Source organism: Lolium rigidum, chromosome 7 (genome assembly GCF_022539505.1).
Source record: "Lolium rigidum isolate FL_2022 chromosome 7, APGP_CSIRO_Lrig_0.1, whole genome shotgun sequence".
NCBI lineage: Eukaryota > Viridiplantae > Streptophyta > Magnoliopsida > Poales > Poaceae > Lolium > Lolium rigidum.
The window spans coordinates 4103635-4175723 of record NC_061514.1 but is presented as its reverse complement, the minus strand read 5'-3'; the positions used below and the strand labels follow the sequence as shown (position 1 = coordinate 4175723).

General features: G+C 44.2%; 4 protein-coding genes across 4 annotated transcripts; 2 read left to right on the top strand and 2 right to left on the bottom strand.

The window, feature by feature from the left end:
- Positions 1–18265: 18265 nt before the first annotated feature.
- LOC124674515 (histone H2B.2-like) lies at positions 18266–18952 on the top strand. Its single transcript, XM_047210559.1, has one exon. The coding sequence runs from the start codon at positions 18276–18278 to the stop codon at positions 18726–18728; it is 453 nt and encodes a 150-aa protein (XP_047066515.1). The 5' UTR covers positions 18266–18275; the 3' UTR covers positions 18729–18952.
- On the bottom strand, positions 18760–32294 carry LOC124674514 (ABC transporter B family member 4-like). The gene is made up of 13 exons (XM_047210558.1): positions 32130–32294; positions 29806–29860; positions 29225–29400; positions 28907–29128; positions 28545–28783; positions 27924–28449; positions 27568–27841; positions 26822–27452; positions 26502–26730; positions 24425–24691; positions 24013–24276; positions 23302–23919; positions 18760–18786 (listed from the first exon to the last, which is right to left on the bottom strand). Exons 1-13 carry the CDS (start codon positions 32292–32294, stop codon positions 18760–18762), a joined length of 3693 nt encoding a protein of 1230 aa, XP_047066514.1.
- A 16822-nt stretch (positions 32295–49116) lies between these two features.
- LOC124674217 (gamma-aminobutyrate transaminase 1, mitochondrial-like) lies at positions 49117–54341 on the top strand. Its single transcript, XM_047210254.1, has 19 exons — positions 49117–49244; positions 49964–50094; positions 50222–50306; positions 50459–50531; positions 50664–50761; positions 50861–50953; positions 51533–51606; positions 51802–51840; positions 51984–52072; positions 52150–52226; positions 52311–52385; positions 52481–52528; positions 52646–52729; positions 52811–52898; positions 53033–53111; positions 53198–53288; positions 53364–53442; positions 53780–53895; positions 54002–54341. Exons 1-19 carry the CDS (start codon positions 49203–49205, stop codon positions 54074–54076), a joined length of 1536 nt encoding a protein of 511 aa, XP_047066210.1. The 5' UTR covers positions 49117–49202; the 3' UTR covers positions 54077–54341.
- Positions 54342–54608: 267 nt separating this feature from the next.
- On the bottom strand, positions 54609–56734 carry LOC124669647. The gene is made up of 2 exons (XM_047206223.1): positions 56650–56734; positions 54609–55729 (listed from the first exon to the last, which is right to left on the bottom strand). Exons 1-2 carry the CDS (start codon positions 56732–56734, stop codon positions 54609–54611), a joined length of 1206 nt encoding a protein of 401 aa, XP_047062179.1.
- Between the last annotated feature and the right edge of the window lie 15355 nt (positions 56735–72089).

Sequence of the window (72089 nt, the reverse complement as noted above, 5' to 3'; positions counted from 1 at the left end):
GCTCTCAACCCGAAACTCGGGGACTGGGAAGATATACATAATCTTTAAGGAATTAAAACCGGCAAGAAGTTAACTTACCACAATGTTGTTGTTGGCATCGTGCCACGCATTGTCGAGCTCCTTCACAGCGCGCAGCAACCGGCTAAAATGCTGACCGGTGCTCCGGGGGCCGGAAGGATCCAACAGCGGTAGCTTGTCCTTCCCCAAGCCGCGCGTCGCTAGGGACTCATCCGCCCGATTCCACTTTTCAGCGTAATCGAGAAGATGCCCCAGCTCATTGCCTCTACGCGTGAGCTCGGTAATCCAGCCCAGCGGGGCTGGAGCCGTTTCCCCAACCATAATGGCGGCGCGACCGGCGTGCAGCGCCAGGGACTGCGGGCCGGAGCTGGTCGAGGAAGTCACCACGGCAGCTTGCGGCTTGGAAAACCGGATGCCCCCCGAAGCTGCGGATCCTTGGCGTGGGGGCGGCATGAGTTCAGCCGCGCTGCGTCCTTTGCTTGGCGGCGGTGTAGCATCGGCTCTAGCTGGCTCGATGATGGGAGCTTCTGGAGGAGGCGCGGAGGAGTCCGGCGCGGTTTTTGAGGGAGAGGAGCTGGCGTCCTTCTTCTTCTTTCTCTTAGGGGCGGTAGGAGCCAAAGGCTCCATCCCCCTGGCATCTTTGGTGTTGGCGCCGATGTCGCTGGCGCCGCGATCTTGGGTATCTGGAGGGGAAACCATGTCCCCCTCCGCGCAGTGATCTGGAGGTGTAGGGGCCGCGCGCCCCGCACTTGTAGTGCCTCCAGAAGGGGAGGCAGAAGAGTTGCCGGTACAGGAAGGTACCGGGCTTGAGTGAGGAGGAGGAGAGGTCCTCGCGGCTTCTTCAGAGTTCTCCCGGGGAATGCCGGAAGCACTCTTGGAAATCTGGAGCGCAGGGCTAAATAAGAAAAAGAGAGATAGAAGATGGCGTTGCCAGGAAGGTGGTGAGGCTGGAGTTGGTAAAAATCTAGAAAACGGCGAAAGAAATCGGAGGCAGGAAGGCCGAAGTCGCGCTCGAAGTGAGCAAGAAAGACGACAAACTCACCGGGTTCCAGTACCGGTTCGATTTTGCCGCGCGGAAGTCGGCATGATACTCCTTCCGGTATCCTTCTAGACCGGTACAACCAGTCGATTTCATGTTGCGTCACGTCGGAGCCCTTCCAGGCCCCACGCGTGACACCGGATAGATCTACGCCGGATGCTTGGCTAGAGCTGCCAGCCTCTTGGCCTCTTCCGGTATCCGTTTCCATCCGGACAAGCTCAGCTGAGAGCCCGTCGGAAGCTTCGCTCTGGCGGCTACTGGAGGAGGATTCGGAAAGACGATCCTCGCTAGACATACGAACTCAAGAGACGCCGGACTATACCCGAAAAACTGATTTCCCAAGATCTACCCTTGCGCGAAGATCTACGAGTAAGAGAAAAAGCAAAAGAAAAGAAAGGGTAAATACTCTACCGGCCCAGGATCTGGAAGACGAAAGAGAAAAGGGCAAAGAGGCATTGAAGCTAACCTGAGGCGGCGTGAAACACTGAAGATGGTCGCCGGAGAAGCAGCGAATCTACAGTCGCCGACGAGGTCCGGCGAGGAAGAGAAGAGGTCGCCGGAGAAGGTACGGTGCGGCGGCAGCAGACGTGCAGCAATGAATCGCTGCGCGGCGAAGCTTAGCGAAGCTTGGCGAAGTCGCGGCGAAGGTTCACCGGGCGGTGGAGCTTCGGCGATGAACGACGGCAGCAAGGGCGCAGGAAGGGCTGAGAGCTCTAAGTGCGCGAGGAAGTAGCGAATGCGGAGAAAATAAGGAAGAAGGAACCGCTTCCCCTTATATAGGAAGAAGAGATAGTGGGCAGGCAACCGCTGGGCCGCGGCGGTTCAGTTCGTGGGCCGCCACGTGGCGCGGTGATACACACGCGAAAAATAATAAGCCACAGGGAGGCCGCACGGATCCGGAACGGTAGCGAGGATCCAGTGCGGCACCATAAATGCAGGCGCAGAAGCCGAAGAGAAGTGACCCCTAACACTGGCGCGTCAGAAACAGTGCGCATGTCTCTGACAGGTACTGTACCCGAGAAATTCTCGACTTCGCCGAGAAGGAGTTTAATGTCCAAGATACCGAAAAGGTCCGCAACGGAAGAAAAAGAAAGTCTGGCAAAGAGGCCGGAATCTTTGAACAGGGTGCCGGAAAGATTAAACCGGTACCTTGTAAGATAGGAACCTGGCATGGCCCGTCGGATGAGATCCACCGGACTATACCAGCTTCGGGGACTAATGTTGGGGGGATGACCCCCGGTATGCCAAAGGCATGCCAAACCGGATGGTTTGAACCATCAAGATACCGGTTTGATATTCATTCCGGAGAGCAAAGTTGAACATTTGGTTAAGTAAACCTATACCGTATCCCAAAGAGAGGCATACCGGTATGGGCTAAGAAGACACCGGGGTGCCGGAAGGAAGTGCACTGTAGCACGTCGGCAGGACTGGTCAAAGATTCTCTCAAGAGCTAGAGGACAAGGATGACCTAAGCAAAGTAACTTTAAACGAAGCCCTGACGCCAAAGAGGAAGGTGACGCCAAAAGCAACCGGAGGACGTCGGCCTCCCGATTAAAGAAGATACCGGCGTCACCTATGATTAAAGTAGCTTTGTAAAGTAGTTTGTCTGTTCAAAGATGCCATTAGGGTTTCTTCCCCTGTAAGCCACCCTCTCCCCTATATAAGGAGAGGGGGCGCTCCCCATCGCGGGCACGATGAACCTTGTATTCCAAAACCTGTATTCTGTGTAAATCAATGAAGAGAAAGATCTAGAGCAGAGTTCTTCCTTGTGTCTCTCTTCTTCTACCTCTGGCTTAGGCCAAGTTCTTGAGGAAAGCACCCGGAAGTTCATCCAATCTAATCCAAAAACCCTCCCCCGAATCCTCTAGCGCCCATTCGGCCCCAACTTAAGCCATCATATGGCATCTGTCTGTTCACCACGACGACAGCGTGTCTTTCTCCCACACAATGAATGCTAGGATCCGATTTTATTCAAACATACATAAAAATAAAAGCACACAGACGCTCCAAGTAAAGCACATAAGATGTGACGGAATAAAAATATAGTTTCACTAGAGGTGACCTGATAAGTTGTTGATGAAGAAGGGGATGCCTTGGGCATCCCCAAGCTTAGATGCTTGAGTCTTCTTGAAATATGCAGGGATGAACCACGGGGGCATCCCCAAGCTTAGACTTTTCGCTCTTCTTGATCATATTGTATCATCCTCCTCTCTTGACCCTTGAAAACTTCCTCCACACCAAACTCAAAACAAACTCATTAGAGGGTTAGTGCATAATTGAAAATTCATATATTCAGAGGTGACATAATCATTCTTAACACTTCTGGACATTGCACAAAGCTACTGAAAGTTAATGGAGCAAAGAAATCCACTCAACACAGTAAAAGAGGCAATGCGAAATAAAAGGTAGAATCTGTCAAAACAGAACATTCCGTAAAGACGAATTTTTTCGAGGCACTTAACAGGCTCAGATGAAAAAGCTCTAGTTGAACTAAAGTTGCGTACATATCTGAGGCTCACGCATGAATTTTTTCAGGATTTTACGAGTTTCCTACAGAGAGATCAACTCAAATTCGTGACAGCTAAAAATTTGTTTCTGCGCAGAAATCCAAATCTAGTATCAACTTTTCTATCAAAGACTTTACTTGGCACAAAAACGAAATAAAACATGATAAGGAGAGGTTGCTACAGTAGTAACAACTTCCAAGACACAACAAAACAGTAGCAAAATAAAAAACATGGGTTATCTCCCAAGAAGTGCTTTTCTTTAACATCTTTTAGCTAGGCGCAGAAAGTGTAAATCAAGTAACATCAAGAGAAGAAGCATTAACATTATTACCAGGGGCTTTGCGCCTACCCTTCTTACTCTTATTCTTACTCTTTGGTCTAGGGAATACATGACCGCATCCGGGTGTAGAGGTAAAATGTAAAGTGCCTTTTCCCACATCTATGGTTGCTCCCAAGAGTTTCAGCGGGGATCTTCCAAATGTGATTTGTCCTGTCCCTACACATTCAATAACGAGATAATCAGTGGATACCGTTCTTCCAAGAAAGGTTGTGAACACACCTTCAGCTATCCCCTTAGGAATTATAACAGAATTATCAGTAAGAGTTATTCCTTCTCCACCTTCAGTAAGTTCCCAAAGTGTCAAAGATTCATAGATACTTTTAGGCATAAGGCAAAACTCAGGCATAATATCACAACGGGCATAAAAAGTTTCACCACAAATAGCAACCTTAATAGTAGGGACCCACATTGAAGGTTCAAAGTTTCTTGGAACATAATCATAATATTCACGAATCTGATTATACCCTTCTTTTAAACAAGATATATTTGTCTCGAGAGTGTTTAATCTATCATGAATGCTAGCAAGAGATGAATCAAATTTATTAGCTGAGCTAGATGATGCAACCAATTTCTTTATGGCATTAAAAGCTTGATCCCCATCGCAGTGAAGGAAATCTCCTCCCACTACAGCATCCAAAGCATATCTATAGCGAAGAATAAGTCCAAAATAAAAGTTGCTAAGAAGCAGGCTTAGAGTCATTTTAGGTTCAGTTTTACCATAAGAATCAAAAATTCAAGACCAAGCCTCTTTAAAACTCTTCTCATCCCCTTGTTTAAAAGTAAAGATCAATTCCTCAGGTGACAGAGTAACAAGTACAGGACTAGACATGATAACAAAATAAATTAAATGCAAGTAACTATTTTTTGTGTGTTTTTGATATAAAGAAAGCAAACAAGACAGAAAATAAAATAAAGCAAGACAATAAACAAAGTAAAGAGATTGGATGTGAGAGACTCCCCTTGCAGCGTGTCTTGATCTCCCCGGCAACGGCGCCAGAAAAATGCTTGATGGCGTGCGAAGCACACGTCCGTTGGGAACCCCAAGAGGAAGGTGTGATGCGTACAGCAGCAAGTTTTCCCTCAGTAAGAAACCAAGGTTTATCGAACCAGTAGGAGATGAAGGTGATACGTCTCAAACCTATCTATAATTTCTTATGTTCCATGCTAGTTTTATGACAATACTCACATGTTTTATACACACTTTACATCATTTATATGCATTTTCCGGCACTAACCTATTAACGAGATGCCGAAGCGCCAGTTCCTGTTTTGTGCTGTTTTTGGTTTTAGAAATCCTACAAAGGAAATATTCTCGGAATTGGACGAAACGAATGCCCAGGATCTTATTTTTCCACGGAGCTTCCAGAAGACCGAAGGAGATACAAAGTGGGCCACGAGGTGGCCACACCATAGGGCGGCGCGGCCAAGGAGGGGCCCGCGCCAGCCTATTGTGTGGGCCCCTTGAGCTCCCCCCGACTCTGCCCTTCCGCCTACTTAAACTCTCTGTCGCGAAAACCCTATTACCGAGAGCCACGATACGGAAAAAGTTCCAGAGACGCCGCCGCCGCCAATCCCATCTCGGGGGATTCAGGAGATCGCCTCCGGCACCTGCCGGAGAGGGGAATCATCACGGAGGGCTCTACATCACCATGCCCGCCTCCGGATCGATGCGTGAGTAGTTCATCCTTGGACTATGGGTCCATAGCGAGTAGCTAGATGGTTGTCTTCTCCTCATTGTGCTATCATGTTAGATCTTGTGAGCTGCCTATCATGATCAAGATCGTCTATTTGTAATGCTACATGTTGTGTTTGTTGGGATCCGATGAATATTGAATACTATGTCAAGTTGATTATCAATCTATCATATATGTGTTGTTTATGTTCTTGCATGCTCTCCGTTGCTAGTAGAGGCTGCGGCCAAGTTGATACTTGTGACTCCAAGAGGGAGTATTTATGCTCGATAGTGGGTTCATGCCTCCATTGAATGCAGGACGATGACAGAAAGTTCTAAGTTTGTGGATGTCTTGTTGCCACTAGAGATAAAACATCAATGCTTTGTCTAAGGATATTTGTGTTGATTACATTACGCACCATACTTAATGCAATTGTCTGTTGTTTGCAACTTAATATCGGAAGGAGTGCGGATGCTAACCCGAAGGTGGACTTTTAGGCATAGATGCATGCTGGATAGCGGTCTATGTACTTTGTCGTAATGCCATGATTAAATCTCATAGTAATCATCATGATATGTATGCATCTCTATTTGTCAATTGCCCAACTGTAATTTGTTCACCCAACATGTTATTTCTTATTGGAGAGACACCACTAGTGAGTCGTGGACCCCGGTCCATTCTTTTACATCTGAAATACAATCAACTGCAATCTCTGTTCTCTGTTGTTTTCTACAAGCAAACATCATTCTCCACACCATACGTTTAATCCTTTGTTTACAGCAAGCCGGTGAGATTGACAACCTCACTGTTAAGTTGGGGCAAAGTATTTTGGTTGTGTTGTGCAAGTTCCACGTTGGCGCCGGAATCCCTGGTGTTGCGCCGCACTACACTCCTTCACCAACAACCTTCACGTGGCCTTCATCTCCTACTGGTTCGATAACCTTGGTTTCATACTGAGGGAAAACTTGTTGTTGTATGTGCTTCACGCGTTATCAGAAGGCCACGTGAAGGTTGTTGGTGAAGGAGTGTAGTGCGGCGCAACACCAGGGTTTCCGGCGCCAACGTGGAACCTGCACAACACAATCAAAATACTTTGCCCCAACTTAAAAGTGAGGTTGTCAATCTCACCGGCTTGCTGTAAACAAAGGATTAAACGTATGGTGTGGAGAATGATGTTTGCTTGCAAAGAACAACATAGAACAATGATTGCGATAGGTTGTATTTCGGATGTAAAAGAATGGACCGGGGTCCACAGTTCACTAGTGGTGTCTCTCCAATAAGATAAATAGCATGTTGGGTGAACAAATTACGATTGGGCAATTGACAAATAGAGAGGGCATAACAATGCACATACATATCATGATGACTAGTATGAGATTTACTTAGGGCATTACGACAAAGAACATAGACCGCTATCCAGCATGCATCTATGCCTAAAAAGTCCACCTTCGGGTTAGCATCCGCACCCTTCCAGTATTAAGTTGCAAACAACAGACAATTGCATTAAGTATTGTGCGTAATGTAAACAATACAAATATCCTTAGACAAAGCATTGATGTTTTATCTCTAGTGGCAACATCACATCCACAACCTTAGAACTTTCGTCACATCGTCCCGAATTCAATGGAGGCATGAACCCACTATCGAGCATAAATACTCCCTCTTGGAGTCACAAGTATCAACTTGGCCGAGCCTCTACTAGCAACGGAGAGCATGCAAGATCATAAACAACACATATATGATAGATCAATAATCAACTTGACATAGTATTCCATATTCATCGGATCCCAACAAACACAACATGTAGCATTACAAATAGATGATCTTGATCATGATAGGCAGCTCACAAGATCTAAACATGATAGCACAAGAGGAGAAGACAACCATCTAGCTACTTGCTATGGACCCATAGTCCAAGGATGAACTACTCACGCATCGATCCGGAGGCGGGCATGGTGATGTAGAGCCCTCCGGTGATGATTCCCTCTCTCGGCGAGGGTGCCGGAGGCGATCTTCGAACCCCCGAGATGGGGTTGACGGTGGCGGCGTCGCGAGAACTTTTCTCGTATCGTGGCTCTCGGTACTAGGGTTTTCGCGACGGAAGGATTATATAGGCGAAGGGGCAGAGTCGGGGGACGCTCGAGGGGCCCATCCCATATGGCGGCGCGGCCAGGGGTGGGGCCGCGCCCCCCTATGGTGTGGCCGCCTCGTTGCCCCTCTTCGTCTCCTCTTCGGTGTTCTGGAAGGCTCCGTGGAAAATAAGACCGCGGGCTTTTGTTTCGTCCAATTCCGAGAATATTTCCTATGTAGGATTTCTGAAACCAAAACCAGCAGAAAACAGGAACTGGCGCTTCGACATCTTGTTAATAGGTTAGTACCGGAAAATGCATCAAAATGATGTAAAGTGTATATAAAACATGTGAGTATTGTCATAAAACTAGCATGGAACATAAGAAATTATAGATACGTTTGAGACGTATCAGCCAACTTAAGCCATGCATCATTCATGGTGGAAATTTACAGCGAACCATAGTGAGCATTCTATGACGCATCTTCAATAAAAAGCTATGCCCATAGTAAATAAAAGAATTGCTGAGATGCTCCTTGTTTGTTTGTTTTGTCATTTTGGTATGGGATTGCTCCTATATCGGAAGGAGTACTTCTATATCATGGGGCAAGAGATACCCCGTTGGCGTTCTCAATGGTACATGTATATTTATAATGACAACAAGAACTTACTTGGGACCTAAGTTGAGTAGCATGAGGTTTAGGTACTCGTATTCAAGGGGCATGAGATTTTCAACTTGTGATTTGTCAAGCTTATAACTCATATTTGCCCTCACATTAACTTTAACCATTCAAGATGCTTATGATAGGGGTAATGAGAGCTCAAAGCTAATGAGTACCATACTTTTTGGAAGGTTTATACAACTTGTTAATCTTGCTTCCTTCTTCGAAGGACCTTTCTTTTACTTTTATGTTGAGTCTCCATTTTCTTGCTTTATGCACCAATTAAGAGAGCATAGTTGTCATTCTTAGTATAATGTGCATAGTCCCAAATTTATTGTTGATTGATTCATGATTATACTATTGCTTGTTCTCAAATTACTTGTATTTAGTCACCCTTTAAACTTTAAAGGTGTCCTAGCATTTATGTTTTGCTACTTCATAAAGGACAAGTTGAGTACCACTTTGCTATATTTTATCTATGCTCATAAACAAACAGTTGTTTTCAATGCACAATTATTGATGATCCTTTGTTTGACTTACTTTTCATGTTATAACATAGTTGCTAAATTCTATTTGTTAGAATTATATCTATTATGCATATATTTAGAGTACTTTGATCACAGCTCACAATGCTTTTACAATAACTTGATCAAAATTGTGTTGGCTTTATGTCACCTCAAAAATTATTTTTGTTATCACTTACCTACTCAAGGACGAGCAGGAGTTAAGCTTGGGGATGCTTGATACGTCGCAAACGTATCTATAATTTTTGATGCTCCATGGTTGTTTTACACCAATTAATATATGTTTTGCTTACACTTTGTTTGATACGGTGGTTCCCAGTGGATCCACCTAGGTTGATGCCCGATCTTTCACAGCGAGAACCTGGGGTAGAGAATCCTCCCAACAACGCGATGAACGCAGCCTGGAGAAGAGGGAACGAATCCAGCAAGCAACGGATCGATGAACTATACGCCTCAAACCAAGAGCTAGACAATCCTTGATGAACACAAGAACCTTCGCAGCGGATATAATAGATAACGGCAGCGCCGTACCCCCGGAGGGATGATACACGTGATCACACGCAATAGGGAAACCCTAATCTTTTAGACTAAACTTGTTCTCCCTAAACCCTAGCCGTGCCATCTCCTTATATGAGAGGGAGAGGTGGCCGGCCGGCCCCCTTATTGGGCCTAACCTAGTTCGACTTGGACAGGCCCAAGTCAAACCGACTCTATTAAAACCCTAGATGGCCCACGACATGACATCGGCTACATTATTATCTCCTAATAACAAGATTATAATAAACTACTGGTACAACCTTAGACCCAAATATCATATCAATGGCTGTCCTAGAGTACCAGGCCCGGATATCCATATCATCTCTCCCCTTCTTCAAGAAGCGTTATCCCCAACGCATGAGGGTCTTCTGGAAAAAGGTGACGTGATATGAACATGACACGTCCTCGCCGTCCTCAAGTCTTGCTTGCCTTCCACACCACATCCTCCCTCGCGGCCTTCTTGACTTGATACAGCACTTGGCGCCTCCTTTCTTCGCCACATGAGCTTGGACTTTGGCACCAATTCCTTCTTCTTGCGAGGTTTTGATGGACCCTTGTGTCGCTGCACATGACCTCGCACAAGATGTGTAATTCCCGGGCCACATAGATGTCTCACACGTCCATCCTTGCCTCGATGCATCCGCGGTTTCGTGGAAAACCGGACGAGTACTCATAGCACGGTAGTGCCGCTGCCCACCATCTCCACCGACGCGCTCCGCCACGACTGTCTAGACGCCGGTTGGCCGGGTATGCGGCCGGTCGGTCCGGTTATGACCGGAGTCCGGGACCGGATCCTGACCGGGACGTCGCAACGTCTCACGTGAACATGCTCCGGTTGGTATCGGCGCCTAAGCCGGTCCGAACCGGGCTCACCGGCCTCGGTCCGGTTGGACCGGCCCCGTGGACCGGCTGAAACACCATCGAGCATCGGCTTCGCTAACCTTTTCGCCTCCCACTCCTCCCACGCGCATCCGCGCCATATGTACTCGGAACATCATCAGCACAAACATCATCAGTCTGTATACTAGCATCAACATAAACTGGAACTGTAGCACATGCTGCAACATCCACATCAAGAACAAGTGTAGCTTCATCCGGCTTGTCACCAACAAGAACTGGCTTGTCATCTACAGACATGGTTGAAACATCACCAACATCAATGCTCGGAACATCATGCACCTCCTGCTGCACTTTAGGCTTGTGCAACTTCTCTTTACGCACCACTAACTCCACATCGGACTTGATATGATCATCACCCATAGGCTTCAAAGTCCGCTGTTTGCCACCATGCATAAAAGAATATGTATTTGCTCGCCCGAGCATGTGTCACATTGCGATCATACTGCCAAGGACGCCCAAGTAGCAATCCGCACACCTCCAATGGCAACACATCGCAATCGATCTCATCAACATAATCATCAACTGCAAATGGCACACGCACCTTGTGAGTAATCTTCAGCATACCACAACTATTCAACCACTCAAGACGTTTAGGTTCAGGAAGACGCCATGTAGACAACCCCAACGCTGTCACCATCGCCTTGCTAATGCCATTAGTACAGCTTCCACCATCAACCATCAACTTGCAAGCCTTGCCCTTGATAAAGCACTGAGTCTGAAACAAACTTCATCGCCGAACCTTGTCAACTGTCTTGCAAGCATCACCTTGTACCTTCTTGAGTTGCATATTCATCCCGCTCAATGGTACATCCGCCTCAACAGTCACAGTAGCGCTCTTGGTATCAGAGCCAGGTTTCCTCTCCTCTGAAGATGTCACCTCGACTGTAGTGACTGTTGGTAGTGGAACAATCTCCTGAATAGGAACTATGCTCTTGTCCACTTCCTCTATTGTATGTACAACTCGGGACGACTGCTCACTATCCTCCATATACGGTAACACGAAACCATTACGAAGAAAAGTTTTGTAATCCTTCCAAGTTTCAGCAAATTCACCTCTGTCAACCGCATCCCACCAATAAGCATACAACTCTTCATCCACACGCCGGTGAGCAAGAATATATGCATCATAACCAGTGAACTTTCCTCCATATCGGCGACAACGAGTGAAACCCAATTCCATGTTCTTTTCCCAATGTTCATATTCCTCAACACTCGCATCATGGTGTAAATACCACTTTAGTTTGGACAAATGACGTTGTACGCCCTTCCGTATGTCGAGGTAATCATTGAACACATAACCGGCCTTCGTGCCACGCAAACACCGTATGCCACGCACATCGTCTGCAAATGAATCAAGAACATCATCAACAACATGAACCAGCATCACCGGAGAATCCACCGCAGCAACCGCCGGAGGAAAAACCGCAGCAGTCTGAGCCAGCCCGGCCCAGGGCCCGGTTAGACCGGCCTCCAGACCGGCCAGCCCGGTCTCTGGTCCGGTTGACCGGTCGCCAACCGGATGCATCGGACCGGAACACAACCGGACGAATTTTTGCGAACTTCTCGGTTTGCCGCCCGATTGACCGGATTTCACGCCATGCTGCCCGGTCACTGGCCCGGTTGACCGGATTTCAGACCGGATTTTTCCTGGTCGCGAATTTTCGTCTTCTTCCCGATTCTGGTCGCGATTTTTCGCGATTTTGACCTCCGAAACAGCCATGGATGACCTCCAAACTGCACCAAACTATGCCAAACTTCCTCCAACCAAACTCCTTTGACCGAGAGCCAAACTCCTCCGATCTTAGAGCTAATCTTCTCCGATGCAAACCGATCAAAGAGATCGATCAACAACACCTCGCCGTGAGCAACCCAGAAAACTGATACCACATGATAAGCTAGATGATAGAGAAAACACAAACCCTAACAATTCTACTAGAAGAGAGATAAAGATACGCAAAAACAACTACGAAAAGCAACTAAAACTCGAAATTAGTGCAATCTAAGGCTATGGCAAACCCTAACCCTAACTTTTTATGGCTTTTTCTGGATAGGAAACACTCACAACTCAACTATGGGGTGGATTGTGGATGGCTTACCGAGGAAAACTGGAAATCTGATACCAAGATGATAAGGGGTGGCCCGATCTTCTCAGTAAGCAACGGTGGTGATGATGATCACGGGGTGATAGCAGCGGAGAAACACGACGATGTAATGGATGATAACTTGGATTCGTTCCCTCTTCTCCAGGCTGCGTTCATCGCGTTGTTGGGAGGATTCTCTACCCCAGGTTCTCGCTGTGAAAGATCGGGCATCAACCTAGGTGGATCCACTGGGAACCACCGTATCATTGTTGCACTTTTATACATTTTCCGGCACTAAACTATTAACAAGATGCCATAGTGCCAGTTCAGGATGGGCATTCGGTTTTAACCGAAATTTCGGTTCGGTTTTTGCGGGTTTTGAACAAATTAGGTTTTCAAAAATGGTAACCGAAATTGGCATGAAAATTTAGGAAACCGATGATTCGGTTAACCGACAAATTCGGTTCGGTTTTCGGTTAAAACCGAATGAACCTACTCACTTGAACAAATAGTAGGCATCACCGAAGAAAGAAAATAGTGATTGACATATCAACACAAAAAGCATCAACTGCGCAAGAAATCGACAAATGAACACCAATCGTGGAGTGATGCTATTTGGTAGGCTGCGGCACTCGTGGTACAAGTGCATCACTCGTGAGCGATTAAAAGGGGTAGCTAAGACTTCGAGCGACATGTTCTATTATGCAGGCTTCACGCTATATTCAGAAAAAGCTAGTACATCAAAGACCAAAGTCATACATTGAATGAACAATTTTTGGAACATCAAACGCAATTGGGCTTCTATGGAATGATCGGTTTATGCACAAATTGATGGTAGGTTACTCAATTCGGTCTATTCGGTCTTGTTCGGTTGGTGGGGCTAAAAACCGAATTCTACCAAATTTAATTCGGTTAGTATAAATGAAAACTGAAAAATAGGGGTTAATAGAAAAAACCGAGATTTCGATTAGTTCGGTTTCGGTTCGGTTTTCGGTTTCACGGTTTTTATGCCCACCCTGAGTGCCAGTTCCTTGTTTTCTGTTGTTTTGTATTTCAGAAAAGTTGTAGAAATATTCTTGGAATGGTACGAAACAAAAGTTGAAGTCAATATTTTACCGTAACGAGGACAAAGTCCAGAGGGGGGCGAGGAGGCGCCACAGGGCGGCCAAACCACCCCATGGCGTGGTCAAGGGTGGGCCCGCTCCAAGGGGTGGTGTGGGCCCCCCAGGCGTCCACCGACCTCGCCCTTCCGCCTATTTATTCATGATCTCGGTAAAAACCTAAACACCCGAGCCTCCATTCACGAAAAGTTTCGTCACGGCCGCCATCGCAGATCCTAGTTCGGGAGGGTTCTGAAGCTCTTCCCGGCACCCTGCCAGAGAGGGAGATCATCACGGGAGGCCTCTACATCGCCATGCCCACCTCCGAAGTGATGCGTGAGTAGTTCATCCCTGTACTATGGGTCCATATCAGTAGCTAGATGGTTGTCTTCTCCGATTTATGCCTCATGTTTAGATCTTGTGAGCTGCCTATCATGATCAAGATCATCATCATGTAATGCTACATGTTGTGTTTTTACGGGATCCGATGAATATAGAATACTATGTTGAGATCGATTATATATTTGTCATATGTTATATGTGATTTTGCATGCTCTCCGTTGCTAGTAGATACTCTGGTCAAGTAAATGATTGTGACTACAAGAGGGAGTATTTATGTTCGATATTAGGTTCATGCATCTAGTTTTCTGGAAGAGTGACAATAACTTCTAAGATTGTAGATGTGTTGTTGCAATTAGGGAGAAAACAAAAATGTTTATCTAAGGATAATTCTATTGTTTACTTTACACACATTGTTTAATGCGATAATCTGTTGCATGCAACTTAATAGTGAAAGGGGTTCGAACGATAACCGGAAGGTGGATTATTAGTCATAGACACAGTTGGATTACAGTTTATGTATTATGTTGTAATGCCTAAACGAATCTCATAGTAATCATCTTATCATGTATGGTCTTTATTCTGTCAATTGCCCAGCTGTAATTTGTTCACCCAACATGTTATTTATCTTTATGTAGAGACACCTCTAGTGAACTGTGGACCCCGATCCTTTCTTTTACACTGCAAATACCTACTCTATTTTATTGCCAACTCCCACGGCAACTGCCAGCTCTTTTTTCTAGCATTCATACACTTCTTTTATTCCACTACAAACAATCATCATCTTTTCACAGTATACATCTAATCCTTTGTGTTCAGCAAAACCGGTGAGATTGACAATCTCACTGTAACACATTGGGGCAAAGTTTTTTGGTTGTGTTGTGTGCAGATTCCATGTTGTTGCTGACGCCGGTAGTTCGCCCTGCCAATAGTCAGCTAGCAACACCTTCAGAAGTCACGCCTTTCTCCTACTGGTCGATTAAACCTTGGTTTCTTACTGAAGGTAAATTTGCTAACGCGTTCATCATACCTTCCTCTTGGAGTTTCCCAACGGTGTGCAATCTGCGCTCATCATGCATCTGCCTTCATCCAATTAATATCAACCACTTGGAACTCTAACTGCGTCTTCTTTTCTCCGGTGCTCTCAATTTGTTGCAGATTTTTTTTATATCTTCCTTCAACTTCTTGTTCTGCAAGTGTAGATGTTCTAATAGGCGTATCTTGTCTTCAGTGAAGTTGTTGAATCTGCAAGGTGTATCCTATGAATTTCACAAAATGATCCAATTGATATAAATAATACATAAATCCTCAATCGATCGAACCCTAGAAATTATATCCCGTGTGATGATCTCATACTACTCCCAGCTGCGCCTAGAGGCTCTCTAGGTCGCATAGGCGGCAACGTGATCTCACTGGCACAAACGGGAGACCGCTTGCAGTCTACCTAGGTCTCCGTCCAGTCCATGTCAATCCCCGTGTCAGGTTGGAGGCGAGATCTCATGGGCGCAATGGTTAAATCCGGCATGAAATGAGAGCCACTGGGGGTTGGTGGGAGCTAGGAGGGGAGCAATGCTAGAGGTGGGTGTGGGATTTTTTTGGGACAAGACTGAGAGTTACTTTAGGGTTGGCTTGGTGGCTCCCGATCTTCATAACCTACAACTTATGAGGCATCTTAACGAAAAAATTAGTTAGTTCCAATATATAAATTTATGAAAGAAGTTGATACAAATAAATGTGCAACATCTTTATTATTAAGTGTAGTCTCGTTCATATAAGGATAATTAAGATTGAGCTTCAATACATATGATTAACTATGTGGTTTACTCTGAAAATATATTTTGAACGATATTGTTGTTGTCCTTCTTTAGCCCACTGATCAAATATTTCTTCTTCTGCTTGAAATCCTCTGTCGCTTCAACCATCATAGAAGAATTATCGATTTCTGCTCCCCATCAACCCAATCCATAAAATCACAAACCGTCTCCTCATGACCACACGTGTGGAACTTGCAGCCGGTGTCCGCCGGCATGTGGCTGTTGCACACCATGTAGCGATGCAGTGGTATATCGCACATGCAAATCCAGTTAGTTTGCGAGTCGACACCATTCGAATCCAGGTCATAGATGTCTTCACATACATTAGTGTGGTACCTTAAAAGAGGAAAACAACTATGTACATGTATGGGATCAAGAAATTCCCAAATCTTTAGTTAGTAGAGATAATCTCAAATGCGATAATCAGATCTTGATCAACAACCATGAGTAGTGTGGAAATCGAGATATCCACAGATCATGTACGCGTACCATCATCTCGCGTAGTCCAGCTATGGCCCACGATGTAGCTCTCGATCAGCCGATGACGCTCGCCACCTACCACCCATTGAGGCTTTCTTGGAGAGGTGGAGCGGTTAAAGAGAAAGTGTGGACATGTCGAAGATAAAACCACGATTATTAAGCTCATCTGTTTTGGGGTATACGGGAGTACGGGACACACCTGTGAGCGAGACGCGCTTGAGATGTTTCCCGAGACGGCTGCACTATAGAGGTTGGATCCACAACGTAGGATTATTTGCCTCCTCCAGGTCCTCCTCGACTTGCACCCTGAGCATGGTGGCATCGGCTATCATCGTCGCTGTCGACCGACCCTGGCGGACCAGCGTCTCTATGAAGATGAGGCCGCTCCGCGTCGGCGGCGGCCTCCTGCGCGTGTCGCCTCCTCCACCTCGGCCTGGCTGGCGTACGTGGCAGCCTCCTCCGCCTCGAACGCCATCCTCGCGCCAAGCTCTGCCGAGTCCAGGTCATCAGGGTAGCGGGCGTGCACCATCTCAGCCAGCGGCTCCAAGCGAGGTTGTGGCCGGCCATGGGTGTTATGCGAGCCCTTTCGCGGTCGTGGGAATCAAGGTGCCACGGGTGGGAACCAACCAGCCGTATGGGAGGACTCGGCGAGACCCTAGTCGCCATCATCATACATTGACTGTGGCAAAAATAATGCGTCGGCTCGCTGGAATTGTAGACGAATTGATTGAGCAATGCGTACGAGCTAACCGAAGAGCATCTCAAAGACTAAAATCCAACCTGAAAGCAGCCGATTCTGAACATCTAGTCGGCATTACGTAATACTGAAACAAGAATTTAGAATCTAGCCCATTTCCATTTGCTCATGCTCACTCGGCGGCGTCACGGCCTTTTCCGTTTCCCGCCTCCGTTGGCGGAGAAAAACTTTCGGCACCGGAGCAATCCGCACCGAAGCGCATCCTGGCCGTCCAGACGAAACAACGCCGAAGCATCGTAACCATCCACGACAGCGATCCGCGGCACGCACCGCTCCACCAATCACCGCCCACCTCCTCCTCCCTATATAATCATTCCGTCCCTCTCATCGAATCCCCACATCTCATCTGCAATCCAATTCCCCACCTTCCAGCGAAACCCCACCACCGCCGCTCCACTCAGGGCGTGTTTGGTAGACTGGGCGAGCTCAGATTTTCCCTCCTCAACCCACCTTTTGTTAAGAGATGTTGTTTGTTAGGTCGGCTCGGCCCAACTCGCCACTGCCCAGCTCATACGGAAAACGGCCGAGAGCCCTGCCCGAGAGCGAAGCTCAAATCGAGCTTCTCTGCTCATCCGGGGCGAGCTCATCCCGCAAAACACTATTCCGCCGCTCCCGCGAGACCCCCAGACCTCCACCCCACGTCTCATTTCCCCCTCCTCCTCCTCTCACGTCTCCTCTCCCGACCCTCCTCCTCCTCCCCTGAGAAACTCCCCGTGTGTGGAAAGCCCCGCGCCTGCGCCTGTCCCTCGCCGCCGACGACTCCATCAAGTGGATCCTCTTCCGGCGGGCGACCTCCTCTACCGCCTCTCCGTCCGGCAAACGAGCAGCAGGAGATCTGGAGGTGCTCGGCCTCACCGGCAACCGAGAAAGAGGAGGAGCTCGGCCTCCACGGCAGCATCAACGACGCGCCGCCAGGGCGTGCTGCCTCGTGCCGCCAGGGCGTGCTGCCTCGCGCCGCCAGGGCGTGCTGCCTCGACGATGCGCCGCCGGGGCGTGCTGCCTCACGCCGCCAGGGCGTGCTGCCTCGACGATGCGCCGCCAGGGCGTGCTGCCTCGACGATGCGCCGCCAGGGCGTGCTGCCTCGCGCCGCCGGAACGTGCTGCCTCGACGCGGCTCCACGCCATCATCAACGACGCGCCGCCAGGCGCAGCTCCGGCCAGCCGCCAGTCGCATCTCCGGCCAGCCTCCCCAAAGAAGGACCCGATTGCTTTTTTATATTCTGCTTAAGGACCTTTGTGTAAAAATTCGGACTCAGCTCGTCTCAACTTATACAGGCTATACCAAACAACTTCTCTACTCACCATCTCTCAACCAGGCCGGGCTACCAAACAACAACAAAATCTTAGTTGGGCTTGTATAAGATCAACATGTATGAGTGGAGATAGTTACTCTGAGGTGGCCCGGGCTACCAAACACACCCTCACACTCCGACGACATGGCCCCCAAGGCGGAGAAGAAGCCGGCGGCCAAGAAGCCCGTGGAGGAGGAGCCCGCGGCGGAGAAGACCCCCGCCGGGAAGAAGCCCAAGGCCGAGAAGCGCCTGCCGGCGGCCAAGACCGCCGCCAAGGAGGGCGGCGAGGGGAAGAAGGGCAAGAAGAAGGCCAAGAAGAGCGTCGAGACCTACAAGATCTACATCTTCAAGGTGCTCAAGCAGGTGCACCCCGACATCGGCATCTCCTCCAAGGCCATGTCCATCATGAACTCCTTCATCAACGATATCTTCGAAAAGCTGGCCGGCGAGTCCGCCAAGCTCGCCCGCTACAACAAGAAGCCCACCATCACCTCCCGGGAGATCCAGACCGCCGTCCGCCTAGTCCTCCCCGGCGAGCTCGCCAAGCACGCCGTCTCCGAGGGCACCAAGGCCGTCACCAAATTCACTTCTGCGTAACTGCATCTGCTAGTTTAGGTTCCTTCCTGTGTTATGATGCTGTAAGATGGACTGCTATCTTGAATAGAAATGGTATCGTGTTTCCGGCTCTGTATGATCTGATGGTTCAACATTTCTAGATTGATTGGTCGATGAATTAGGATATGTGAAATCTGAAGCATTACTAGGAAATGTTGCCTGAAAGATGTGGAGTGGCTTTGAATCGGCATATTATCTGCAGATGTAAAAAAAATCCGGTGCCATTAGATGTCTGAGTATCTTTTGCCAACATGCTGCAATTTTTAATGTATAGTTTGCCTTGAATTTTTATTTATCCGAGGCTGCTGCAATAAACATAGTTTTCCAAACAGCATATCTGTAACAGCAAGGAATAAGTTCTGTCCCAACTTTATTCTTAGTTCATTGCTGTTTCGAATGACTAAATTGGTGCTTCTCTTTCTCCATGTTCTGCTCTATCCAACAAAGACAAACAATGCTCTATCTTGCGGTAGGTATTAGAAGCCAATGGAGGGATGATACTAAAATTTGTATCCGTTTAATAGTTAACTGAAATGTGAAACTTCATAGGTGTCTATTAGACTATTTGCTACTGCATACTATCTCCTGTTTTACAGATTTGTAGTGATCATAAGCAGACAATGTTTAGCGTGGAGTATAAATCGTTGTCTATGACTTGATACAAAATAGATGCCCTGTTTCTACGACTTGATGCAAAAATAGATGTCCTGGTTCATGAATAAGAGAATTTGGGCACCATTTGGCTTTCAGATTTTTTTCTGGACATATGTATTACATAGTAGTAATTCTACAATTGTTATCGTGCCATTGTGAACCACTTGGGCTTTCAAAGTTGAACTGATATCTGTAGTTAAATCTGATTTGCAATTTAATTCTAACTGATGTTGTTGCAAAGCTTTGAGAACAGCTACTAACTGAACCATATATAGTTTCTGGTATTTTAGGATCACCTCTTGTGCCAGCTTGCTTCTCCACTGCTGTTCTAGATGTCTTGGATTCAGGCTTCTCTTTGCTGCATCCTCTTGCCTGTATTCCCTGGAATGCCTCCCTGAGGTATGCTTCCTTCGAAAGGCTTCTCGTCCAGTAATATCCTTTGTAGAAGATGCACTTTCCTATGCTATTAGGTATTTTGCCAGACTACTAGATCCCTGATAATATCTATTATTTGAGTTAGTCATGGCTTCAACTTTTGATGCAAACAGCCTAGATAGGATTTTATGGATAACAGAATACTGGATCTCTGCATTTGATCTTTAACAGAAACAGTTGTGGAAATACCATATTCTTTGCTAAGCCGACTCCTATTACATGGACAACCCTACATATGGTTATAATAAATCCCTTTTACTTCAGTCTTATCATGTGAAAACCCAGGAGCATAATTGTAACTAGGTTGTGTGTTAATTTGTCATGCTCAGTTTTTACCCTAAAATTATAATTTTAATTGGTGTTTAGAGCGCATATTAATACAGGTGCAGTGCCTTTTCTTCATAGGACAGTTCATAAAGAATTTAATGACCAAAAGTTAGGGTCCTAAAGGTACACCATGTCATCATTTTGTAGAAGATAAGTATGATATTTCTGCACTTCACTTGAATGGTCGGAGAATTCAGGTCCTTGACATAAGTGTGGAGCATTCAGCACGAATGGCTGTTATTCTTCCCTGACATATGTATATATGTATGTCTGCGTTGTAGTAATAGTTGATCGAGCTGAGAATTTTTGCAAACAAGCATTCTGCTATTTCTGCGCTTCAGTTAGCAGCCGGCCCTGTCCATCCTTGTCGCCGACCGCATCCATTCGAACCAACATACATTTGATCTTCCAAGCTCTGCCATCGTCACTGACTCACAGCTCGTGTGTGATCCAGTTTCATTTTCCTTTATTCACAGGCAATCAAATTAGTGAAATAATATTTAATCAGCACAGCAGCACTGGGAGGTACAATGGCATGTAGATAGTTGTCAGACGCATCAATCAGACATTTCAGTTCGGCAAAATCTGCTCAGTCTCAACTGAAGAAAGTGTGTATTAAGATATTTTATTACTATTATATTTTTATGATCGATGGTACACTTATCTTTTTGAGAAAACACACAATTAAAAAGATAGTTTGTTACACGCCTTCTAGGAGGTTTACATTCAGTAGCTTCAGATACTAGGGCATGATTATTCCGCTGCTTTGTCTGCTGTTTGGACTTCACATGCTACCTGCAAAGTTTTGCCATTGTCACAGACTCTTCAATTTATTTTCCATTTTTTTCTGTAGCTCACGTGTGATTCTTCAATTTATTTTCCAAAATTCACCAGCAAGCAAATTAGTGAAGTATTTAACCAGCACTGGAAGTTTACAAGGGAATGCAGATTGTTTTCAAGGACATTGCGTTTCTTTTCATTGCATAGAAGAGTTTGTTACAGATTCACACCTCCTAGGAGGCTGTTTTACAGTTTGGCGTTACAACTGATCAATGTACATCCTAGTCTGCAGGCAATATGGCATGTAAGGCCAGGCGTCCCAGCTCTGGCACATAGTGCTGCCTCGGCCTTGATCGGACTGAAGGGCGCTCTCCGTCAAAGACGCAGGATTTGCGGTGCTTCCAGATCAACCACACGGTCTCCTCAGTCTGACTCAACTGAAGAAAATGGGTATATGCTCTTTTTCATTTTGATGTGCATCCACAGGTTATTGAGAGATCCGAGGTTCTTGACCATCAGACTCATATAGCACTGGATTTTGTAAATGGAAACTTTAGTATGTTGATTACCCTGCATCACGTTGATGAACTATATATGCAGGGTTCTTATGTTTATGACATCAATGGGAACTATATAACTATATAGCTTTGCCTATACACCTATACCATTTTTATATAGGAGTTATGAATAAATTCTAAGTTCATTCCTCTTTGAAGTTTGAACTATTCACGATTTCTTCAGGTGGCATTGAGCCCTGATTATTCAAAGCTGCAACTGCGCAATTTAACAAGTTACCTTTCTATCACCCATTTTGGAGTCGTATAACCAAACCAAAATTGGTAAAATTCTGCAAATACCTCTTATTGTTTGTTAAATTCATTTACTAAATTTGCAAATACTGATGATGGAGACATGTTGATACTTTCAGGATCTTGCGGATGACCTTAGCATGTTCACTGCGAAGAAAATGGGAAAGGTGTTCTTCACAAATAGCGGTTCAGAAGCAAATGACTCGCAGGTATGAGTATGATTGCTGGAAGTACTGACCATTTCCTACACCAACTATAATATGATCATTGGTAGTATACTTTTCTTTGGAGAATGTCCACCCAGACTGTTGATAAGAAGGGTTGCACCATACATACAAAATATGTTGCACTTACTGTTATTCACATCGACAGGGGTGAAACCTGTCTTACGTAGTGTTGTGTAAGTGGAAGTTACATGAGCTTTTGTTCTTTAAACTACAAACACAATATTTTAAAGAACACATCACTAGGAACCTTTTCTGGGGAAAAAGTAGGGTACTGAAACATAAACAGGAGGGTGGATTATGCGATTTACATGGTGCATCCACAAGTAAAAAAAGTAAACCTTTTTGGGTCTCTATTTTAAGAACGCTCGTCGTGTGCTCAGAGAAGTGAAGCAGCACAGCTAGCACCGGACTGAAGGGCGTCATTTCTTCAGTCAACTGAATAAGAGCTTCAGTACCAACTCACTCAACTGCAACCTGCATATATGGCCCACACACATTTTAGTTTGGATGAGAAGCCACTGGGCCATGATATGGCCCAACAACTGTCCAAGGAGAAACCTATAGTCAGACCAGAGGCCGCCACTGGGTGAAGGTTCTTCTGATCGACGATAGAATCATAGAACACCGGCCACTCCGAACTTTGTAGTGGCATAGTCTCCTAGCCGTGGTATCCCTTACGCTCACAAAAATAAGCTCCGTCTGCTGAATGACCGCAGCTGGTACCACCCTGCACACGCCTCTCTAGATGGGCACTTGCAGCATGTCGAGGCCGCCGGCCCGCTTGGAAAATCTGCTGCTCGATGCCCACGGACCCGCTCAGTCAAGCCTTGATGGGTGATCCGGTCAGAATCTCAGTATTGGTGGGTGGCTGTTTGGAGTTGACGAGTATGTGTGTAAGACCCCGTTATTTCCTTACTGCTACTTGAACAATTTACTGCAGTAAGATCAGTTTCTAAGCTCAAGATAGATAGCTACAGCATCTGAAAAAGCATCTTCGTATTTTACAGGATATGTTTACTTTTTTACAAACGGTCTTCAAAGGGAGCAGAAAACTGTACTCCTTTGAAACGCACATTTGAAAATCAGAAGCAGAATCTTTGTTTCTTAGATACAATGACAGACTGCTCACTTCTCGAGCTCCACTTCAAGCACCACACAATAGGTGTGCCATCGTAACAGGCACCACACAATAGGTGTGCCATCGTAACAGCAAAAAGAAGAGGGTCCATGAACATGTACCACATCCACATACGTGTATAGATATAGTAATTGAAAGGATACTGATCATAGCTAGTATTATGATCACACTGAGCGAAGTTCAACCAATGAAGCATACACTCCATCTCTCATGTTCATGAGGGCCTCATGTCGTCCTTTCTCTACTATTGTGCCATCCTTGAGAACTGCGATGATATCGGCGGCTTTGATTGTAGAGAGACGGTGTGCCACAATAACTGTGGTCCTGCCAACCATCACACGATCCAAGGCATCCTGCACAATCCGTTCCGACTCAGCATCCAAGGCGCTAGTCGCCTCGTCAAGTAGCAATATCTTAGGATCTTTCAGTATGGCCCTTGCAATAGCCACCCGCTGCTTCTGGCCACCAGATAGCTGTATACCTCTCTCCCCAACGGAGGTGTCATATCCTTGAGGAAGGCTAGATATGAACTCATGTGCATTGGATGCCTTCGCTGCCGCAATGAGCTCCTCCTCAGTGACCTCCCCATCCTTACCATAGGCTATATTCGTACGGATTGTGTCATTGAACAACACAGGCTCTTGGCTCACCAGTCCTGTTTGGCCCCTCAACCAATTGATGTTTAAGCTTTTGATTTCTACTCCATCCAGTGAGATGGTACCTGAATCGGGATTGTAGAATCGTTCCAACATTGCGATGACAGTTGACTTGCCACTACCACTCTCACCAGCAATTGCAACCGTCTATATGAAACCATGATGAAAATAAGATATTGGTACATTACCATACGTACAAGATATAAAAAATGTGATGGATATAAGAAAAGGTAGGCTTACCTTGCCAAATGGAATGTGCAATGTAAAGTCACTGAAAATTTGAACATCTGGACGAGTTGGGTACTTGAAGCTGACATGTTGGAAATCAATGCTGCCCTTGACCTCATCTAATGTTAAACCTTCATTGCTGCTTGAGTCGATTTCAGACTTCCGGTCTAGCAAAGCAAATATGGAGATAGCTGAAGCCTTTGCTTTTGTTGAATCAGAGGCCATTGCACTTGTTTGAGATACCCCCATAGTTGCTAAAAGTAGTGCAAAGAAAACCTGCAAGCATGAGTTATCATGTGAAATTATCACGTAAAGTTGTGACCGGGGTTAAGAATGGAGGGACTAAGACTAAGAGTACAAAAATAAAACATGGGAAGAGAATCCCTTTGAAAAAAACTATACTGCTAAATATACATTTGCATACCTCGAAAACATCACCAAAATTTGATTTGCCATGGCGCACAAATTGCCCGCCAACATAGAAACAGAGACCGTAAGTAAGGAATGTCATCAAGAATGAGAAACCAAATCCAATACCTCCAACTATTCCTGTTCTGATTCCTTGATTCATTGAAGCTTCACATTTTTGATCATATATTCTTGTAATTCTTTTCTCAGAACAAAAAGAAGCTACAGTCCTGATACTAATAATTGCATCAGTGGCCACTTGACTTGCATCTTCATACATCATCTGGAGAAAAAGCAATCCATCTCATTAACTTAAAGTGTTTCGAGAAAGTGAGAAACAAATATCTAGAGTAAGTGCTAACTCCAAGGTTTAAAATAGCATGCTAAATGAAATAGCGGGGGCCTCCTTCAAACGCTATGGACGCTATATCATGCTAATAGCGTGGTATATTTTAAATAGTATTTTCAAAATGATACTAAATATAGCCTAAAAATAAATAATTTTACTAGAACGAATGGATATATATAGTCCAAAAGTGACTGAATCATTCATACATAACCACATATAAATATAGATCTCAAGTATTTTAGAAGGCTAACATCAACATTTCACAAGGCAACAACATAGTATAAATTATTTATTAAAAATTATTAGCATTAGCGATATTATCTTCTGATTTAGAAGTGGAACCAACAGATTGCAGTTCATCACGACGAAAAAGTGAAAGCAACTTGCCTGAAAAAAATAGTTCGCTAATGCTATGAAGTTTTAGGGCGATATAGCATGCTGTTTTGCAAATAGCCGCCATAGCGAGAAAAAATACTAAGCGTGGACCCTCTAGATATGCTATAGCGCGCTATTAGCGGAGAAATAGCTTGTTATTTTAAACCTTGGCCAACTCTTAGTGCTATTAATAAAATAGAGAAATGGTTGCACTTTAAAATCACCATCAAACAATTCTTTTATCTTCACTTATAATAAATGGAGTGGTGTTGGTTCATCCACCTCTTCACTTTGCTTTCTCACCATGCCACAAAGCTTGAATAAAAAATTAACATGTTGTAAATGTGGAGGTCGTTTGTGTATACTTGAGTACTTGCCAGGCCTAAGAACCAACTTTCCAACAAAGCGAGATATACTTCTTTTGCAATGCTAAAGAGATAGAACTCTGGTATAAATAAGTTTTTGGTTGTAAATCAAGTTCTTCCCGTTTAGATGTCTTAGAATCCGCTTCATTACTAATTAAACCAGGAAATGTGTAGGAAAAAAAATCAGCAATTAAATTCAAGTTGACCTCCTATGGAAGATTCTTTGCTTTAACACACACTTGTTTGGAGATTAATGGTTGCGGGATAACCTACTTAGTAAGCAAGATCTAATAGTGTATGATTATTTAAGGAAATAATATTTCAGTGGCACAGACCATGTCAAGAGTACCACCCGTGTTAGGTTTCCGCAAACCCTGGAAGAGGATAAGTGGACACATTGGCTACATTTGGAAGCTTCATGTGTCCTTAGATATAGGTACATGAATAACCATAGCTTTAGAATAAGGAAACTCCCCACATAACAGAGTTAACTACCACTATCAAAATTTCTTGAGAAAATAGACCATGGCATAGGCCAGAACAATTATGATAAGGCGTGATTGCACAGATCAGGACATAGTGTAAGTTTCTAAGCCAAGCATGAGAACTGATTTGTGCATGCCCCTGTCCAAGATGGAACTCGGATGTGCTCAATGTTCTGAGAGAAACATGGAGCAGTTCGAGCCAACAACCATGACTTAAATAATTCATCGAAAAACATGGATAATGAACTAATATTTATAGCATAATCTAGAAACCTGACATGCTATGATCTATTACTCTCCCTGGCTCCCCAAAAGGTGCGTTTTCGGAAATAGCAATATTTAACACATATTTAACAAATATTTTCAAATTTACTTTCACAAATCATATGAATAAAGTTCTCTCACGATTTACTTTCTCAATATATAGTTTTTCTTGGCTTCTTACACATATTAAAATTCAAGTTTTTAGTAAACTTTAGGGTCTATCATTGTGTTGTAGTCGACTGTTTAAAGTATTACCTTAGCATCTTGACTGAAACCCTTCAAGAACTTAATTTGGACATAACTTTGAATACCCATAAGTGGAATCACACATATAATGATCAAAGCTAGCTTCCAGTCAGCTATCAGAGCAATGACAATTCCTGTGAAAAGTGTTGAGATAATCTGTATAATTAAGGACAAATTATCTCCCACTAAACGCCGAACGTTCGAAGCATCAATTGATAGTCTTGCACCAAGTGCTCCGCTGTAAGATATGATTTGTCAATTATAGTACCTGAAAGTAAAGTTCACAAAATCTAGATAAAGAAAAAACCAACAGAAGAGCTGCAAGCAACCTGGAATTTTTAGGATCATCAAACCAAGCAACTTCTTGGTGCACAATTTTTTGAAATGATAATGCCCGGATGCGCTCTACAAGCTTTCCTCCAGCTATTCCAAACAGGAAGTACTCGGCTGGTATTGCGATTATTGATATGATACCCACTACAACGCACATCAGACCCCCAAAACTAGTATCCTTTCTGAGTTCATCCGGTGGTCGGTTGAAAGCTTTGATGGCACTTGAGAGCACGAGACCAAACACTGGTAAAAGCACTCCATGAACTGCTGCAGCTAGGGATCCTAACAGAAGAATAGGTAGCTCTGGCTTGTTTAGATGTGCTAGTCGTACCAGTGGAGCTTTCATTTGTACCTCACCATCAGCATTATGATCTATATGATTCTCCCCATGCGTATCATTTCTTTCCGACAATTCAATTGTGCCAGGAAGTCCGAAGGGGAGCGTGAAAGAGTGTCCACTACTATTCCCCACAGATCCACTGATTGATCGCTTCATTGACAAGCTTGCACTTTTAGACCTTGGATCAGAAAATTGACGATCCATTTTTTTCTCTTCACAAGTTTCTTGAAGTAGAATTAGTTGAGAGTAAACGCCATCTGAATTTAGCACTAGTTCATCGTGGAGACCTATATATAAAAAGTACATTCATATATGTTCGAAAGTGATCAATAAAGCAAAATTATTCCAAACTGCCCAAACATGTGATTGATTAAAAGTGAGCAAAGAAAATGGAATCATCACCTTGTTCAACTATCTTTCCTTGTTGAACAACTGATATGCAGTCAGCATTCCTGACAGTAGTTAGACGATGTGCAACCACAATAGTAGTTCTGTCCAGCATGATCCTATCCAGTGCCTCCTGAACTATCCTCTCCGACTCCACATCTAATGCGCTAGTAGCCTCATCTAACAAAAGTATTTTGGGGTCTTTAATGATAGCTCTGGCAATTGCAATCCTTTGCTTTTGCCCCCCTGAAAGCTGAGCACCATGCTGGCCAACCATTGTGTCATAACCCTAGTACGAGGTAAAAGAAATATTAGCTCTCTTCTCAAATGGAAGAAGTTGGAACTCCACACAATAATATTTTTTCACGCACATTGGGCAACTTATCAATGAAATTTGCTGCATTTGCGAGCTCAGCAGCCCTCTTGATATCCTCAACTGTTGCTTCTTCTTTTCCATATGTTATATTATCTTTAATTGAGGTCATAAAGAGCAAGGGCTCTTGGCTAACAAGACCAATTTTTCTTCTTAGAGAGTCAAGTTGTAAGCTTTTGATATTAATACTGTCTATCAAAACCTCACCAGCCTGCGGATCATAGAATCTCTCTACAAGACTAACAACGGTTGACTTTCCACTCCCACTCTCCCCAACTATAGCCATTGTAGTGCCACTAGACACATGTAACGAGAATCCATCAAATATCAATTGATCAGGCCTTGCAGGGTAGCTGAAATACACATCCTTCAACTCAACATCACCCCTGATGTCTTCTAGCTTCTTACCAGTCTCGTCGTCGGGATTAATCTCTGGTTTCTTCTTGATTGTTGTGAACAATCTGTGTGCTGCACACTGTCCTCCTGCAAAGGCTGTCATACAAGGGGTTGCACTACCTAAAGACCTGTGACGAAAAATGGGTAATTGTCACTACCAGTAATGTGACACGAAGCATCATTATAATATGAAATCTAGTTCAAGGAAGAGTAAAGAATTTACGTTGCCCCAGTCATGATAGCAAATAAGACAGTGATAACTTGTCCTCCTGTGTATCCTTTTGTAAGTACCAACTTTCCACCGTACCATACGGCTAAACCATAGCTACAGAAGAACATGCACAAAACGGAACCCATTCCAAAGCCATTGGTAAGTCCTTCCTCAACAGCAGTCTTGTATGCCTTGTGTATACATTTATTGTATGCTGAGATGGCCTGCTTCTCCCCATTAAAAGAAACAACCTGTTAACAGATATAGCCACAACCTTAGTTTGTGAGCACAGAAAATTTCAGAATAATCCCACACCCTGTTTTAGGAATGTTCACACTAGCCATTTCTTAAATTGTTTTGTGAATTGAACTTACTGTTTTTATGGTTCCAAGTGTCTGCTGGACAACATTCCCTGCATTACTGTATGATTCTTGACCTTTGGTAGAGATTCTGGATAGTATTATTGCCACTAGTCCTGCAGCAAATACAACCGGAGGTATGGAGGCCAACATTACAAGAGATAGAAGCCACCCTTTCACAAAACCTATGATGAAACCACCAATGAAAGTAGCCACAAGGTTTTGGAACTTGCCGACCTGAAGAGTTTTACAGCATATTTATAGAAGTTTTAATTAGAGTTGGAATATAATGACTAATATGTGCTCTTCATTTGACTTGAAAAGAAACCTAACCTTCTCACCAATAGCATCCTGAACTAGCACAGTATCGCCAGACATTCTTGAAACTATCTGTCCAGGTGTCATCTCTACATCAAAGAATGCTATATCCTGTCTCAGGACAGATTTCAGGTACAGAGATCGAATGCGAGTTGCCTGCCTTTCGCCGGTAATCGTCCAACATGAAACCTCTGCATATACAACATGCGTGCATAAGGTTATTCTAACTTGACATGATCATCACTATATGGCTTACATATGATTCAATTATTTCTTTGGGCTATGCCACATGAAGAAATTTTTTTGTCCCCATGATTGCAGCTGGCTTTTCATATGTTTGTTCATCTATCACCTTCCAGTAAAAATCTAGACCATGTAACACTGTGCATCACATATTCAACGGTTTTGCTAGAGAATATTAGAAACACAACTTGGAATTTGCACCATGAAGATACCTCAAAATTTAAAACAGTAGTATGTGTATTAACTTCTATTTCTGAAACATGACAAGGATGGTCAACAACTAGTTATATCTTAGTAGGTGATCTAGAGTGCAAACGCAGATTGACAGGTCGACAAAGTTTGCTCATGCTCACGGAGAAAAGAGACGACTGCGGCTCCAATTCCCAAATAGACAAATTTTAGAACCGCCTGCAAAAATGAAATGACAATAGGGTGAAAAATATATTCTTGTATTTACTGTGCAAGTAAATAAATCTAACTATACATGTAGATAAGGGGTTATGCATGGCCAAAAGCTCTCGGCTTGTTAGAAATTCTTTGAGTGACAGACCCAAATTACGACCACTCCACATCGTTCCAACGTGTAAATATTGTATACATGTAACATACAACAAGTTTCTTCAACTATCAAATAATACATATCGAGGCAACCTCTGCAAGTCGCATTCTAAAGCTGGAGCTCCAAATATTTATATCCATGTGTAATGCTAGCCCAAGCCGCACAATTTATGTAGTTAGTCTGGTTCATACAAGACCTTACAATATTTTCTTCAAGCTATTGAATTCATGGAGACATTTTATCTGATGAAGCAAAAGAAACAACCATGTTTCTCAGCCATGGTCCTGATGGTAAACTGATAATGAAAGGAATATGAAGGGAAAAGCCCGTTGGTGCCTCCTTGCGGAATATCCCCAACCCATAGCCCCCAGTCCATCCAGGCAACACCTCTAGACTAACTTCCTGAACCAATCAGAGGGGTTCCACCCGTGCAACCTTCTCAAAATGATTGAGAGAGTTGTGTCGAGATACCATCACGACAAGAAAAAGAATGAGCTTAATTGGAGTGGCGGCGACTAGGGAGGCCTCCTGTACCATGGGTATCCTACTCATTCCATAGGTTCGTAGGCAACCTAAAGACCAATGGTTTTGACTTACTAGTGTTAAACACTCCTCGTATCATGACCATACAATACTTGTTTTATAATCCTTAGTATTGTATTGACAGTCCATTTATTTAAATACAGTTATAATGGTCAACATTGGTGATTTAATTAATTTTTATGAAGAACTAGCGATTGTGATCATTTAAGCATAAGGATGTCCACATAATTAGGGTCTAATGTTTTGCTTATGTCATGATGTATCATGCTTTTGTATACCCCCTGCGACCCTGCATAAATATACGCCATTTCAAATATGACCAACTTTGAAATATTTGGTCTCCAGTGACCGATCGACTTTGAACATCATTAATTATCAAAATGTATATATATCCCAATAACACTAGTAGAAAAAGGTGCTATAGTCTTGGTTGGGAACAAGCTCTAGTCTCGGTTACCCAACCGGGATTACGAAATTAGGACTAAAGACCCCCCTCTTTAGTCTTGGTTGCCCATAAAGTGGGACTAAAGGCCTCCGCGTGGACTGCGGTCATGCGCTGACGCTGAAGGACTAACCGAGAGTAAAGGTCTCCACGCGTTGAGTGCAGTCGAGCGCCGGAGAACCTTTATTTTGTATTTTCCATTTCAGTTTTTTTTTCTATTTTTTATATAGAATTTCTAGTATTTGAGTTATTTGACCCGTTTAGTCTCTAACTACACTTAATCTCTAGTCAAAGTACTTACGCGTGGTCAAACTTTTGGATCGGTCACCCATTGTCAAACTACTCCAGCCCAAGCAGGTTTAACTTTTGAGTTTCTTCCGAACAAGCTTAAAAGCACGCATGCACACCTTATTGATATTATTATTATATCAATCATATTAACCTCTTGGCCACGATGTCACATTTATTTATTGTTTGAATTTGAAATACTTATTTGAAACAATAAAAATAATGAAGTAATAATAATCTTGAATAATAAATTCCAAATTTTCTTTTGGCAAAACCTAAAATCTGAACTTTTTCATATTTCCCTTTGGCTGAGAATCTAAAAATTGGCTGAGTCGTTGAATTTAGATGTAACTTTTCACGCTGATAGATTTTCATATATTAAACATTTTTTCGAGTTTGTATGCAAAAGTTATTCTCATTCCACCAAAAAAACAGTTTGTTTTTGCAAAATAAGTCAATATTCATGTTTGTTATTTTGCATAATAACTAGGTCACCTAACCTACCTACATCTGAAAGAATTTTTAATTTTAAACTTTCTATCATTTTCTTTTGTGTTTTACAAAGCTAAAAAAAAGTAGCCAAACTTACAATACTCTCTGCTATCCATAACAAGTGTCGTAGTTCTTACTATGGATCGAAGAGAGTATATAAAATCGTGATATTTTGGAACGATTTCTTGTGATAATATGAAATAATTAGTTTCGCATGACTAAACTAGCCAAACTTACAATGATTATGAAGTACACAGACTAGGAAGTTGCAAAAGAAAGAGAAGATGCCAGTGGAAGCCTGCCATGGAAGCTAAGTGCGTTAGGAGATGGGGCTAGAGACTGTCGTGGGTTACTTTGTTAACCCGCTGGAGGACGTTGGCGGTGGTGGCGCCGCCGAAGGCGTCGATGACGTCGCCAAAGACGATAGTCAGGAGGGGCTGCGACATGCCGTTAGCCAGTGCCGCCACCGTGCCGACCAGCATTAGCAGCAGGTCCGTGCCGCCGGCGTACCTGAACATGCCCATGAAGGACACCTTCTCGTGGCGGCCGCCCTCCTCCTCGCTAGCAACCGCGGCTGCCTCCATTGCTATAGCTCGTAGCTGAGCTTTGTGTACACACAGAACCCACTGCTTTGCCTACAGCCGGCCTGATTCTCGCGGCTCTAGCTACTCTCCTGCAGTGTATATATACATGGGGCTGACCAATGCTCGGAGATCAGAATTATAACCAAATTGGGTATTGTTATATGGATGTAATATACGTGATCGAGCAGCTATATGTCATCGAGGCAACATAGTTTGTGTGCAATGCAAGGCATCGGAAGCTTCCGACAAGGCATCTGAAGCCGCACGTGCTTTTACGGGAGGATATATGATCACGACGTTCTGTAGTAGTGTAGCTGGTGAATTACCTGCTACGGCTTTGTACTTCTGTGTGCAACTGTTTTATATCGAAAAAGTTCAACGCGAGGTGGTTTTCTGCGCTTCAAGGAAAGGACAGCAGAACAAGTGAAATATGATTCATTAACCGATATGTAAGTGCAACTTGAGAGCGCAAACATATGTAAGTGCAACTTGAGAGTACTAAAGATGACCAGCTAGCTGATGCACAAACGCAAGTTGAGAGCGGAAACTTGGACATATATAGCGACAGCTTGCGTCGATGATTGCGCGTGTATGCTATATTAGACACTCATAATGGTGAAAGTAATTGAAGTTAATTAGTGAGAGGATAACTAGTGAGGTAGCCAAACAAGGAGTAGATTAGACCCATGCTTAGCCGCCGGGCAGTGGATCGATTAAGAACGTTGTCGCAGTTGCAACCATGACATATGAACGAGCACGATTATTCCTTATTCGTACCATGCCGTACTACCATAGTTCCATATATGCAAGATGCTTCTCCTTTTTTTTCCTTTTTTGGAAAGGAATGTTGAGCTTCCAGCCTTTATTTTTCTCGGATGCATATATATCCTCATTTTATTAAATAACCAGAACATAGCTCGTGCTACGGCGCCACATTAAATGAAATGAACAACATTTCATATGTTCAAATCCGTAGGTCAATCAAGACACAGGAGGAAAAAAAATACGGAGTACCAACTTGAGCAAGATGACGGGACGATTATTGGGAAGGAGAACATTAAAAATTATATTTCTGAATTATAAATCGTTATTTGGGCCTCCGGCGGTGAACTCTTGGGTCATGGAAGAGTCTATGATATATAGAGGATATACCGTAGATTTCAGCGGAAGAAAGTCATTATGACTGTGGCCTTCTCTGAAAATGAGGTGCATGAGGCTATCTTTCAAATGGAAAAGAATAAAGCCCCCCCCCCCCCAGGCCCGGATGGATTTCTGGCTAAATTCTATCAAAGTTTCTGGGAGGTAATTAAAAAGTACCTTATGGCGATGTTTTTTGCCTTTCAAAATGGTGTGCTACCATTCTTATTCCACTTGAATTTTGGAACGATTATACTTTTTCCTAAAAAAGAAATTACGACTCAATTCAGCAATACTGTCCAATTTGCCTCCTTAATGTTAGCTTTAAGGTCTTTATGAAAGTTGAAACAAAGAGAGTGATAGGTATAGCCAAGAGTGTTGTCCAAAACACAAACTGCGTTTATGCCAGGTAGGCATATTTTAGAAGGTGTGGTTATTCTTATGAGACCATCCATGAGCTTCATAGGAAGAAAATAGATGGGGTGTTGTTTAATATTAATTTCGAAAAGGCTTATAACAAGGTTAATTGGAACTTCTTACAACAGACGATGCGTATGAAAGGTTTCGATCCCGCGTGGTGCCAATGGGTGCGTGCAGCGTTATATTAAAAAAGGGAGTGTAGGTATTTGGGTTAATGATGACATATGTCATTATTTCCAGACAAAGAAGGGGTTACGCTAAGGAGATCCTTTATTTCCTATCCTTTTTAATATTGTCGCTGATATGCTTGCAATTATGATTGAGAGAGCAAAGTATGACGGCCAGGTTAGTGGGATTATCCCTCACTTGGTTGATGGTGGAATTTCTATTTTGCAATATGCTGACGAACACAATTTTATTTATGGAGCATGATTTAGACAAAGCTCTAAATATGAAACTGGTATTATGTATTTTTGAGTAGCTGCGAGGTCTCAAAATTAATTTCCATAAGAATGAGATGTTCTGTTTTGGGAGGGCGAAAGATGTGGAGTTAGAATATAGGACTTTGTTCGGGTGCGACTTTGGTTCTTTGCCTTTTAGATTATTGGGTATTCCAGTTCATTTTCGAAAGCTAACAAATAGTGAATGAAAACCGGTGGAGGATCGTTTTTTTTTTTTGAAATAACTGAGCTGTTGGGCGGGTAAGATGCTCTCCTATGGTGACCGGTTAACTCTAATCAATTCTTTCCTTACAAGTTTGCCAATGTTTATGTTTTGTTTTCTTGAGGTTCCAATAGGGGTTAAAAAAGGCTAGAATTTTTCAGATCTCGTTTATTTTGGCAAAGTGATGGTCATAAAATAAAGTATAGGTTAACAAGGTGGGATATCATATGCAGGCCGTAGGATCAGGGAGGTCTGGGTGTTGAGGTGCTTGAACTAAAAAACAAGAGTACTTAGTAAATGGCTTTTCAAGTTATGTAATGAACAAGGTGTTTGGCAAGAACTATTGCAAAATAAATATTTGAAGGAAAAAACCTTGTCTCAAGTTGATGCGAAACCAACCGACTCTCCTTTTTTTTGGAAAGGATTAATGAACATAAAGGATGATTTCTTCATGAGAGGCGGGGAACGAGCAAAATACGAGGTTTTGGGAGGATGCATGGCTAGAGGATAGAACCCTATGCGAGCAATACCCCTCTCTTTATCGAATTGTTAATCGAGCTAATGTGTCGGTTGCTCATGTTATGGGTGTGACCCCTTTAAACATAGGTTTTAGATGGACATTTTCAGATGATAGGTGGGATAGATGGGTTCACCTTGTTACTCGTATCATGGGAGTTCAATTTTCTGACGATAATGATGTGTTTGTTGGCATCTCACTGTGTCGGGACATTTCTCGGTTAAATCTATGTATTTTGATTTTCTTGATAGTCCTGTTGGGGATTTCAAGAAATATATTTGGAAGATCAAAGTTTCACTGAAAACATAATTTTTATGTGGTTCCTTCACAACTAGGTAATTCTCACAAAAGATAATCTCAAAAAACATAATTGCTAGGGGTGTTCTAAATGCTGCTTTTGTGATCAAGATGAGTTCATCATTTATTTTTTGCTTGCCCCTTTGTGAAAATATTGTGACGTATTATCTACATGACTTTCAATATTCATGCGTGTGCAAATGTGACTAATATGTTTGGTAACTGGTTAAATGGTGTCTCTAAGAAAGATAACGGCCACATTAGAGTGGGTGTGTGCGCTTTACTTTGGGCAATCTGGAATGTCTGTAACAATTTCATCTTTAACAAAAAAAAGTTTCCTATCTTTTCTGCAGGTTGTTTCGCTGGTTACCCATTAGATCCATATGTGGTTATATATTCAGCCGGAGGATGTGCGCCAGTACTTGGATATTAGGTACAACCGCTTGGCGATGGTTGCACGAGATTTCTACAACTGGTGCGGCTGGCGGTTTGATAGGCAGCTCACATGAAGATCTTATGGCAGCTTTATTTTCCTTTCTATGTTTAGATGGCTGGTGCATCCGAAACTTTGTGTGATCCTTGAATTGTAATGGTTTTGTAACTCCGGAAGCATAATATAGTTAATAAAAAGTTCATATGCATCAATTGGTGCAGAGGCTAGGGTCCTCCCCTTATAAAAAAAAGTCCAACGGCACGAAGTCCTAGATTCACCTATCTTTTATATCGTGCAGTAGTGAAAATCACATGACATCAATCGTATACCTGTAATAATGAATATTAGTAATGAAGCTAATAGCTCTGGTGATGAAAGTATACTCAAAAAAGAGCTATTGATGAATATAGATGCTACTATTCGCGATGACAACAATAGTTGTTTTCATCCGAATATATTTGATAGAAGATATTGGGATGGTCTTGGGGAGTGGTGTTTTGGAACATGAGAGCATATGCTCCCTATATTTTGAAATGCATCTTGCACATATTTTAAATTAAAAAAAAATTGAAACAAAAAATTCGCATGTACATCTTCACGTGCTACGCGCTCACAAAGTCGTTTCATAAAAAATGAACTTATCATGTGACGTGTGTAAAAAAGACAAAATTAAGTGCTGAAAATAATGCTTTTCACAAGATAAGTTTTCTCTTCTTTACATAGACCACAAAAAATATTATTTTTTCGTGAAACTTGACGCATACACATATATTATGGAGACTAGTGGTTGGGGCGCCCCTTGGGGCGCCTCCTCGTCGTTCTTCTACGTCCCAAACGCAACACATGATGACATATCCAGTTTGGTCGTAACATTCTATGTTTTGACAGTTAGTTAGTTGTACATGAATAGTTGCTTTCTCTCCTGAACACTAATACATTATGTGAATGCATGCATGCACTGGTAGCAAATCAAGTCTTGAGGGGTTAATAATTTCAAGGAGAACTCTTCACTTGTAGCAAACGATTTTTTCATTGAATATATCGGTTACACAAAAGTATTACACTTCTGCAACTGGCAGTGTCACTGTCAATACAACCTCGATGGACTCCTCATCCACTTTACACATCACCTAACTAATCAGGAACCCCCTTCAAAACAGAAGAAACCAGTAACTAAACTGAAGATGCAAAAGATCAACTTGAACTCCGGAAGGCAAAAGATTCATTATGCCTGCTTGCTCACTGTCCATGTCGGTTTGAGGACATCATGTGTCAGCACAAGGGTCGGTGTTGAACAAAGCCTACAAGAACTCATCAATTTACAGTAGTTTCGCATCAAAGCTATGGTACTTAATCAAACAATAATAGGTTAACCAAAAGCAACGAAGGATAGCTAAATCGGTTATAAGATTAACAATGTTGGTAAGTAATAACTATAAATTTGAATTAGATGAATTTTAAGTTGAGATGCTATGCACCTCCTACTAACAATACATACACCTCCTCACCGTGGCTCTTAATTTTGTTATTTATTTTAGAAAATGGATATGACGATTTGAAGAATCTGGTAAGACCAGGAAAAACTAATAAGTAATCTGAAGAAAACCACATACATATGTTCCTAAATCTTGATTTTTTAAAGAAAGTAGCATCTTAAAAAACTAACAATGGAGTAGCATCCAACTATGAGAACCCTAAACGGGAAAGGAGTCAAATACCATGGTAGAAAGTAGAAACAACTTCAAGGTATGGAGTTTAAATAAATCAGATACAATGTAGTTGCACAATAATGCGTGGAGATAAGGTTTGCCTGATGCATTATAAAAAATAGAAACAAATAAGCGACATATAAAGAAAAACTGGAAGTGTTATCTCGAGGGGAAAATCTGATCAACACTACAATACACACTTGGAAGCGATGGGCAGAAATCCAATTTCAGATGGAGTATTAACCCAAACTGGAAGTAAATAGGGAACATTTAGAGAATAATCTTTAGGCGGAATTGCCTAGCACTATTGTACAAGTTCAGGGTTCATAGTAAATACATGACATTAAGTGCATTCAAACATAGAACACTTGGATGACAAAAAAGTCATACATACATTTCTTTTGGCGTGACGCCGCCAAAGTGGGGAGAAGCTTGGAAGCTGCAGGATGTAAACGTAATGCTTAATTAGTCTAATATGCTTAAATCTGCAATCGGAGATGAACACAGAAAAATGATCATATGTACACTGCCTGAAAAGGCACCGACACAACTTTGTCATGAAACTTTCATGGAAACTGACAAGGAATATTGTTATCCTCACAACAAGTGATTGCTGTCATATACAATTTGGTTATTCCTCTTGCTGCTAACTCTCTAAATGAGATGTGGTGAAATGGTTTGTTATTGTTGCTCTTAGGAGGACAACCATACTCATCATCTCCAGCAACACCGTTAAGGACAACAATACAACATCTGCATTGACTGGTTGACAACACATATAGTTAGATTACCTCTCCATAACCGCTGATGTTCTTCCATAGAAAAAAGGGAGAAATACACATCTACGGAAGCAAAGACACAAATGCAAGCTAAATACTGAACACGAGCTAAAAACAAGCCTGTATCATTCACACCCTGAGCAATAGCGGATGATACTTACATCAATGACGGAAGAAAGAACAAGAAGACGTTTGGGAGAGGATTCAATGACATACTTACGGAAGCTCTTAGTGCATCCCAATATAGATTCCGTATAGGAGGACCAATTCCGCCAAAAATAACAACCCTTCCATTTTCAAGATGGTGTGTGGCTCACTACCTTACCTATGATTCTGCAACTCTTACATCATCAGTGCAGTCAACTATCTTCTAGTGTGGCTTGGAGCAATACTGCATTCATCACTGCTGTTGTGCTACTATCATTCTGATTATCCAAAAGAGCAGTATTAATACATAAGCAGACATCAAGACACATTCTTTAATCAAAGAAGGAAATGTAGGATCCACAAAAAAAGTGTAATGCAGGGCTAATGGTTAGCACAGAAACTAATGTTCTTAGATCTAAAGCTGTAAACGTGTGAATAAGAATAAGTAATATGAAAACTGAGCTCTATTGGTTATTATTAAGTAGGAAATCAAACATGTGAATGCTTGATTGCCTACTGAAACAGGGAAACACAAACCAAAGCTACCAACTCTGATTATTGAAACAATATGATGCATGGGGATTGACACGAAAAGATCAAACAAAGCTTGTTCTGTACTTGCCACAGTCTACAGCCAAGGATTGCATTGTACCTAGTAAAGATCAAATAAAAAAGTTTCAAAAAAAAAGATCAAATAAAAAAGCACAGTTCTTGTATATATTATTCAGGACCAGTGGAACTTGAAATTGTCCAACTTAAAACACAAGGAGGTAAAATATCTAATAAATACTGGTAACTTGCTCGGGAGTCGCGATCACCTACCATAACGGAAGTTGTATACTAAGTGGAGTATATTAATAAGTTTACAGGCAATACTTAAATATATTTTTAACTAAAACAACCACCTGAAGTTGTTAAACTTGGTGAGTCACTGAATTGACATTAGATTAATATAATCTTAGACACTGTTTATAATAGAGATGAATGGTATGGAGACACCCGAAGATGAAATAAACATTATTATTATGCAGTAGCATGAGTACAATACGGGTCCCGGTAAGTAATGTGAAAGGATAGATTTGTCAAAAAAGAGTTGTGATTTTATCTACACATCAGTAGGTACATAACCACATGAGACAACATTAAGTTCACACTTCAAATCTGGTGGATTAAAACAGTTACAACAATAAATTAATTCAATATACGATATGATGTACACTACAAAAGCCTCATGAGATGACACACCTAGCCATATAGGTGTCGACTAAATACATAATACCAGTAAATAAGTTGGAAGGATATTAGCTTCTCAAATTTCCCTCTTTGTTCTATATGAGATTTTATAACATGGAAGAACGGAAGAAAAAAAAAGAGACGGATTCCAGCCGTTACCTGAAGGCAAGCACGATGGTGATTTCTTTATGAATCTGAAAAATGATCTAGGAGGAAAAAGTGAGGAGTGTGAGTAGCTATGGCAGCATTTTGCCAGCATCAATTTATTAAACACGGTTACTACTTCTCTATCTTCTTGTATATTTACTCAAATGCTAGCCAAAGATAATAACATGGACCACATAAACTGAAATTATACAGGGTGGGTCTAATTAAACGTAAGAAGCATTAGCATCAATCTACATTAATAATGAAAAGTCGCACAAACTCTCATGAACTAAAAAAAAGTTTGTGTGTGTCAGCTTTAGCTGTACTCGAAGGAAATAACCTTGCAAAAGAAACTCATCAAATGCCTGCAGGTCCATCCCACGGGTGAAATTATTGTCTGCCCTGCCAGTCAATCAACGGAGGCAAAACAGGACAGATTCAACAAACCCCCCAAAAAAAAACGAGCAAAAATAATATTTCTGCCCTGTAAACTATAGATAATAAATCAATAGGAAAATTTATTTGTTCTTACAATGGAATAGGCATACACAAAAGCAAGACAATACAAAATAAAATTTAATTGCCTGAACTTCCAGTAGTAGAACGCCAGTCAATACCCAACAAAAAATAAGCCACTCTAATCATTGAAAACATTGTTCTGATGAGTAATACAAAACATACATATTCCTTTTACCTTGTTCGGTGTCTCTCCACACTCAAGTAGAGAACCAGGATATGCTACACCCTGATAACTGAACTAAACACAAAAATAATTAAAATTCCATCAAAACATAATCTCAAATACTAAAGCGTGATGACATCATGGCAAATTAAAATATAGTGAGGTTTACAGTTGTTGCCACATACCAGAATATTGAATTCAACCTTCAGTCCCCCATTCTTCTTCAATACTGCAACCATTGGGACAGTACTAAGAGATATGAACACCTAAAATTATCTCATGCAGTGATTATACAACAAATTTTGTTACCAATATTTTGTTTATTTAAATTACCAACAAGAAGAACAAGTCTACTAACTCCCCGTTGTAAAATAATTCGCAGCACCATTCTTTTGCCGGTAAAGATTGTGAAAATCTATTCTTGGAATTTCTGGAGAAGAAACAATATCCCAGGATTTAGAGGAACAATATAAATAACATAAAAAATGTAGCGCTGAATTTGTTGCTGGAGATTTTGCAACTCCAGTAGTGTAACATTAGTCTTTCCCTCAGCAAATCAGTACTTAATTGTACCCATTGGAATAAATATCAGTAAAAAATGGTAGAAGATAAATTGTTTTCAGACCTAACATCACGTCATACAAGCAGAAGTAGTGTTAGGACTGACATACATCACTTTTTTTTGGCTCAATTATCATCATAGTGGGCTCTTCTTATTAAAAAAAAAACTTAGTTAAAGATTAAATTTTCTAGGATCTGATCTGCACACTATTACATGTCATATGAGCAGATGAATCAATGAGCTCCATATACTGAAGGAATTGTGTCGGTCTATTTATGGATTACAACTGAGAAAGAGAGAAAAATAGAAAGAGGAAGAGATGGGGCGGCACATACTTTGCTGGAAGGGAGATAACAGAGGAGCGGCCCTCCTCAGCCTTGTGGTGCTGCCGTAACAAGATAGATGACATGCTCCACTTCAGCCATCAAGAAGCTCTTGGCCCATAAATATCCGTCCAAGGATACCCTGCATCTAAATGAGCCGTGAGATTTAGAGAAGGGGCAGCGCCAGTGGGGAGAACTAGAGGAGCAACATGGGCGGAGCAGTAGGGGAATGAGCAGCACGACGGCGAGCAGCAGGCGATAGGCGCCAGCGCGTGAGGGCGCTCCTAAATCCTAGCCAACAGTAGAGGGGGAGATAGATGTCCAGGTTACCGTCCTTGTAAAAAGCCGCCGCCACCGTCCCTAGTCATTAACGCCGCCGCGGATGCATCCTACTCTGCCTTGATAGTAGAGAAGGCAGATGGAAAAACAAGGCGATCCAGGGGAGAGCGACGATGTGGCTGGAGGAGGAAGAAACGGACTCGGAGGCGGCGGCGGCCGCGAGGAGGAGGGAGAGAGAGGAGAGGTTGCGTGAAAAGAGTGGGGTGGGCGGGCGGTTCGAGAAAAGAAGTCAGGCGGCGCGGTTCACCTCGCCTAGCGCGCTCTTGTCGTTTGTACGCGAGAGCCAAGGAAAAGCAAGGCCAACGCGACGCCCAACCAGTGCAGCGAAACAAATCAGCAAATCAGCCAACAAAATCGAACGAAGCAGCTATCGTGGGATGCTCTCAGATAGGGCTAGTATACACGCACTTACTTGTTCTCAATGTACATGTAGAATTTTTTGTCAAAAATTTTCCGCACTTCAAAATATATTTTATTGGTAGAGGGAGCATACGCACCGGGAAGCCGAATTGAATTTCCGGATGGTCTTGATCCTAGAAAGACTAATATTTTGGTGCAAAAGGTTCCTAAAAGAGACTTATCTATTGAGCGCGATCCTAGAGAAAAATTATCGACATACGATCGAGTTCTCCCAAATGGAGAAACATGTGATAGAGAATGTCTTGTATATAGCTTAATATTTTTTTATTGTTGTTGCTGCAAATTATTGAGAAATGGGCATGTGAGAGGATCATGTAACTAGTAGAGAACATGTAACAAATGTGAGTACATGGTATGACTTTCCTATGAGGTTTCAGAATAGTCAAACAATTGATAAAATTGCTCAACAAAAACTTGAAGAAGAAGCAAAGCATTGGAGAAAAGTTTTGCATATAGTTCTCTTGATTTCACAATTTATCGAAGAACATAACATATCATTTCGTGGCACTAATAGCATTTTACCAAGATAGCAATAGAAATTTCTTGGGAATGCTTCAAATGTTGGCTAAATTTGACCCGATTATGAAAGAGCAAGTTCAACCAGTGACCAATGATAAATTCGTGATTATTATCTCGGTCCTTGCTTCTACAATAAGTTCATAACTTTGCTAGCTACTTCAGTGAGGCCAGAAATCATTGAAAAGGCAAAAACCGCAAAGTACTCAGTTATACTTGATTGTACTCCTGATGTAAGCCACCAAGACCATATGTCTTTAATAACAAGGTATGTTGATGCATCTGTTGGTTCTGCTTGCATCAATGAATCTTTCTTTGGTTTTTGGACTTCGAATGGTACCAACGGGCGTATTAATAACAAGGTATGTCGATGCATCTTTTGGATGTAAACCATGGTACAAAGAAAACTTTTGTAAAAGTTCAAACCTTTTTTACAAGATGAACTGAAGAGGTTTGAACTTGATATAAAAATGTGAGAGGACATGGATATGATAATGGGTCGAATATGAAAGGAAAACATGGTACAAAAGAAACTTTTGAATATAAATCCAAGAGCTTTTTATTCAGCTTGGTTGATAGTCTGAATTTGACACTATGTGATATGGCAAATTCTCGTTGTAATGCAACTGATTTCTTTTTGGATTTACCCAACATATTTATACGACATTTGCTAATTCTGCTAAGAGGTGGCAAAATTATGGCTCCATTTTGTAAGTTGCACTGGGACCCAAAGCCTGGACATAGGGCTGACGCTCCTCCACAATGGTATCTTAAAATATTCACAAATTGTACTTCAGCTCTTCACTGATTGACACAAGAAAAACATCTAAAAGAAGGTAGACTACTTTGAGGGGGAGTATGGTACCGCAGTTCTCTCATGTGCCTGGTAAAAAAAAAGTGCGGGTGTGCCGTGTGCCAGTGTACCATAGTACACACGGAAAAGATAGGGATGTTGTATTTTATCAATCTCACTTGGAGAAACAAATACAAGATCCCTAATAAATGTGTTGCTGGTCTGTTAGCGCGGTTGGCCTGACTATGGAGATTGCAATCTCTTGATTAGTGAGGTCCTGGAAGGCACCCGGTTAATTACTCATGCGGGTTACACCGTGGAATACCTCCGATTAAGTCGTGTGGTCATCTTTGCCGTCTCCGCTTCGTATTCTCCATACATGATGTGATGATGGTGTGTGTTTGGGCGGTGGTAGTGCCCATGTCCTATCCGGTACACACCCACCCTCGTCGTCGTGCCTCAGCGGTCTTGACGACGTTGATGTAGTTGAAGTTAAAGTAGCATGGGTCTGCTTGGCTAGAACTTCTTGATGACCAGCAACCTCGTCGGGTTGCGCAAGAGGTAAGTATGATGGGAGTAAGTTGTTTGTGGATATTGACTTTGGTGTGAAACCAACCTGCACAAGTCGGTATAGCCAGGTGGTCGGTGCCTCGTCCTGGTTGACGTCAAGTTTATGGCCGATCATGTAGACAAGGTCACCGTCTCACGGCCTCACCAGACAGTGGTGTCAAAGAAGTTGTCTCGCCTCGTCTCGAGAGGAGTGGTATTCCGCCATGAGCAATCTCCAAGGGCATGATTGGTTGCTCGCAAGGCCATTTCTCGCTTCCACTGGGCTAAAAATCGGACGATTGGTTGGCAAGGTCGCATGGAAAAACTGCATCACACGATATTTAAAGCTCCCTAAAAGTTAGCCCACGAGGAACGCTCGATTCGGCCGTTTTTCTGGGGACAGGCACTAGCGAGAGCAAATCGATCAACCGAACTCCTACGCAGGGGAAACACGGTGGAAAAAGCGGGACCTGCAAACTTGCTCCACATTTAGGCGCGCAAAGTAGCCACGCTGTCCTCCCCCACCTAGCGAAAACGAAATCCCCTAAGACAAGAAGACGACGGCGGAGATCTAGATCTGCGGCGGTATGGTCGACTGTGGAGATCCCTGGAATCGTCTCCATCAACTTCTCCGTTACGCTGTCCCGCTGGTGTGAGAGTGCCCGGTCTCCTAGAGCGGCGACCTGTCCCGGTCTCCATCAACCTCTGACCCCCTTCATCTCCGGCTCCGGCAAAATGAGGACACCTTCAAAGAGGACTGTAAGCTCAAGCAACCCACTCCAGCCCCTACTGCTTTAGCCTAGATTCATGTCGATTTAGCTCATGATTATGCCACGTCGAAATACTTAGGCCAACCTGCACAATATGTTTGTTCAAGCAGGTGCCCTCGTAGCTATTATTCAGGCATGGGTCTTCCATATGCCCATCTTTTGTTCCCCTTACCTTCCTTTATCCATAATTGCACCTTGCACCTGCACACATATAAAAGACAAGAAAAAACTAATAAAACTAATAGTTGTGCAACACTCATTAAAAATGAAAGAGAACTCGTAATCATGCATAAATGTCATACTTAGAACTAGATGGATCACGATATGAGTGTCAACTAGCACATTTTACGTGACTAAAATATGTTATAAAATGCACTCATCAACCCCTAATAGATAGTAACAAAAAATTACATAGTAACATGAAATCATCATAAGTTGGCACAGAAGCCATAATAATACAGTAATATGACATCACATTTCACGAATCGCAAGTCAAATATTACAAATATGTATCATATACACATTGGACCATACTGTTCACATACATCCTGCAAAAACAAGTTAAGCATAGCATCACCATTCTACCGGATAATGTGAACTCGCAACTCCCTATGAACCTTAATGAGAAACAACAGGGGCTACGATTAACGAGGTTGAGAGGATTTCCCTCGCGGGATTGGAAAGGGCAGCGCCCCCTCGCAATATCTTCAAAGATCCAATCTATGCCATTTTCATGAAGGATTTTGGTCGGTAAATCAAATTTACCCCAAATCGACTATTGTTCTAATTCGACCAATTTACTTTGGTATTCGCATGCAGCGGGTGACGGTTTGACAATCGAACCAAACCCATCGGCCCTCAAGGAGCTCGATTGCAGGATCGCGGTACATTGATTATAAATCTAGGTTCCGATTAGATCAATCATATTGATCTTCGCATGCTGCAACTAGACTTGTGTGTCACTGTCTACACTGATGGCAGATACATACCGGTAGGGGTAAGTCGTTCCTTTACAACATGATCACGGAAACAAGATCATACATCAATCCTGAATCACCTCCATATAATCAATCACACCGATCTACATATCACCATATGCAAACTTCCAAAATCTATAACTTCTGGCTCTGATACCACTAAAGGACACTAGCACAATTTTTTTACCCCGATAAACAAGAATTGTTGTAGTCATAGATCACAAGATTACTACTAGACGCGTAGTTGCGGAACTTGATGAAGCACGTCGAGACAGTGTAGTCCTACTACCTCCTCCTCCTCGTCCCACGAGCAGCTCCCTCTTGTGCGGCTTCTTGGCCAAGTGCTATAGATGCAACATCTCCAACATATCCACACGTATGGAGTGGAAGTGTCGCACGTCGGAGTTCTAGATCCGCACGTGCAACTAAGGCGTGAGAGTAGTGATGGCTGGGTGGAAAGGTTCTACCCTAATCAGCTCGCCCCACCCTCTCTTATATAGGCGTTCCTGATGGTCTTCAACACTTGAGGCCCATTAGTACCCTTAGCCCAATCTAAAGCTGATCCAATCCGAATAAGGCTTCCAACCCTTAAGTGTGTGACACAATAGGTTCATACATGTATAGACATGACGTGAGACCGTGAGTACACTTACTCCATCAATAATTGGTAGCGGCTTCTAGCAAGATGTGCCAACTCCTAAACACGCATAAAGATCATATCAAACGAACCATCACAATGTTGTGTACATGTCATTCCCTTTGCCGCACGATACTCGGTTAATCCCTAAGCTAACCACCCTTTCTTGATCAGTGATTCGACATTCCTTACTAGGTTAACTCTTAATATTATGTAGCACGGCCATGCATTTCTGGATCCGATCACTCGAGGGGTTCAAAGATATCTCTCTTATGCAGAGAGGGCCAAATCCCATCTTGATTGACCATGTCTCGCAACATGCTTTAAGACAAACCCGAAAGCTACCTTTATAATTACCCTGTTGCGGTGTAGCGCTTGATAGCCCAAAGTAGGCCAATTCACATTCCAGGTACATACATCAATCTGAGGTCTAAGTGCAAAGCGTATACACTGTGTAGAGAAAACTGCAAGTATAATTGCCATGTCTCGTGCTGGTTAGTCCGACCCTATGACCCTATGTTTATAACATGTGTCCACGTCATTGGTTTGACATCTCCATATCTAGAACTTGCGAAACATAGACATCAACCAACCGATATGCTAGTCAAATATTCACATGTGTTCTAACATTAACTCCGACTGGGAATAACTTCAGAAAATTATACAAGTAATGAGTTTCACAAAGAGTTCATGTAATTGCCAATTAATACAAGTTGCATGGTATATATATTTAAGGAACATTACAATAACTCATGGATACAACGAAATATAATCATCTTTATAATTGCTTCTAAGGCATATTTCTTACATAAAATACTTCGGTAACACGCCATTTTATAAAATTAAATAAGCTAGCAAATGAAACACGTGCAATAATACTCCCTCCAACTGATTTTAATCGACGCAGATATATAAAGATCACGAAATATATCTAGGTCGATTAAGGTTCGTAAGCAACGGCGACTAAAAAGGGGTCTTTAGTCGCGCATAATTGATCCCGGTTACGCAACCGAGATTAATGGCAGTTGCGAACCGCGACTAAAGGCCGTTTTTCTACCGGTGACAGCAAATGAAAACGTTCAACCGCTGTCACGAGAGTACTGTACGTGATCGAAAGCAACCCAGTGCCTAAATCTGGACTAGCAACAAAGTTTTCCCGGAGTGGGCTCAGCCTTCATATGGCTTTTCTATGTGATGACGTGCACGTGAGATGTGACTCTTTTCGTATGTAACCACTCCACATATTATCACCTTTCTCTCTGTAGAATAATTTTAATCTTCAGAAAGTGGTCAAGATAGAAAAGGAAAAACAACGAAACTGCGCAGCCACCTTTCTCTCCTGGGAATGGGGGAAAACGATGGCAGCGTGTCTAAGTTTTGTAGGACGCGCGTCATGTGAGCAGTGCAGTAGTGCACCAATAACCAATCCAGCAAATAATTAACTCTACACTACCTCCAATTTTAAAATAAGTGTATTGCCTCACTTTTGTTTAGATACAGTGTATCCATACATATTTTAGTTATAGAATCTATGTCTAAAAAAGGTTGAGATACTTATTTTGGAACATAGGGAGTAGTAAGTAGTAGTAGTACGGAGTATTAGGATGAGTAGCCTTCTCTGTGGCACGGTCTTTGATGCATGAATTTAACCACCAATATATATCAAATTACTATGAACTTAGAGTGTATAAATGGTATCGTTGCGTGTATGTTCCAAATCTTTTTTCATTTCATATAGATTTATATAAATTTTAAGGACATGTCATAAGTACAAATCATAGTCATAAGTCGTTGGTCAGCGAATTTTAAGAACATATTACAATTTAGGACGGAGGGAATATTTCGGAATGGTTGTTGCACGTGTCACCTTTCAAGAACACTTGGGATATGAATAAGAAAAATGTAGGAGATATCATGTAGACTGAACTTCTATAGAAACCAGAACCTAGAAAAGTTTCAAATACATTGTTTGAATGTTACATAGAAGAAAAAAAAGCACTGAATATAGACATGAGTAGACGAAAACACGAGGTGAATCCTTATGTTAGTTTTCCTCCAAAATTCCTATGAATTAGCAGGTGTCATAGGATTTTCAACGAAATCTTATACGGAGTGTTCATATTCTTTTGTTCTAAACGCTCCATATGAATTTTCCTATAGAAAATCCTCTGATATTTCTGTAAGTTTTCTTTTGTTCTAAACTGGTTGTCAAAATGCTGCAGCGCTCTCCCAAGTGTTCTCCATCTCAGGCCCTATGGTTGAGCTGATGGTGTTACTCTTTTTGCCACAGTCTCCAAAACAAGACTATCTTTACTGTGGTAGTTTGTGCAACTATATCGGTAAAACTCGGCGAAGTTACTCCCTCCGTCTCGAAAAAAACTTCTCAGTCTTTTCTAGATACGAATATATGTATAACTAAAGTATATCTATATACATTTGAATTTAGATAAAGTTGAAAAGCTTTGTGTGAAATGAAGGGAGTACAACTTTATGGATCTGGATCTGAGCATGGATCCACGTACGCCTAGACTAAGCAAGTAAAGTAGGATTAGGCACGCATACGTCGACAAATCAAAAGATGCGAAGAGGCTGCACGTAGACTCGTTTTTCCTTCGGATAACTTGGCCACGTCACGTCTAGTACCTCGGAAAACTCTGCTACGTCTCCTTCTCCCCCCACCTCCCCGGAATAAATCCGTGACGCGACATGTCCACGGCCCCGCAGCTCTCTCTACGATTCTGCTACTCCTACTAGTCTCCCTCCTCCGACGATTCTTGCTCCGTATCTCCAACATGATTGCGCGCGGCCTGCTCCGATCAAATGCGTCCTCGCAGGTGTGTGACCATCGACCCTCCCTCTCCCCCTCTCGCCTTTCTTCCTCACACTCGCTGGCTAGGTAGTACAGCCGCCTGGAGCGTAGCCGCCAGTGAGACAATGGCCTGGGCCTCTCGATGGTCGCCGCGATCTGGGACTCGCGCCGTCGGCGATCGCTTTGTGGAAGTAGGCGTTCAGGGTGGGGGGAGGTGGAGGGTGCTCCTGATTGGTAGCCTCTTATCCAAATTCGGGTCAGGAGATTCTCAAGGGGGGATTTTTTCTCTCTCGATCCGCTTTCCGGTGATACTAGCTTGTGCGGCTCTGTGCCGGAACCTGCATCTCCTTTGAATCTATCTTTCTGCTTCTTGTTAATCGCGCACGGGTTTACTTTGCCTGATTCCGCTTAGTTACCTTTAACGTTCGTCCTTCAGTACTTTCAGTTACTAGCTTTTGTGCAACTTTTGTAGCAGCACTATATGCATGAATAGCTGTCGACCTGGGATCACTGTGCCATTTAGGGGCTCCAAACATTCCTACTGTGTTTGTTCTTTCATGTGAAAGTTGTGATGCTTCTTATGATCCACTGCACGCTCAGTAACCTCAGATGCTATGACATACTTATTGTTTCACTACTTCCTCTGCTGTTCGGACTTCACATGTGACCTGCCCGATTTCTGCCACTGTAACAGACTCTCACAGCTAATGTGTGATGCTTCATTTTATTTTCCGGAATTCGCAGGCAAGCAAACTAGTGAAGTATTTAACCGGCACCGGGAGTGTACAAGGGCATGCAGATAGTTTGGCAAATGCATCAGTCAGACATTTCAGTTCAGCGCCATCTCCTCAGTCGAACTCAACTGAAGAAAATGGGTATATATTATTTCCTTTTTTTTTTAGAATTGTCACACAGGTGCACTCTGTTATGCTCTGAGGTGTATGCAGAGTTGGAGTCTGTATTTACTAGCTACTGCCGATTTTGAGAGTATGGTCTTACCAGGTTTAAGGGGCATGGCATGTTGGCCCCATTCACAGCTGGATGGCAGAGCAGCGATGTGCACCCGCTGATTATTGACAGATCTGAGGTGTGAGCTTCTCACACTAGCATCATATCTGCTTAGTTGCCTTATCGTGTAGGGAATCTGTATATGGAAACTCATGATGTTGGTTACTCTTTACCATGTTGGTGAGCCAGATATCTATGTTTTACTTATATAATGTTAAACTGTATATGCAGGGTTCTTATGTCTATGACAACAATGGGAATAAGTATCTAGATTCTCTTGCTGGACTATGGTGTACAGCTTTAGGTATGTACAAGTACAGTCGCAGAATTGTGCATTCTTTGGGATAATATATCTACACCACCATTTTTTGTGGCTTTAGATGTAATGTTTGAACTCTAATTTTGTTCCCCTTTCATGAATTCACAAATTCTTCAGGTGGTAGTGAGCCTCGATTAGTCAAAGCTGCAACTGACCAATTAAATAAGTTACCCTTCTATCACTCATTTTGGAATCGTACAACCAAGCCAACATTGGTAAGTTTCTGCGCCTTTTATTGACCATCGGTTTGTTAAATTCATTTATTAAATTTACATTTACAAATAGTGATGATGGAGACACTTTGGTACTTTTAGGATCTTGCGGACGACCTTCTTAGCATGTTCACTGCAAGGAAAATGGGAAAGGCATTCTTCACAAACAGTGGTTCAGAAGCAAATGACTCACAGGTATGATTGCTGGAAGAACTGATGATTTCGTGCACAAACTATAATGTAGATGGCAATGAATTTGGAGAGCTTTCAAACATACTATTCATTAAGAAGGGTAGCAACCATACTTACAAACTATGTTTCTCTTATTGTCATTCACATCTGGAGGGAATCACTGAAACCTGTTTTACATAGTGTTATGTAAGGGAGTGTGACATGACATTTAAAATAAGAAACATATTATGTTGAAAACACATCACTAGGGACCTTTTTCTCGGGAAAAGTGGGGCACTGAAACATAAATAGTAGGGTGGATTGTGAGAGTATCAACGAAATAAACCTTTTGGGTCCTTTGTAGAAGGCTAGTAATCAGTAACTACTGCTCCCTGGTTCACCGTTTACACATTTCTGGGAGATAGGCATAGTTATTTTGCTGAGTGTATCTAGCTGATTTATAGGCTGTACTGAGTTCACAGTCGTTTGGTGATAAACACTAGTGATTTTTATGCTGTTCGTAGAATTTTCCTTGTTCCCCTCTTGTGGTCTTCTCATAGCACTGGTCTGACGTTTACAATATTTACTCTTGTTCCTGTATAGGTCAAACTAGTATGGTATTATAACAATGCATTGGGGAGGCCAGACAAGAAAAAGTTCATTGCACGATCAAAAGCGTAAGCAACATAATTTCTCAACCTTTTGCTCTTGAAACTAAGAAATATATGTTTTGCTTTATTTGTTAAGTAATTTGCATTAGCATCAATGTCCCGTGCCATCACTTTAGTATTATTGAAGTCTCGTTTTTATGTTCTTTATGCAACATGGTGCTATTTTGAATGCCACTCTTACTATTGTTGCTTTTGTTACAGATACCACGGATCGACATTGATATCAGCTAGTCTCACTGGGTGAGTATTGGCCTAAAAAATAGTGTTTTCCTTATAATGTGGATTTTCTTTTATCAGTACCTAATATCTAGTACCCTGAAGAATTTATTAGTCCATTTTTTATTGATACTTAGTTAATTTGTTAATTCCTTCTGTATCTTTAGTCTTCCTGCCCTGCACCAGAAGTTTGATCTACCCGCACCTTTTGTTCTGCACACGGACTGCCCTCACTACTGGCGCTTCCATCTTCCCGGTACATTTTACTTCAGAGTTTAGTTGTATGATCAATGCATCCCATTTTACTAATGAGATGGTTTTGATGTGTGACAGGTGAAACAGAAGAAGAATTTGCCACAAGACTTGCCAATAATTTGGAGAATCTTATCCTCAAGGAAGGACCAGAAACAGTAAAGTCTTCTTGTCACCGAAGCTTATATTATGCAATATAGGTCCCAAGTATATTACTTGACTAATATATTTTTCTGTTTCAGATTGCTGCGTTCATTGCTGAGCCTGTGATGGGTGCTGGCGGTGTCATCCCCCCTCCAAAGACCTATTTTGATAAGGTGACAATAAACAGCTTCAGCTACAGCTTTTATATTGAAGTCTTGAATTTTTGTTTTTCTTGTTTATCATATCCCATTTTCTTGTGTATCAACAGGTTCAAGCAGTGGTTAAGAAGTATGACATCCTTTTCATAGTAGACGAGGTGCTTTACATTCACTTCTCAAGTTAAACACACACACACACACACACACAAAATCTTAGCTAGTAAAAGAACATATGAAACCACTCGATGTAAGTGTTAATTGATTATGCCTTTTAGGTCATTACCGCATTTGGAAGGTTGGGAACCATGTTTGGATCTGATATGTATAACATCAAGCCAGATCTAGTCACTTTAGCCAAGGTAAAATATCTTTCACAAATATATATGAGTACATATTAATTATCCAATGTTTGCTTAGCCATGCCAATTCCATGACAACAGGCTCTTTCATCTGCCTATGTCCCCATTGGTGCAACTCTTGTTAGCCCTGAAATAGCAGATGTGATTGATTCTCAGAGCAATAAGCTTGGTAAGTGAATGGCACTGCGTGAGCTCAGTTTCTCATATATGCATTGGCATGTCCCGGGTGCTTTTTGAAAAAGAATATATACTTGATGAGCTTTTAGACACATAAATGTGCTGAGCGGCTGCCCCTTTTTTCAGGTTCATTTGCTCATGGCTTTACATATTCTGGTCATCCAGTTGCTTGCGCTGTCGCCATTGAAGCGCTGAAAATCTATCGGTATAGTGCACTTCCCATAGCAGACAGTGCCCCTGCCCCTATTGGCTTGTTGTTCCTGATGAATCTTTCCAACTATTTGGTATCAGGGAAAGGAATATTCCTGATCATGTGAAGCAAATTGCTCCGCGCTTCCAGGAGGGAACAAAGGCCTTTGCAGGAAGTCCAATCGTTGGGGAGGTACCCATCTTTTTTTTTTTGTGGTAGATACTCATTTGTTGTCCAAAAGCATAATCGATATGCTTCTGTATGCAGATCCGTGGTGTAGGGTTGATACTTGGAACTGAATTTGCTGACAATAAATCACGAGATAGTCCATTCCCTGCAGAATGGGGTAAGTAACTATAAACTAATGATAACCTGCCCTTATTTTTCAGTAGAATGCTTCAGTGTGCCAAATCATAGCTTGGAATCACTTAATCTGAAGCATTCTATACTAGAAGATTATCATTGGCGTAAACCTGAATGTTGTGCAAACATTTCTCGCTTCTCTTTTTTAAAACTGAACTATCCTATGTTATTTTGGTAACATAATTCTGGGACTTGTTAAGAACAAATCTAGAAGATTATTGTACCGGGACATGTAGAACTGCTTGTCGTATTCTGGGATATACATGTATCTCGAAACAACTAAGTATCCTTACAAATTGTTTCCTTGATGGCATCTTCAGGCGTTGGTGCTATCTTCGGACAGGAGTGCCAGAAGCGTGGCATGCTGGTTAGGGTTGCCGGAGACAGCATTATGATGTCGCCGCCATTGACAATTACAGCCGACGAAGTAGATGAGGTAATATCAGAAATCACAGCACCACCATCATCCTCTCCATTTTGGGGTTTGTAGTATAAAAAGAATGAAATTGGTACTGAACTGTCTCGCTCTGAAACTCTTTCAGCTAGTGAGCATATATGGGAAAGCTATGAAGGCCACTGAGGAGAGAGTAGCCGAGCTCAAGTCCAAGAAAAATTAGACAAGATGCAGCACGACAATGATGATAACGTCGAAGGCGACGGACGACGTTGGCATTGGATGTGTACAGAATAATTCCCTGCTCTCGGGGTGAGGTGGTAATAACGCAGCGGAATGAACGGCCCTTCTTGATGTGCAAAATGGCGAAGTGTTCTTTCACAAAGCAACGGCGATTGATGATTTGATTACACACACAAGATAGATTGCGTACAATCTCACATGTAAAGATAATCTCTTAATAAAGCCCCGTTTATATGTTTGCCATATTGGAAATTCCTAATTATACTGGGCAGGTTGAGTTTAGAATGAAATATTTTCAATTCCTTTTGAGATTTATGCCTCCCCAGTTTTTTATGAGTCGATAAGACTTTGAACGACTCATATTTATCTACTCATACAACCAAAACCAGTTTTCAAGGAGTATCTCCGAAGAGAAGATACTGTACATTACAAAATGCATATCGTACAAGTAGTCTGGCACAATGCTAAAAAAAATGTGTGCGGTTGAGGCGTTGGGCGCGCATATGCATTAGCTAGCGACGTAGCAGCCGGCGAGTAGGCGGCGGCTTGCAAGCGCAAACGAGCGAGACGTCGTCGACGACGGGCCCACAGAGCGTGCCGGTGGTGTCGGCCATGGTATGATACCCCGAGCTATAGAGCACCACTCTCGTCCGGTTCCCCTGCGCCGTGAACTCGAGCTTGCCGCGCACGTGCCCGCCCGTGCCCCGGGACGGATACTCGACGGTGACCGTCCCCTGCGCCCCCGTGGCCGCCGCCACCACGCGCATGGGCGGCAGCTCCGGCGCGCACGCCACGCACCCGTCCCGGGCATCCCCGACGGAGAACTCCATCCTGCACGCCGCTCCCGGCACGGTGTCCACCTCCTGCACCAGCGCCACCTCCGACCCGGCCACCAGCTCCACGGCCCGCGCGCCGCCCGGCACCGCGTAGTGCGCGGCGTCGACGTACTTGGCCACCTTGGAGTAGGACATGACCATCCAGCCCGGCAGCGGCGACACGTCGTCTTCGTCCATGGGCGGCACCAGCACCCCGCACGCCGTCCCCGGGATGATGTAGGGCCCCTCCTCGAAGTCCCCGTTCCTCAGCAAGTTCCCGCCGCCGCCCCCGGTGTCGCTAGGCGCGCGGAGCTTCTTGATGGCGACAGCGTCGACGATGGGGCCGCAGGCCGGGTCGTCCACGCCCTCGTCGCCGTGGTGGATGATAAAGGTGACGATGCCCCGCTCGGCGCGGAAGGCCCAGGCGTAGGAATCCCAGCCGCTGGCGCTGTACACGGTCTGGATGGGGATGTCGCTGGCCGGCGTTGCGGCTTCGCCTCCGCCAATGGGGACCGCGGAGAGGTTGAGCCACTCGGCCTGCGCGCAGGTGCGTGAGGCGCTGAAGGTGACGGAGTAGTAGGCGCCGCGGGTGACGCTGAGCTGCTGCCGCACGGAGGCGCCGTTGCCGAGGCGCAGAGCGTGCACGCCCTCCGGCACCGGCAGGACCATGTCGCCGGGGCCCAGGCTCTTGCCGGAGTCGATGTACTCGACGAGGCCGGTGATCCTCCAGTAGGGGATGGCGTGCTCGCCCGTCACCGTCGTGCCGTTCATCTGGGACCTGTTGGGCGGGTACTCGAAGTTGCCGTTCAGCAGCGCGCCTGCATGCATGCGTGACGTGTCAACTACTTCTAGCCGCGCATGCAAGATCCCAGGATAATCTGGCCATTTCAGACAGTAAACTAGGGTTTGATTTCTGCCGCGCGGCACCTTGGGAACCAATTAAAACGTCAACGCCAGCATAGTATTTTTGGGGCAATGTTACACTCTGATAATAAAGAACTAATATCACAGTAATCCGAAAATGCATTGGCACTTATGAATTGGGGCGCAAGTGAAATCACAGCCGTTCACATGCATATGGATGCTTCATATACGTGGGTCCCTAAACTTATCCACTCATTGCAAAAGATTCTCTTCTTGAAATACACTAATAATTCTAAAATGAGTATAACTTTCGCATAATAAATGTAAATGAGATTTTGTTTGCATATTTGACTTCCTCCCGACGAACTCTTCAAAATGAGTCTAATATTTAATTTTTTAAAATTGATTTCGTGAACTGTATCTATAAAGTCCTCTATTGTTTGCGCATGTAGTCCATATGCCATGTTCATGTAGTCCTGCAAAAGTACTGCTGGATTTATAAAGTCCTTGTCAATTTTTCATATGGTACATGTAGTAATGTCAAAAGTACTGTTGATTTTACACACATGACAGCTGTAGATTCCTTTTTCACGTGGGGTCATGCTGGACCGAATCTCGAGGAACACAACTATAAACAACGGTTGTGATATCAACTGCGCCCCATTTTATAAGCACAATCTGCGGGTCGACAGTAATCATGCAATGAGCGGATCGGAAGTGAGGATCGATTCGACGATCTGTTACCTTCCATGGATACTCATCGATCGTCACCGGCCGGCGGCCGGCCTACATGCATTGCTGGGATGGATGATCGCAAAGCTCACTAGGTAATCATGCAATGGAGAGATGCAAGAGTGGCTTTCGAGGCTCTCACCGTCTCCGGCGGAAGCATGTCGGGCAGCTGCACCGCAGAGGAGCAAGAAGAGCAGCGCGATTCGGCGCGAACCATAGGCCACCATCGTGATTGTCCGATTTCCCGGCGAGATCGGTTGGTATTCCCCCACTTCGATTGACCGGCGGCGAGCTGATATAAGTAGCTGCCGGGCTGTGAACAACGCGCGTACGCTCTCGATGATAGAATCTAAGCTGATTTGAGTGCTGTGATAGTGATACGTTAGCTTAGCCAGGGGACTCGCCCTTGTACTTATAGGAATGGCAGATGTGCTAGTTCGTAGCTAAGCTAACCTAGGCTGCTCGACCGGCGCGGTGACCATGTGAGGGAGGCACGGTGACCGTGCGCGGTGCCGGCGCGCGGCGAAATTATCGGCCGTCCTCCCTCGTCTAGATCCGCTGGACCTGCGGCCGTGCTAGTGTGCAACCGCGCGCGGCCCCTGCGTGCGGGCACGTGTGGCGCAGTGCATGCAGCATCTGCAGCCATGGATTGGATGGCCGTTGAGATGGAGATTCCGGCGCCATTTGCTTCCCTTGATCGGGCGGCGGGTGCGGCTGGGCTGGGTGGCGACTGGGGGCGGCACACCGCACCACCTCGCCTGCGCCTTTGACTCTCCATTATACCCACATGCAGTGGTGACACAGCCCGTTTCCTCGGTGTAGCCACGTTTCTTCAGATAGGATGGTCATGTCCATGTGCCATACGTACCCACATGCACTGGCATGAACGTTTTCCCATATATCTCTCAAACCCTATTTCTTCGGGCCGGTAGGATGACCATTGCATGTGAAATCGCTCCGCTTTGGGGTGACTTGGGAGGTCAAGAAACCCTAGCCGTCCAGCCCCTCCCCCGCCGCTCCTCTCCCTCTCGTTGCCGCCAGACAAACCTGTCGAAAACCGTCGGTCGACTGCCAAGGATGGAAGGGGCGATGCCCGCCTAGGCAAGAGCGGAACTAGTTCCTCTTTTTTTTATAGCAAGAACTAGTTCCCCTCTTCGACAGCATTCATGGTGACATTGTTGCCTTCCACTAGTAGAAAAAGGGGCAGTAGGCCCGGTCCATTTGGGCCTTCAGACCCGGTTCCCGAACCGGGACCAATTAGGCGGGACTAAAGGGGGTACCCTTTAGTCCCGGTTCAAAGATTAACCGGGCCTAAAGGCCTCGACACGTGGTGCGGCCGGGGAGCTCGCGGTGGAAGGCCTTTGGTCCCGGTTCGTGGTACGAACCGGGCCTAGGTTCCTCTGCCGCGGCAGAGAATTGCTATTTCTCCGCCGCGGCACAGGTTTAGGCTGTACCAGCGTTTCTCTGCCGCGGCAGAGAAACAGGGCGTTTCTATGCCACGGCAGAGTTTCAGCAATGCATATATATCATTCAAGAAACCACAAAAAATCGTCATGAATATATATATAGACATCGTCAACAGTACATGACATCGTCAACAGTACACGTAATGCATGCATATTTACAATACAACATGTCCTCGACGGATTTCGTCCCCCGTCACGATCCGCCGATAGTGCTCTCCACCTGGGGTAAGGGCCTCGGTAATAAAGAATCCCGCGATTTCCTCTTGAATTGCTTTTATTTGATCCTCCGTTATGAGAGTGTTCCGCAGGCGTGTCATCTATATTTAAAAAGGGAGATCAATATATGAATGGAACTCAATACAATAGATGGTACTAATTAAGATTAATTGTGAAATTTTGTTATCGTACACGAGTGTGGTGTATACGGGCATCCCCACCCTTGGGACAGGCCATGTCACGCATGAAGGTGCAGACGTAGTATCCACATAAGTTATTCCCTGGTTCCTGCCTCATACACTTTACGAAAAAATAGTTCGATCAAACTAATAATCAAGCATCATATTGAAAGTAAATATCATATATAAAGTTTCACGGACATAGCTATATATATAGTACTACTTACAGGGTAATCTTCAAATGTAAGCTCCGGTTTCCATTTACCCGGAACAGTATTGATGAACCGTTTCCAAGCCCTGCCCGGCAAAAAATAATGAGTAAATGAGTAATTGATTAGTTGATGATATCTTCGAATTAGAACAGATGAAGATGCCAATACGAAATTGATTGAAACTACCTCTGGAGGATGGCAGCCATGTCCGCCCATTCCGCATATTCTTTACGTTTCGAGTCCATGACTTTTACGACTCCAAGGGGAAGATCAATGATTAGAAGAATAAAGTGGAATCTGCACAAGCATAGATCAATGATTACGAGAATAAAGTGGAAGGTGCACAAGCATAATGTATGTTATATATAACACTCACTTGAAGTTGTAGGGAAAGAATATATCCTCCTTGTCTGCTTGCTTCTCTAAAAACATTAAGATGTTGTCCTCTGTGTCCTTGGCGAAGTCTTGAACCGTAACTTCATGAACTGTGTTTGGGTCTATGAACCCCAGCGGTAGGAGCTTGCCTCTTTTGTATTCCAGACTTCTTCATTCCGCATAATTAAATGTATAGCGTACACAAAGAATATAATGAGGATAATTGTTAGTGCAAATGAATGAGCTACAAACTTAATTACACAAATAAATCACTTACGAGCAGTAGCAACCGATGACGAGCTTTGTCGAGGGCGTCTTGATTGAATAACTGAAACAGTTCATCTAACTCAATGTTTATCTCGTCTTCCCCCGGAAGTAATGCTCATCTCTAAGATACACCGTGAGGTAGCTTTCACTTCTTCGACGAGGCTTTCGGGTACCATTCATGCAACCTTCGCATCTCGAGTCCCTAGACGCGCGAGCTCGCCGAGGTTTGACGAGATCTTTTCCGTATCTATACGTGTTTACCACTTGAGCCGTTGGATAGTAATCTTCGTACTCAACCGATGCTCCCCGAGCTCTAGCCGCCCGTTCGATCATCGATGCCGTCTCTGGATCATGATATGGCTCCACGATGAAGTGGGGTGCGGCCCGAATGTCCTGCTTGTCCAAGCCGGGCGACTTTTTTGCTTCTTTGCTCGCTCTAGAGGACTGTCCAAGAGAGCGGTCATAATCGGCTCTCAGCTCAGGTCTCTTCATTCTCGTCTCGGCAAAGTGCTTCACCGTCCGCGGTCGAATAAACACCTTCTTCGGCGCAAGAAACGCCTTTTGCTCTTCGGTCTGCTCATGTGGTAACAACTCCGGAGTCTCGTGCCCTCATTGGAGTTGATGATCTCTTCGGAGCTGTAGGAGGTGCCGCGGACAACTTCCTCTTTTGCTTAAGTGGAGGCGGCGGAGTCTCCGACGAGGAGGAGGAGGCGGCGGAGTCTCCCGACGAGGAGGAGGAGGCGGCGGAGTATTTTCACGCGGAGCGGATCGGGTCATGGATAGGGGGATCATCATCGCGCACGGGAGAATCATCACGCGGAGGAGACTCGGGTGGCGGAGGAGGCGGAGGTGGCATGCTTGTTGGCTTCTCACCCGGAAACACAATGTTCTCCTTCCGCCATTGCACGGTGGTTCTACGGGCTTCTCCCGGTTCTTTGATTTCCCCATCTTCACCTGCAGGGTGCTCAAGCACCAACCCCTCATAATCTCTCATCACTTCATCCACCATCACAACAACGAAAGTCGTCTTGGACCGAACAGCAATGGTAAGACCTTGTAGGTAAGAGGATGCCGACCGCCGCCTTGAAGGATAGGTTGAAAACTTTAACATGCAGCTCACAAGGACGGCTCTCAGTGAGATCATGCACGGGGGGGGTAGAGAGGAGGCTCGACCACCTGGTCATCATCATCATCATCATCCACCTGCTGAGAGGAAGCCACGCTGCTTTTCCGGTGTGGTTGAGATTGCAGCGGGGCGATGGCATTGAGCAATGCAGGATCTACAGCCTGCCCCCGAGCCATCCGAGATGTAAGTACTTGGGTTACCATGGTTAATTGGGCTTTCATGGTGCTCATACCCTCCTCTAAGTTAGCCAGGCGGTCTGTTTCCCTTGCCTTCCTCCTCTCATGGCTTTTATCGGAAATCTCTTCCTTTCCGCGGAAAGCCATACTTCCACGGAACGGAGCCTTCGTGCCTCGTGTTCGTCCGCCGTGTTCTTTGTTCCCAAGGGCGCGTGTCGGCTCATCGTTCTCTCTTTCGGGCTGGAACAACCCCGCCTCCACGTCCCTATGTGCTCTTTCCAGGGCATCAATGGGAACCTTCGGATGAGCTTTCTTATAGATGCACTTCCCCGTTTCCGGATCCAACGTTCCCCCAATCCCGTAGAACCACTCCTTGCACCGTTCGATCCAACCGTGTGCCCCTAATCTGATCCCTTTATCGGTCGGTTCCGCCTCGGCTGCTTGCCACTTAGGACGGTTAGCCCCGTATCCACCGGACCCGGAATTTGGTGATATAGCTTCAACGCAGCATTTGCCTTATTTATTTCCGACCTTCTCTTAAATTCTTCTGACTCCGTGCTGTACTTCACGAATTCTTCCCAGTGAGTTTTTACCTTCTCATTGTCCGGAGTCTTCTTTATCTTGATAAGGCGGCGCAATCTTTTCTTGTGGCTCTTGAATAGTTCGACCATCTTCTTCTTGCCAAACTCGCGGAGGGCCTCGCTCCATCTTGGCCTTTTCAGCGTCACCCCCTCTTCGGGTACTATGTTGAAATGTGACATGAGCTTGTCCATAATGCTGTTTTTGGCTACATCATCGATATAAAGACCTTGACCTTCTTCCTCTGCGTGACAACACTAGTCCCTTCGGCTTGTGCCATTCTCGAACGGTGATCGGGACGTGGTCCCTAACAAGCACTCCGCATTGAGCTATAAATGCCTTTGCACCTTTCTCCGGAGCAATCGGTTTACCATCCTTTTCGATGTGGGTGATGTCGTGCCTAACACCGTCATCCAACTTTTTGGCCGGGCCTCGCTTCCTCGACTTTACGGAAGAAGTGCTCAATCCGGAGGGCTAAAAAGAAATAATTCATAGTCGGTACAATTTAATTAGTTAATGCATCTAGTCGATCAACAGCGGCTTAATTAGTTTATATACCTCGGTGATAACTACAGTTCGGGAGCCATTATGATGATCTTGTTCCTCACCGGCGCCACTAGGATCTTCTTCCTCAATATTCTCCGCTCCCTCACCGGAGTCATTCAAATAAGTTGCGGTGACATCGTCACCGCCATCATCCGGAATAACGTCGTCGTCGCGATCATCCAGAGTACCGTGGGCTATGAGGTTCTCCATGAAATTTTCTTGAATTTCATCTCTCGTCCATGCTTTCTACAACGACCCGCAAGCTATATATAGGAACCATCATATGATCAAATTAAGGATAATGCAGAAAACTGAAAATGGAGTTACATATGTAGTTCTTAACTAAGGATCGATAATATAGTGCTAAAAGCGAGATAGTGCAGTTACATGCATACATAGATCGGGTTCATGTTTATTTAACCCTAATACATCAATCACTACTACAACCTCTCAACCGCGCCGACCGGGTCCTATAACGCGCCGACCGGGTCCCGAGCCGCGCCGGGTGAACCCCCAAAGCCACGGAACGATCACGGGAGCATAGCTAACATGAGATCCCTGCATAACGCTCCATCCGGTCCTATACATGTTGTCTAACGCATACATGTAACGGCGAACGTGCTCGTCCTCCGCCGCAATGCGCCGAGCTACCTCCTCCGGCGGGGCCGGCTCCCTCCGAAACGACCGTGGCCCATAAGACCTCCACCATAGAATATCCGGGTCGACGACGGGACCCGGATTCCGCACCAAGGTGCGCGACCCGGAAGCTAAGACCTCCCGGTGCCACCCGGCGGAGCCCGGTCCCGGACCTCTCCCGACCTGCCGCAACTCCTCTAGAAGAGTCAGACCACGGCGCGGCGGCTGTCGCGGCATCGTAGCTACGAAAACAAATCATATATATATGTACCAACGTTAACATAAATTAAAAAATAACTTCACTACTTTTATGTTAGTCGGCGCCGGCACTACCATTTGGGGGGCGCCGACACTACATACTCTATTTTGGGGGCGCCGGCAGAGCGTCGGCACTACCGTATTTTAGGGGCGCCATCGCGAGCGTGGTGGTTACCGGCGCGGCGGCCCTCATAAACACTAACTATATTTTTCTAACACTAACACTAACTATTTTTCTAACACTAACACTAACTATTTTTCTAACCCTAAACACTAACTATTTTTCTAACACTAACACTAACTAACTATTTTTTCACTAACACTAACTAACTAATTATTTACGAAATTTCTAACTATTTTCACTAACACTAACTAACTATTTTACTAACTAATCTAACAACTAACCTAACAAATTAACTAACTATTACACTAACTAACTAATCTAACAATTAACCTAACAATTAACCTACAAATTGACTAATCTAACAATTGAAAAAAAAAGAGAAGAGCGGGGTGTGGGCGGCGCCGGCGCTTACCGGCGGATCGAGGTGGCGGCCGGGGCGCGTGCGACGGCGAGGAGGCGGCCGCGGGGGCGGCAGGTGGCGGGGGCGGGCGGTGGGCGGGCGCGGCTCGGGCGCTGGTGGAGGCGGCCGCGGCGACGGCGGCCGCGCGGTGGAGGCGGCCGCGGCGACGGCGGCCGGGCGCGGCGCGGTGGCGACGGCGGGCGCGGTGGCGACGACGGGCGCGGGCGCGGTGGAGGCGGCCGCTGCGACGGCGGGCGCGGGCGCGGTGGCGACGGCGGGCGCGGGCGCGGTGTGGCAACGGCGACGGCGGGCGGTGGCGAATTGGGCAGCCTGGCGGCGTCGTTCCGTCGTCTCCGCGCGATTGATCTCCGCGCGAGACGAAGTGTCGATTATATATCGGCGGACTCCTTTGGTCCCGGTTCGTATTACAAACCGGGACCAAAGGCCCCCCTTTGGTCCCGGTTTGTAATACAAACCGGGCCTAAAGGCCATTTTTGCTGCGGTTTTCGCTGCGCGCGCAAAATAGGCCTTTAGGCCCGGTTTGTATTACAAACCGGGACCAAAGGCCAATTTTTTTTAAAAATTTCATTCCCGCCTTATTTCAAATCAAAAAAAACACGTACTGGCCACCGCCATGCCACACGTGTCCACCGCCGCCGCCGCCATGTACTGGCCACCGCCGCCACCGCCGCCGCCATGTACTGGCCACCGCAACCGCCGTGTACTGGCCACCGCCACCGCCGCCGCCGCCATGTACTGGCTACCGCTGATACGTCTCCGACGTATCGATAATTTCTTATGTTCTATGCCATATTATTGATGATACCTACATGTTTTATGCACACTTTATGTCATATTCGTGCATTTTCCGGAACTAACCTATTAACAAGATGCCGAAGTACCAGCCTCTGTTCTCGCTGTTTTTGGTTTCAGTAAATCCTAGTAACGAAATATTCTCGGAATTGGACGAAACGAAGACCCAGGTTCCTATTTTCACCGGAAGCATCCGTAACACCCGGAAGGACCGGAGGGGGGCACCGGGCCCCCGCACCATAGGCCGGCGCGGCCCGTGCCCCCGGCCGCGCCGCCATATGGTGTGGCCACCCCTTCGACCCTCCTGCGCCGCCTCTTCGCCTATATAAAGCCTCCGTCGCGAAAACCCCGACACGAAAAACCACGATACGGAAAACCTTCCGGAGCCGCCGCCATCGCGAAGCCAAGATCCGGGGACAGAGTCTCGTTCCGGCACCCGCCGGAGCGGGAAGTGCCCCCGAAGGCTTCTCCATCGACACCGCTGCCATCTCCACCGCCATCTTCATCACCGCCGCTGCTCACATGAGGAGGGAGTAGTTCTCCATCGAGGCTCGGGGCTGTACCGGTAGCTATGTGGTTCATCTCTCTCCCATGTACCTCAATACAATAATCTCATGAGCTGCTTTACATGATTGAGATTCATATGAGTTTGTATCACTACTATCTATGTGCTACTCTAGTGATGTTATTAAAGTAGTTCTATTCCTCCCGCACGTGTGTAAAGGCGACAAGTGTGTGCACCGTGTTAGTACTTGGTTTATGCTATGATCATGATCTCTTGTAGATTGCGAAGTTAACTATTGCTATGATAATATTGATGTGATCTATTCCTCCTACATATGCATGAAGGTTACGGTGTGCATGCTATGCTAGTACTTGGTTTAGTCTCGTTGATCTATCTTACACTAAAGGTTACTAAAACATGAGCATTATTGTGGAGCTTGTTAACTCCGGCATTGAGGGTTCGTGTAATCCTACGCAATGTGTTCATCATCCAACAAAAGTGTAGAGTATGCATTTATCTATTCTGTTATGTGATCAATGTTGAGAGTGTCCACTAGTGAAAGTGTAATCCCTAGGCCTTGTTCCTAAATATCGCTATCGCTGCTTGTTTATTGTTTTACTTGCGTTACTACTTGCTGCGTTACTACGCTACCATATTACCACCATCAACTACACGCCGTTACTACTGCTCATATTTATTCATACCACCTGTATTTCACTATCTCTTCGCCGAACTAGTGCACCTATTAGGTGTGTTGGGGACACAAGAGACTTCTTGCTTTGTGGTTGCAGGGTTGCATGAGAGGGATATCTTTGACCTCTTCCTCCCTGAGTTCGATAAACCTTGGGTGATCCACTTAAGGGAAAACTTGCTGCTGTTCTACAAACCTCTGCTCTTGGGGGCCCAACACTGTCTACAGGAAAGGAGGGGGAACGTAGACATCAACCGCCACCGCCGTGTACTGGCCACCGCCGCCACCGCCACCGCCGTGTACTGGCCACCGCCGCCACCGCCACCGCCGTGTACTGGCCACCGCCACCGCCGCCGCCGCCATGTACTAGCCACCGCCACCGCCGTGTACTGGCCACCGCCGCCACCGCCACCGCCGTGTACTGGCCTCCGCCGCCACCGCCACCGCCGTGTACTGGCCACCACCGCCACCGCCACCGCCGTGTACTGGCCACCACCGTCACCTCCATGTACTGGCCACCGCCGCCGTGCCACACGTGTCCCTTCCCCGTGCCACGTGTCCCTCCGCCGTGCCACACGTGTCGCTTACCCGTCGACGCCGTCGTGCGACGTGTAGCCACCGCTTCCACGTGCCTCGCCCCGCCGACGCCGGCGTGCGACGTGTGTAGCCGTGGCTTACACGTGCCATGCCCCGCATGCGCTATATAGGCGACGAGTGCGGGCGCAACCACACGTCGCCACCGCCTCCGCTCATTCATCTCCGGGATGCCTCCACGTCGTCGAGGGGCGTCCGGTTTCCGTGGCGTTCGAGTGCGTCCGAGCGGTAGGTTCACCGCCGAGATACGCGGCCGGTGGCTTCCGCCTCACCCTCGGCACGTACAACACGCCGGAGCTGGCGGCGCGCGCTTACGACGCGGCGGCGTGGCGCTTTCGGCGGCCAGGGCGAGACATGAACTTCCCGGATGTTGAATCGCTAGAGGAGGCGGAGTTCCTCGCGCCGCCGCTGATGACCCACAAGTATAGGGGGTGTATCGTAGTATCTTCGATAAGTAAGAATGTCGATCCCAACGAGGAGCAGAAGGTGTTGACAAGCAGTTTCGATGAAGGTTTCACTGTAAATGCTCACGTACAAGTATTCGGGAGGTTTTGATGTAACAGATGAAATAAATACGAGTAAGTAAAATGCGAGAGAAATAATTGCAGCGAGTGGCCCAATCCTTTTTAGCACAAAGGACAAGCCGGTTTGTTTACTTATAATGACCAAACGTTCTCGAGGACACACGGGATTTTAGTCTAGTGCTTTCGCTACATACGGCTAAATAATCTTCATTGTTATGATAAGTGTTGTGTGGGTGAACCTATGCTAATGTACCGCCCTTCCTAGGACTAAATACATACTTGTGATTATACCCCTTGCAAGCATCCGCAACTACAAGAAAGTAATTAAGAATAAATCTAACCACAGCCTTAAACTCTGAGATCCCGCGATCCCTCCTGCATCGATATACCAACGGGGGTTTAGGTTTCGTCACTCCGGCAACCCCGCAATTAGCAAACGAATACAAGATGCATTCCCCTAGGCCCATAAATGGTGAAGTGTCATGTAGTCGACGTTCACATGACACCACTAGAAGAATAACACCACAACTTAAATATCACACCATTGAATATTACTCAACCATAGTTCACTACTAACATTTAGACTTCACCCATGTCCTCAAGAACTAAACGAACTACTCACGAGACATCATACGGAACATGATCAGAGGTGATATGATGATGAATAACAATCTGAACATAAACTTGGTTCAAAGGTTTCACTCAATAGCATCAACAACAAGTATGAATAGATACCGGGAGAGTTTCCCCTATCAAACAATCAAGATCAAACCCAAATTGCTACGGCGGTGACGAGGTGCTGCGGAGGAGATGGCGATGATGATGGTGGAGATGATGATGATGGTGATGGAGATGATGTCCAGCTCGATGACGGTGACGATGGCGTCGATTTCCCCTCCCGGAGGGAATTTCCCGGCGGATTCCTGCCCGCCGGAGAGCTCTTTTCTCTCTGGTGTTCTCCGCCCCGCGAGGCGGCCGTAACTCTTCGCGAGGTACCCCTTCGGCTTAGGTTTTCGGGACGAAGGTTTTCGCGAAGAAAAGGAGGCGAAAGGGGTCGTGGGCCCTCCACACCACGTGGCGGCGCGGCCAGGGCATGGGCCGCGCCGCCCTAGGGTGTGGGCCCATCCTGGCTCCTCCTGGCCCCTCCTTCTGGCTTCCTTCGTCATCTTGAAAAATAGGATTTTTAGTATAATTTCCTTCCAGAGTTGATCTTCCGAAATATTGCGTTCTGACGGTGCTTTTTCCAGCAGAATCCTGGCTCCGGTGTTCAATCCTCCAATAATGATGAAACATGCAAAATAGATGAAATAACATAAGTATTGTGCCCCAATATGAAATATATCAATGAATAACAGCAAATTATGATATAAAATAGTGATGCAAATTGGACGTATCAACTCCCCCCAAGCTTAGACTTCGCTTGTCCCCAAGCGAAACCGAACTCGATAGACATGACCACATGTTTATGGAGTGAAGAGTCGATAAACAAAATACGGACAAGAAGCATCATATTCATTCTCACAAGACATTATAGTAAACAACTTCTTCATATAACTCAATCTTGAAACAAGTATAAGGTAATCACAAGTAAAGGTGCATAAGGAATCATAATTGGTGATGGCAAACTTTGTTCTTGGTCAGAGAACATTTAACAAATTATATTCATCTATCGAGCAAGTGCTCTCATATTAACAACTGATGGTAATCTTGCATACTCAATCATAATGGTCTCTTCATAATCATTGATAACTTGCAAAGCTATATTCATTCAGATAAAACTTGTACTAAACAAGGAAGAATAAAAGACATGATGTAGCAAATCACAATATAATGGTTTGATCACAACTACTCAAATGCTTGCTTGAGATGGAGAGAAATAGGTTTACTCGACTCAAGCATAAAGTAAAAGACAGGCCCTTCGCGAGAGGGAAGCAGGGATTAAATCATGTGCTAGAGCTTTTTCAGCTTTGAAATCATATAAAGATAATAAAAGTAACATTTTGAGAGGTGTTTGTTGTTGTCAACGACTGGTAGCGGGTACTCTAACCCCCTCGCCAAACAAACCTCCAAAGAGCGGCTCCCATGAAGGACGTTATCTCTACCAGCAAGGTAGATCATCCCTCTTCTCTTTCGTTTACACATGTATTTTAGTTTATTTAAGGGTTGACACTCCTCCCAACCTTTGCTTACACAAGCCATGGCTAACCGAATCCTCGGGTGCCTTCCAACAATCTCATACCATGGAGGAGTGTCTATTGCAAAATTAAGTTGCTTACTGATGAATCAGGGCAAAATATGTGAAGAGAATTATTAATGAAAGTTAATTAATTGGGGCTGGGAACCCCGTTGCCGGCTCTTATTGCAAAATTATAGGATAAGTGGATGAAGCCACTAGTCCATTAGTGGAGGCTGCCTAACAAGACTGAAAGATAAAACACCACATACTTCCTCATGAGCTATAAAACATTGACACAAATAAGAAGTAATAAGTTTTGAATTGTTTAAAGGTAGCACATGAAGTATTTACTTGGAATGGCAGTAAAATACCATGTAGTAGGTAGGTATGGTGGACACAAATGACATAGGTTTGGGTTAAGGTTTGGATGCACGAGAAGTATTCCCTCTCCGTGCAGGTCTTTGGCTAGCAAGGTTAATTAGCAAGCATAAGAGTCGAGGGAAACAAACAAATATACATATGATAGAAACAATCATGCATCTTCCTTGTAAGCACAAACAATTTTAACTTCGAATAATGAGCTATGAGCTAACAAGAAAGACAATGAAACATCTACATGTATTTCTCTTTTCTATTTAAACCTCAAAGCGTTGTTGCTATTGACCAATGCTAAGTTTGCCAAAACCAAATAGATTTATTCAATGCTCCCAAAGTGATACCTATACTAACAACAAGACGAATCATATGGCGGAAAGTGCAAACTAAAATAAGATGTGCAATATGTAAATGATAAGACTTCTCATTGATATTCCATATCGATAACTCGCACCAAGGGATACATAGACAACTAAAGGAGAGATACTTCCAAACGCAACCCATCTCATATGATAACTTCCCTACTCATGATATGACACTACTTGACAATAAAAGTAAAAGGTAGTGATAATGTGATACCGCGGCACTCCCCCAAGCTTGGAACAAACCAAGGGGATGCCAATACCGATGATGAATTACTCCCGAGGAGATGGTGGTGATGAATTCCCGTCATCAGACTTCCAAGGAAGAGGCTCTCCATCAAGAAACGACATCTTGGTCTCGGGAATCCCGAAACTGGCGAGCACGGCTTATGTATTTAAACCTATTTTCATACTCACGGCTTTGATTCCGAACGTCATAGAGTTGTGCTTGGAGCTTGTTGGTGGTGTCGTGAAGTGAGAGGATGTCGCTCCAAAGCTTTCCAGCTTCCTTCTCATGTTCCAGCAATGAGTTCGGACACAATCCTGTGGAAGATATCCACCTCACGCTCAGCCATCTTCTTGTACTTGAAAACCTCTTGTTCTAGCTTCTCCATCCTGTCTTCCAGGCTTCCTTCTCCTTTAGGACCCTGGACATCCTTGACCTGTAGTTCTCCTTCAACGAGCAGCAACTCCTTGGGGTGCATCTTCAGCTCCTCCATGTACAAGTTGCCAACATCCTTGCTGGAGTCGTCCTTCGGAGCTTCCGACAAAGACATGGTGGCTCTAGATCCGAAGCAAATCCTGGCAGAAACAACTCGAAACAAAACACGTCGAAAACACGATATACGGACCTCCAGGGGTCCGGGGGATTATATAGCAAAAATTTTCTCGGCAAAAGGAAAGTACCAGATCGAACCAGAGTCGAAAAGGGCGACGGGGCGGCCAAACCACAGGTCGGCGCGGGCCCTGGCTAGGCCGCGCCGGCCTATGGTGCCACGCCCTCGTGCGTCCTTTCCACTCCGTTTCGAACTCGTAATTTCTCATATTTTCCAAAAACGGCAAAAATATAGTTCGGAAAATAAATTGCGTACTTTTCATTACCAGTACTGTTACCTATTCAAAGTCGAGTTCTGGCGGACTGTCAGTTTGTCCTTTGATGAAAGCTTCCGGTGTTTCCACTCGAATAATATCAACATCAACATTATAAGAATCACCCGAGATATAATGCTTGAGTCTTTGTCCATTCACCACTTGCGTAGCATTGCCTTGGAGAGAGCTAATCTTGATTGCTCCTGAGCGATACACCTCCTCGACAACATATGGTCCTTCCCATTTCGAGAGTAATTTCCCCGCAAAGAATCCGAGACGAGACCGATACAATAGGACTTTATCCCCAATATTAAACTCTCTTTTGATGATCCTCCTATCATGCCATTTTTTAACTTTTTCTTTAAAGAGTTTAGCATTTTCATAAGCTTCACTTCTCCATTCATCTAGAGAACTTAATTGTAACAACCTCTTATCACCTAAGCAAGTTTAGGATCTTTATTTAATTCTCTAACGACCCTATAAGCTTTGTGTTCTAACTCTAAAGGTAAATGACAAGCTTTTCCGTAAACCATTTTATAAGGTGACATTCCCATGGGGTTTTTATAAGCAGTTCTATAAGCCCATAGTGCATCCTTCAATTTACTAGTCCAATTCTTTCTAGATTTATTAACAGTCTTTCCCAAAATAGATTTAATTTCTCTATTTGATAATTCTACTTGACCACTACTTTGAGGGTGATAAGCAGAAGCAATTCTATGATTAATACCATACCTAGCAAGAGTCTTTCTAAAACCTCCATGAATAAAATGAGAACCTCCATCGGTCATAATATATCTAGGAACTCCAAATCTAGGAAAAATAATATCTAAAAGCATTCTTAAAGAGGTCTCACCATCAAGCACTTTTTGTAGGTATGGCTTCCACCCATTTAGTAACATAATCAACAAGCAACAAGTATATGAGTGTTACCTTCCGAAGAGGGAAAAGGTCCCATGAAGTCAAATCCCCAACAATCAAATGGTTCAATAACAAGAGTATAATTCATTGGCATTTCATTGCGTCTGGAGATATTACCAACCCTTTGGCATTCATCACAAGATAAAATAAACTTCCTTGCATCTTTGAAGAGAGTTGGCCAATAAAAACCTGATTGTAGAACCTTTTGCGCGGTTCTATCTCCGGCGTGATGTCCTCCATAAGCACTGCCATGACATTTACTCAATATCTCTTGTTGTTCATATTCGGGAACACATCTTCGCATAATACCATCCACTCCTTCTTTATATAAGTGTGGGTCATCCCAGAAATAATGCCTCAAATCATAAAAGAATTTCCTCCTTTGCTGAGCTGAAAAGGTTGGAGGCAAGTACTTGGAAACAATAAAGTTAGCATAATCAAGCATACCATGGACTGTCTCGCGAGCTCACCTTTATTACAGCCAATTGTTCATTTGGAAAACTATCATTAACAGGAACAGGATCATAAGCAATATTTTCCAATCTAGACAAATTATCGGCAACGGGATTATCAGCACCTTTCCTATCTACAATATGTAAATCAAATTCTTGCAACGAAGTACCCATCTAATAAGCCTCGGCTTAGCATCTTTCTTTGTCATAAGGTATCTAATTGCAAGCATGATCAGTATGAATAGTAACCTTTGAATCAACAATATAAGATCTGAATTTATCACAAGCAAAGACTACAACCAACAATTCCTTTTCAGTTGTAGCATAATTTCTTTGAGCAGCATCAAGGGTTTTACTAGCATAATGAATAACATTCAGTTTTTTATCTACTCGCTGTCCAAGAACAAGCACCTACAAAGAAAATCACTAGCATCACACATAATTTCAAATGGTAAATTCCAGTCGTGGGGTTCAACTATAGGAGCAGTTGTTAAGGCTTTCTTAAGAGTTTCAAAAGCTTCCT

What these genes read in the sequence shown, in the direction of transcription:
- LOC124674515 (XM_047210559.1), top strand. Translation starts at nt 18,276, where the DNA reads ATGGCCCCCAAGGCGGAGAAGAAGCCGGCGGCCAAGAAGCCCGTGGAG.
- LOC124674514 (XM_047210558.1), bottom strand. Translation starts at nt 32,294, where the DNA reads ATGTTCAGGTACGCCGGCGGCACGGACCTGCTGCTAATGCTGGTCGGC. An exon ending in CGCAGTCGTCTCTTTTCTCC is followed by an intron (nt 29,401 to 29,805) that starts GTGAGCATGAGC and finishes TTGTATATGCAG; the next exon opens with AGGTTTCATGTTGGACGATT. An exon ending in CACTTGGAACCATAAAAACA is followed by an intron (nt 28,784 to 28,906) that starts GTAAGTTCAATT and finishes ATCTGTTAACAG; the next exon opens with GTTGTTTCTTTTAATGGGGA.
- LOC124674217 (XM_047210254.1), top strand. Translation starts at nt 49,203, where the DNA reads ATGATTGCGCGCGGCCTGCTCCGATCAAATGCGTCCTCGCAG. An exon ending in AACTCAACTGAAGAAAATGG is followed by an intron (nt 50,095 to 50,221) that starts GTATATATTATT and finishes TGGTCTTACCAG; the next exon opens with GTTTAAGGGGCATGGCATGT. An exon ending in TCCATTCCCTGCAGAATGGG is followed by an intron (nt 53,443 to 53,779) that starts GTAAGTAACTAT and finishes TGGCATCTTCAG; the next exon opens with GCGTTGGTGCTATCTTCGGA.
- LOC124669647 (XM_047206223.1), bottom strand. Translation starts at nt 56,734, where the DNA reads ATGGTGGCCTATGGTTCGCGCCGAATCGCGCTGCTCTTCTTGCTCCTC. An exon ending in ACATGCTTCCGCCGGAGACG is followed by an intron (nt 55,730 to 56,649) that starts GTGAGAGCCTCG and finishes GCATGCATGCAG; the next exon opens with GCGCGCTGCTGAACGGCAAC.